This window comes from Salmo salar, chromosome ssa20 (genome assembly GCF_905237065.1).
Source record: "Salmo salar chromosome ssa20, Ssal_v3.1, whole genome shotgun sequence".
NCBI lineage: Eukaryota > Metazoa > Chordata > Actinopteri > Salmoniformes > Salmonidae > Salmo > Salmo salar.
In genome coordinates, this window is record NC_059461.1 from 5,284,433 (window position 1) to 5,356,521 (window position 72,089).

General features: G+C 42.3%; 1 protein-coding gene across 2 annotated transcripts; it reads left to right on the plus strand.

Moving 5' to 3' along the window:
* The first annotated feature begins 22,636 nt into the window (after positions 1 to 22,636).
* si:dkey-7l6.3 (zinc finger and SCAN domain-containing protein 2) lies at positions 22,637 to 36,854 on the plus strand. 2 transcript variants are annotated; one of them, XM_014161033.2, is made up of 4 exons: positions 22,637 to 23,148; positions 28,002 to 28,117; positions 33,133 to 33,256; positions 33,739 to 36,854. In XM_014161033.2, exons 1-4 carry the CDS (start codon positions 22,827 to 22,829, stop codon positions 34,623 to 34,625), a joined length of 1,449 nt encoding a protein of 482 aa, XP_014016508.1. In that variant the 5' UTR covers positions 22,637 to 22,826; the 3' UTR covers positions 34,626 to 36,854. The 2 variants fall into 2 exon arrangements, with proteins under 2 accessions (XP_014016508.1, XP_014016509.1); XM_014161034.2 differs by lacking the exon at positions 28,002 to 28,117.
* Positions 36,855 to 72,089: the final 35,235 nt, after the last annotated feature.

The window sequence follows — 72,089 nt, forward strand, 5'->3', positions numbered from 1 at the left end:
CTGTTTTTATATATAAATATGAACTTTATCGAACAAAAAATGCATGTGTTGTGTAACATGATATCCTAGGAGTGTCATCTGATGAAGGTTGTCAAAGGTTAGTGCTGCATTTAGCTGTGTTTTGGGTATTTGTGATGCATGCTAGTTGCTTTGAAAATGGCTGTGTGATTATTTCTGGCTGGGTACTCTGCTGACATAATCTAATGTTTTGCTTTTGCTGTAAAGCCTTTTTGAAATCGGACAACGTGGTTCGATTCAGGAGAGGTGTATCTATAAAACGGTGTAAAATAGTCATATGTTTGAGAAATTGAAGTTATAGCATTTATGAGGTTTTGCATTTAGCGCGACGCGATTCCACTGGCTGTTGATTAGGGTGGGACGCAAGCGTCCCACTGGCCCAGACAGGTTAAAGCTTGGTCGCAAATGGGTCTTCCAAATGGACAATGACCCCAAGCATACTTCCAAAGTTGTGGCAAAATGGCTCAAGGACAACAAAGTCAAGGTATTGGAGTGGCCATCACAAAGCCCTGACCTCAAACCTATAGAAAATTTGTGGGCAGAACTGAAAAGCCTGTGCGAGCAAGAAGGCCTACAAACCTGACTCAGATACACCAGCTCTGCCAGGAGGAATGGGCCAAAATTCACCAAACCGATTGTGGGATGCTTGTGGAAGGCTACCTGAAATGTTTGACCCAAGTTAAACAATTTAAAGGCAATGCTACCAAATACTAATTGAGTGTATGTATACTTCTGACCCACTGGGAATGTGATGACAGAAATACAAGCTGAAATAAATCATTCTCTCTGCTATTATTCTGACATTTTACATTCTTAAAATAAAGTGGTGATCCTAACTGACCTAAGACAGGGAATTTTTACTGGGATTAAATGTCAGGAATTGTGAAAAACTAAGGTTCAATTTATTTGGCTGAGGTGTATGTAAACTTCCGACTTCAACTGAATATACTACAGTGGCTTGCGAAAGTATTCACCCCTTTGGCATTTTTCCTATTAAGTTTTTGCATTTTTGAGGTTTTTGAATAACGCGCCACGGGATTACACTGGCTGTTACGTAGGTGGGACGATTTGGTGCCACCTACCCTAGAGAGGTTAAACTAAACAGAGTACCGTGCCACTTTACTATTAGATACCCCCTTTCCCTTTGTTTGCTTAGTCCAATGGTCATCACAATTTCCCCTTACGAGAGTGGTCTTCCTACACTTGGCGCAAGACGCAGATGATATCTTACGTAGAGTCTTGCACACATCAGGGTTGACAAAGGAACTGCTGCATACCACACAGCTCTGAGTCAACATCTCACTAAGGTCACACAGATCCTTTTGTGTGAACTCGCCAGGCTTAAGCTTTTCCAACAGCGACATCAAACTGCTTTCCAGCCGGAGTCCCTCCTTGGGATCCATAATGCACACCGTGATCATTCCGAGCAGGCAGCATACAGCGATGCACTTCCAACTCTTGATGCGTAACAACCTAATGTCCAATGCACATTTAGAGAACAGCTTGGCAGCTACCAGTGTGACACTTTCATTCAGCACATGGATAGGTGACAGGGTACGGGACGTGTGTTCTCGGACATGTTCCAGGATTAGATACTCGCACAGTATACTGATCATGTTTTCACTGTGTGCGGGGAAAACGGATCCTTTCAACTTGGTAATTATCCGCTTCTCGGCCTCTTCTATCCCTTGTACATCTGGCAAGATGTACACGTTGAATCTTTGGTTATCTGTGTCTCTGGAAGATTCTGTAACACATGCCTTGTTTACCCAGTCCCTGTGCTTGACAATTCCCTTAAGATTACATATTGTGTTCACACTATGCATCTTAATCGAGAGCGATAGGCATGCAGCTCGGATGTTAGAGATGTTTGTCAGCAGCTGATACAGGTCCTCTCCGAGGTCTACACAGGTGGTTATGTATCGGTCCATGACATTCACAGCCGGCATAAAGACAGAGTGGTGCTTCTGGGTGTAGATCATGTCGACCGGTATCATGTTAGCAAACCAGCTAACGGCCGCTAACCGATGGTTCTGGTAGTCGGTGAAGGTATCATTGGTTAGCTCCTGTGGATTAGGGTGATCCACCCATGTCTCGTTTGCAGTGTTTGTACTGTGCAGAGACAATTGGTCCACCAAGGCTCGCTCCAGTTCAACCTTACCCATCTCTGGCATACCAAAGTCCAATTTTGGAAATTTGAACACGTGGCGATCCAAAAGGGGTGAACGGAGTGCAGTCTTGCTCGTCCCTGAACAGCATACGGGGGACAAGGTGCTGTTTCCTCCTGGACTTGATCTGAGGAACTGTTGTTGTTGCAGTTACAGTACAAGACTGTGCTTGTTGACAATATCCATTAAGGGGTTCCATTTCAATATCATCAGACCAGGTGATGTTGAGTGTAAGATCTAGTTCGCATCCTCACCCTTTATAACCATTTTGGATATTTAATTTTAGCTAGCCCTTCCGACCTCGAGCTACACAGCCGACCAAGCCTAATGGCAATAACCTCTGGTTCAGATAGACTTGTGAAAGTCTGAGGGACGATGTGTGTTGCCTCAGGACTTGGAATTGTCCTTGTACTCTGTTAGTGTGTCAGGGGCTGTGACATAGCAACTACAGCTATTCCCCACTAGCAGTAGGAAATGATATGTACTCAATGGGACTACCAACACAGAAAGGAATAAAGACATGTCACAGGTCTACATTGAGTCACGATTTCTTTATTCATTGTAGAAAGCATTGTATAAACTAACTTAAATGCATATACATGCCACAAATAACATAGGTGAACAGCATATCTGGTTCAATAAAGATTCAAAGGTTACACAGAACAAGTAAACAAATAATCTGTGAGGTTAGTTGTTAGTTACAAAACATGGTGCAAAATCACGCCTGGTTAAAGGGTTATCGGGCTCCCTTTTGTGATTGCAGCATTCCGTCATCGTCACACGGGACCATGGGATAGATTTTCCAATGATAGAGAATATGGAGCCCCTGAAGGTCTGCAGGGTTGTATAATCTGCGGCCGTGATGTACATCCCGAGAGCCTCTATGATGTTCACGGAAAGGACCTTATTCTGACCCTTAAACCTCTCGACATTGTACATGTCCAGCCAGGTTTTCACATTTGTGTGTGCCGTGCTTCTTTCGAATATACAGGCCAAGCCATCGACGATTACTTCCACCAGGTTCATATCGTCCATCTCATCCTGATGAAAGTGCTCAGGGTGATGGGGGTTCTTCTCATAATGGTGCTTGAATCCAATGTTTGCCATGGCTGACATGTCATCCGTGTTGTCAATATACAGCTTCTCCAGTGAGCATGCTTGCACTTCTTCTTCGGTCTGGCTACCTCCGTAACGTTTGTTGAGCAGGAACCGTTTCTTCTTGTTTACAGCCGCGGCTTCCTTGTCCATGTGTACGGCCATGATACCAGAGTACGCAGCTGCTTCAATTGCACTTGTCTTGCTAGAGTCGTGACACGCAATGCTTCTCACATAGTAGCGATCGGCAAGCAGGTCCAGAGTGTCTTCACAAGTCCTGGTTGCTTGTTCTAGAGCTCTGGCAACCACAGCGCCGATCATGGTCACAAACATGTTGTGTCAGAGGAAGGCTTTGTGGTGTTCTCTCAAGGGGAGACTATTCACCAAGGCTTTCTCACACTCGGGACTCCAGACGTTGGCATCTGAAGCGGCGCACAGGACATGCACCAGTTTGACAGTGCCGTACTTGGTCGTAGGGATCTCAATCTTCACCTTCTTGGCACGTGCTCTTGTTACGATGTCATGTACGAAGGAATTCATCGGGGCTGGCTTGTAGACATATTTGTTATGCTCGGGGATCAAGGGTAGCGGGTTCGGTGATACACCAGTAACCTTAGCAGGGGCTCTGGTTCTGGCATTAGGAGGTTTAGCAGAAGCCATTCTACGTCTCCCGAGTGGAGTCCTAACACGATGTAAATGTGCAAGTCAGGGACGCAGGTGGTATCTTATGCAGGATATGGGAGTTGAAGCTAGCAAGGTTAATAAATAGAGATGAACCACACTATAGGTCCTATAGCCAGTGGGAAACTGGCTGCTGTCAGACGTGGTGATGTGTTTACAGGGGCAAACACATTAACATGTGCAAAAACATTAACATGGGATCCAATGTGTACTTTCCTCGCAACGGTGCAATTTGAAACAGAGAAACTGTGCACTTCATTGGTGTAGCCCACTCTAGCCGACCTCTTACACTGGTAGGTTGCAGTGTGGTTGCACGTGTCACCATATATCATTAGAGTGTCTTTACTTGTTACGTTATGGGTAACCTTCATCCCTGACTGTATATTGTACCAGTCCTTGTATTTGGAGACATGGCCCCGTTGCTCGATGCGATATAACCTGTACGTTATGTTGTCCTCTGTCAAGATAAGCCAGCTAGTGGTCATAAAGTGGTGAGGATTCGAGTTTGGACATACAAGTTGCAGAGGTGTAGCAGTGCGGTTAGGAAGAGCCTTAATCCTTGGGACTGAAGTGAAAGTAGTAGAAAGGGGCTCGGTGGTAACATCTTTGATCTTGGCCTCTGTGTGAGGTGTAAGGAAATTAAGGGCCGTGGCCATATCACCACTGGCATCCACAGTCTCAGTTGTAGTGCCAACATTCCAAGGTCAGGTTGTAAAGGCTGCATGTTTGGTTACTGCCATACTAGGCCTAATTGTTAGATACCCATATGTGTTGGGTAATGAAGTAGCAGAGACTGGTAGCTGATCCTCTGCAGACGGGATCGTGGCAGTTGATAGGGTAACAAGTAGATAGCTCAAGGGTATAGCTGACAACGCCATGGTTGTAACAACCAACACTGGAGATGATGTGGATACCTCAGACCCGTAATAGGCTAAATGTGGCAATACCCAATACCCCCCCTAACTACTACTTTAGATATACAACCTAGTTTCTCTGACATATCAGTCTTTGGATGGAGCAATAACAAGATGGTCCGTTAATCATCTTACCGATTACACTTTGGATGGTTCTCGCCTACACCATTTGGCTTTCGTCACAGTGCAGACTAGCGATTTCCCTCGCATCCGCACATCCACCCTACGTTCACAGGATTGGATCACGAATGCTCCTGTTTGTCCTCATCGGGACATCTTGAGTCTTTGTAACAACCATCACTTTTACAACTAAAATGATCAATAAGGGGCAGGTTAGAGCTGAGAGGATGACTGAAGCAGCAGCCATGAACCGACTGCTGCTTATCATGACCTCGCAGTCGAAATATTTGTTTCCCTGTGACTGCGATGCTGTATCGGCTCGCACTTTGTCAATGTATTTCTGAACCGTGGCATCCATGGCGATGATGTCCTTTAACACGGTCTGTCCTTGCTGGAGCAACAGAGTCGACTGAGCGGATCGATTCCGAATGCTAGCGATAGACTTAAGTATGTCTACATCGGAGAGAGAGTAGACCTTCGACAGTATCCTCGGACTCTTGGTCACCCGGACCACACTCACATCGTTCACTGTGTTGGTATCAGGCTTTCCAGCTGATGTGCTCCTCATGGTGAACATGTCTGCTTTTGCCTTGTAGCAGATAGGTCCGAAGCACGGGTCGCCACACATCACGGGACATTCCAAGCCTATCTCGCCCTTGTAGTTCACTTCACAGGCGGATACAATATCATCCTGGTTCAGATCTTCAAATACTCCCCTCGAGTCACACTGGGGCATCCTGTAGTTGTAGTTTGTGTCGTTTACCATGTGTCTGTCGAGCTAACAAGTCCTGTTGCCCTTTGAGGAATCTATGAAGGCCATGTACCATTGCGAGAGCACAACGGGTTTCCAAGTGTCCCTCCTGACTACCATCACTAGCCTAGAGGAGGACTGGGAACGGCTTGCAACTGGTATATCGGTATAAGATTCTGTGATGAAGCCCGGTTCGCACCCAGTCATATCTGACCGCAGTACACCTTGAGCGCACGGGAGTAAGCGCTGATGTGCTCCCTGGAGGGCGAACGCGATGGTATTGAGCTGTATGGCCAAGTTGAAGGCTCCACTCTTCCAGGTGTCAAGCAACCTATTCAACCTACTGGTATCATTGAACCCCCGGTGCGGCTGATTGTACAGGACATGATCTGCACTGAGGGGAGAGTATGATAAAGTGCTGGGGAAATCTTTAACTACATTTTCCAGGGCTCCTTCGATCAACGTCCTGTAGTATCGCATCACATCCACCACATGAGGGTTAGAAGTAAATCTCTCGGCCTGGTATGATAACAGTTTGGAAACGGAGTCGGACACGGCAACGCTGTGGTTGTTGCCGAAACGAGTGTCCATGAGAGCGGCCAGATCGGTTAAGGCTGAGTTTAGCAATGTCATGGCCCATTTGTATTCCCTCGTGGCTGTTGACAGTGTCATAGTTGCATCGTGCCAGCTGCCAGAATAACACAATTGATCACAGCCTTTATGAGACTCAGGTAACCCTCTGCAGGCTACCTGGGAACACTTCGGGTAATTTACTTGGAGTTCGGTCCAGTTGAGGCCTATAAAGAAATGGTAGGCAGTGTAGGAGCTGCGCCTCTCCGGTGTGCGTATCTTGCATCTGCCTGGCCTGAGTATCACCCTGTGGTCGAGGGAGTCGGGAGACACTTTACCGTTTCCGATGAACCAGACAGGTCCTGAAGCTAGACCTTCCCCTCTGGGGGTCCCGGCCACTGCGGTTGACGGTGATTCTTGATTAGAGACGAGGTGAACAATAGGAAGCAGAGCTGACAGTATCATATACATGGATCTGAGCGAGGGTGCATTGTGGTTCATCATGTCCATGGTGTTGGGGTTCACAGCAGTTTCCTATAGCGTTGTTGGCTATAGAGCCTTCCTTGACACATACAGCAAAGCATTGTGAGTATGCTAATGTTGATTAGTACAGCTAGTACAGTGGAGCTCAGAGATAATGCAGAGGTGTGGGTTGACATAGACATTAAGTGCTTCACTGTCTGCCCCGTAATCTTCTCATTCTCTCCGAACAAAGTACCGAGTTGAGAGAAGACATCACTTTGAGTCTTGACAGAGTGGTTCATTGTATTCACGCAATCGTAGGTGTTCTGAAAGAACGCATCGGAGTACGGTAAGTGGTCAGCCCGAATCAGGTCAATTTCAGGGCAATAGAGTTACGCTAGGGGTTGGACAATCTGTGTGGTGAGCGGTCCCACTGTTTTAATATACTTTTTCACCTTGGAGACGAGAGGCTCTTCTGTGTGCGTATAGTAACCCGGGCTGGGCTGAGGCAAGGACATTTTATCCGATCCGAAGAAGAATGGTTCGAGTTCACATGGGATTGTAACGCGTTTCGCACCGTGATTAACATGGATTATCATTTTAATAAAGATTTCCTCTGATGATTCCATATGGCTAGAGATTGCAATCGGATACCCGGTGCCCCCTTGTGGCCAATTGTTATCAACGTAGTCTCCCAGCTCCATGCAAGAACTGGAGCCTCTGATGCACTCGACCGTTTTCGATATCAAGTACATACTGTCAATGATTGCTGACAAGCCCTTGGAGCCTTGGTGAGAGGGCAGGGTGAAGCCTCTTGTCACTACTTGCTTGCTGGACAGCCAATCTTCTTCCTCTCTAGTCAGTGAAGGTGTTCCGAGCAAGCGGCTCCAGTCCACTATACTCTGGACAACAGCCTGTCTCAAATGTCTGGTGATGGGTAATGGTACCAATAGCCTAGCACGATGCTCAGCCCCGCTAATGTAGCTGTCGCAACCTTTTGTGAGGTTCTCCTGTGCTTCACTCTGTATATCAAATGAAGGGAACCGGATGCCATCGCTCCTTACGATGGTAGAATGTGAATGGATGCAAATCATGTCCCTATCCTGATCAACGAAGGCTACAGTATCCTTATAATTCAAGTTGATAGCCTGTGAGCCGTAGGGTATAAACTTAACCCTCTCGATAGCACTCTGGATGATGTGTTCACTAACAGGTAAAGGAGCGCCTACGTTCATGTCTGAGGACAAGCCCAATCTCAGGTCAGGCATATCGGGAACCAGGACAAAGCTTTTACTGAGAGGTATCCCCTGGGTGGCGTGCTGGAAAAACATTGAACCTTCCAGTTTGTACATGCCATCCACCTGAGCGTAAGCGTATGCCCCGTCTCCGAACGTTGAGTTTCTGGTGTACCGGTAATGTAAAGTGCGGAACTTGGTGGCTGTCAGGTTGATTATGTTTGAGAGCTCCGTGAAGGTCGGCAGGCCTTTGGTGTTACCAAAGGTGTAGTCAAGGTATCCCAGGGAGTATCTACACACACCCTACTTGGCCATATCCGCTATGATCCCAGCAAGGTCTCGCATAGAATAATGGACCCTATTGTGATCCAAGACAACATGGTCAGGGTTGGCATGTCTGTTGAGCAACATCGGCCACTTGCAGTCAACGTTTGGGATGTAGTCACCCGATGGCACGGTCACCACTATCCCGGCACGGTTGTTCGATATCTTGCATAGTTCCTCAAATACCAATAGTCCTGTCCTCTCTGGGTATGATTTAATGATGGTCCAGTTCTGACCTCTAGGGATGTTGTATTGAGCCTGTCCGGAGACACGACCCGGCGTGTCTTCCCACACCACCCACTTACCCCAAGGCTTGCCCCTGAACCAATATAGCACTTTAGGTATGTACCTTTTCTCCATGCCCAAGGGGATGGTGAGTCTGGTCTCTACGGCAAGCACGTCCTGTTCCCCTATCCACAAAAGATTGGTTAGAACGTGAATGGCTAACTCGGGGTTCACATCTTTCCCAGTAACAAATGGTTTCACCACGGTGTTATATAGTTGCTTTGAGGTGTCGTAAAAAGACAGCTTGTTCAGCCTGTAGTACAGTGATTCTGCTGGGAACTCCATGCCATGTAACATTTGTTTGAATTTGAACATACACCGGGTCAGTTCTGCATAACCGGTCATGTCTCTGCAAAGTTTCTCTACTATGCCGCTAGGTATGTCCCGCACCCAGCTTGTAGTCAGCTCCTTGAGCGTATCAATTAGGGGTGTCGACTGTATATTGGTGAAGAGGTCCTGCACCTTATAATGTTCAGGATTACCGCAAATCGTGTTATGCCAGAATGTGCCGGGTAGGATCACACTTTCATTTGTTGGGCAAGAGATGCTGTGACGTTTACAATACTCTTCACCTTGATACATCCCCAGGAAATAGCCTCTAGGACACACGGCTGCACATCGTCTTCCTCTTGTGACCTTGTAACGCAGGGTTGGTTGCCCCAGAGGACACCTGTAAAGACATAGTCCAACACCGATGTCCGTGCACCCAACAAGAGCAAATGGCGGGTCGTAGATGTCAGAGCAGTATTCTACATCATTACGGCAGTTGAGTAAATTGGTCTTTACCAATAGACGATTACGTCTCGTGCTACCCAGACAAGTCAAGAAACACAGAGCCGTTAGCAGATATGTTCGGATCAGCAGGGAACTGGCCATTGTTATCACATGTGGACATGTTGTCCGATTAACTAATCTGTAACCTCTTGGCGTTCCCCTAGGATAGGGGGTGCTAAAGTGATTTTTGAAAGAAATTCGTGCCCATTTTAAACGGCCTCCTACTCAAACTCAGAAGCTAGGATATGCATATAATTAATACTTGTGGATAGAAAACACCCTAAAGTTTCTAAAACTGTTTGAATGGTGTCTGTGAGTATAACAGAACTCATATGGCAGTCAAAACCCAGAGACAGATGGAAACAGGAAGTGGAATTCTGAATTTCGAACTCAACTTCATCACGTTGCCTATTAATCACACCGTGAGCTATGGTTCATTGAGCACTTCCTATTGCTTCCACTAGATGTCCCCAGTCTTCACAAATTGGTTTGAGCCTTCTACTGTTAAAACTGAATGAATGAGACGCTGTCTCTGAAATGGCTGTCCCGCGCCTGACGGAGGATTTGGATCAGCCTTCAGACGCGCTAACAAGAACAAGCTAATGGAACATAATGGATGAACTTTTTCGAACGAAAATACATTTGTTGTGGACCTGGGATTCCTGGAAGTGCTTTCTGATGAAGACAACCAAAGGTAAGGGATTATTGACAATAGTATACAAGACTAGATGTGATATGCGATTGTTCCAAGATGGCGTAGACATGTAACGTTAGCCTATTTTTCAGAGTATCGCATCCCCTTTCATCGCAAACTATGATTACCCAGTAAAGTTAATTTTAAATCTGGTATTACAGGTGCTTTCAAGAGATATTCATCTATAAATCTTAGAATGACAATATTACATTTTAAAAATGTTTTCGAATAGTAATTTAGTAAATTGTAGCTCTGTTTCATCGGATGCATTTGAGGGAAAATAGTTAGTCAACGTTACGCACCGATGTAAAATGCATACGGGACGGAGGCCGCACAGGGGTTAAAAGAAAGTCACATACAACCCAGCCTGTGAGGTACCAATGGAAACGACCAAGCCGAAAACCCTCCTGAGTCTCTTTGACGGCACAGGCAGTATTTGCAGGCCATTCGTCGAAGCAGGATGGACCGTGCGAAGACTAGACATTGACGGTGGACACGGGGCTGATATCGTTGTAGACATACTAAAGTGGGACCCCGTCACAGAGTGGCAAGGGCCAGCTCCCGACGTTATAGTCGGACGTTGACAAAGCCGTCCCCCGTGAGAGACAGGGTCTTGGCCGCCTACGACCGGAGCCCACATTGACTCCACTTAGGACTTGATGGCGATGGTTACTGTTTCTTTTATATTGTTACACTCTGCCTTACTGAATGTCAGTGCTATCCATGCCATAGGTACTATAGTATGTTGTGATATACAGTGATGATATTGAAATGTGAAATAAAAGACATAACGAAATTCTGGTTGGTATGGTTGTGTATTATTGGAAGAAAAGGCACATTGTATACATACACAATACATAGATACATGTCAGGTTACAAAACATTTGGGTTTCGTTTGCGTAGCAAACACCAGAGCGCCCAGCTTGGACTTTGAGTGTACTCGTTTGTGTATAGGACCAGGGTAGGTTGTAGACGTTTCAGTCGCCTGGACACAAAAGAGTCCAGATCCGGTCTTCCTGATAGTCACAGGGGCACCCCACAGCAATGTTGGTCTCCCAGCTTCGCTTTCTACCCGGGTTTGATTCGGCACTCCCTCGGTCACGGACACTGGGAAGGGTTGACAATATCCCCGATCTTTTATGACACATCGAAAATGGCTCCCGATCGATGTTACGTCAGATAGTATGGGGTTAGAGGAAAGGACAACCTAAGCTTAGCCCCTATCCTCGTAACTCCATCGAACACCTCAGGATACCACAGACTTCACTTTCACTAAGGCTATGGCAGGCTGGTACGACTGCCTCCTCTTGAAGGACAGGACCCTGACAGATTACGAGAAGGAAAAGCTGGACCGTGTGAACGTGAGAGCCGGCAGCGCCGAAGGCGGCCATGTGACGATAGGCGCAAAGGACAGTCTCTTCACCAGACCCATGTATGTGCCGTTAATGCACTACCACCATCTCGACGCCCTATTAGCCATCATGGCGTGCAACGTCTCCCCGAGAGTGAAAGGTTTGTACAACTATCCCGTGAGGCATGTTCACAGTGAACCAGGGCAGCTGCTCCATCACAATCCCTAGTCAAGTCAACGTGGAGAGGAGAAGAGTAAGCAAAGTATAGATAAGGGTAAAAGAGAATATTACCATCCTATTCACACTACACCCACAAGTGGAAAGACACTGGTCCACCCTGGACTCGGTCCCCCCCCCATAGCCTTATGCGGCCAGGGACCACAGCCAGCCCTCAAGACATGGACTCCACCGCCAGCTGCCAAGACCTGAGGCTCATTTCAAAGCATTACACATTCACTGTACAGCATGTATGCACTATGGTGAGGACACAGAATATGAATAAAAAGCTTAACCTCTTACATCTAGACGTTCAGCTAGCGGAACACCTGCTCCAATATCCAATGATAGGCGTGGCGCGAATTACAAATTCCTCAAAAATACAAAAACTTCCATTTTTCAAACATATGACTATTTTACACCATTTTAAAGACAAGACTCTCGTTAATCTAACCACACTGTCCGATTTCAAAAAGGCTTTACAACGAAAGCAAAACATTAGATTATGTCAGCAGAGTACCCAGCCAGAAATAATCAGACACCCATTTTTCAAGCAAGCATATAATGTCACATAAACCCAAACCACAGCTAAATGCAGCACTAACCTTTGATGATCTTCATCAGATGACAACCCTAGGACATTATGTTATACAATACATGCATGTTTTGTTCAATCAAGTTCATATTTATATCAAAAAACAGCTTTTTACATTAGCATGTGACTAGCATGTGACTAGCATTCCCTCCGAACACTGCCGGTGAATTTACTAAATTACTCACGATAAGCGTTCACAAAAAACATAACAATTATTTTAAGAATTATAGATACAGAACTCCTCTATGCACTCGATATGTCCGATTTTAAAATAGCTTTTCGGTGAAAGCACATTTTGCAATATTCTCAGTAGATAGCCCGGCATCACAGGGCTAGCTATTTAGACACCCAGCAAGTTTAGCCTTCACCAAACTCCGATTTACTATTAGAAAAGTTTGATTACCTTTGGTGTTCTTCGTCAGAATGCACTCCCAGGACTGCTACTTCAATAACAAATGTTGGTTTGGTCCCAAATAATCCATTGTTATATCCAAACAGTGGCGTTTTGTTCGTGCGTTCAAGACATTATCCTCTGCAGCAGAGGTAACTCTGTGTCTTCCTTTCCTGTGGCGGTCCTCATGAGAGCCAGATTCGTCAGAGTGCTTGATGGATTTTGTGACTGCACTTGAAGAAACTTTCAAAGTTCTTGAAATTTTACGGATTGACTGACCTTCATGTCTTCAAGTAATGATGGAGTGGCATTTCTCTTTGCTTACCAAATAGGGCTATCTTCTGTATACCACTGGTTCTCATGAGGACCACCACAGGAAAGGAAGACCCAGAGCTACCTTGTCACAACACATCTGATTGGCTCAAACGCATTAAGAAGGAAAGAAATTCCACAAATTAACTTTTAACAATGCCTGTTAATTGAAAATCTTTCCAGGTGACTACCTCATGTAGCTGGTTGAGAGAATGACAAGAGTGTGCAAAGCTGTCATCATGGCAAAGGGTGGCTACTTTGAAGGATCTAAAATCTAAAATATATTTTGATTTGTTTAACACTTTTTTGGTTACTATATGATTCCAAACGTGTTATTTCATAGTTTTGATGTCTTCACTATATTCTACAATGTAGAAATAAGTAAAAATAAAGTAAGAACATTGAATGAGTAGTTGTGTCCAAACTTTTTATTGGTACTCTATATACAGACAGACAGACAAATAACTAACAAAATAAAACAAAAAGTGGTGAATATAAGGACATTCATTCGAAAGTGTCAATGATCAGACCTGGCAAGCCATTCAAACAGGCAAGAAGTTGGTGTGGCGAGATCCAGCATCCACCCTCTGCTAGACCAACAATGCGAAGGTTATGATGTCTGGACCGGCCCTCTAAGTCGACCACTTTCACGGAAAGCCTCTGCACTCTCCTGAAAAGACGTCCATAGCTTCTCTAACTCGTCAAACCTACCAGCATTGAATTCAGCAACCTTCTCAACATCCACAATACTCTGGCCCTGCGAAGCAACCGTTCGGTTAGCGCTCATGATTTTGGCATCCAGTTCAGCAATAGCAGCCTTGAAATCCTCAGCTATAGCAACACATAATTCTCCCAGAGCCAGGGTAAGTTCTGAAAGTTTCACGTTATTACATGTGCCTTCCTCTATGGCTGTCTCATTGTGCGGTAGGGAGGAGGCCTTTAGTTGCTTATTACCCAACATGTCATAAAAATTATACTATTGTATTAAAAAGAGACATATGGTGCAAAAAGTGCAGTAAAGTAGGTTAAGTTAGGTTGTTTCATAAAAAGTTGCGGGAGCCTCTCTCAAACACAGCTGTTCATGCTAGCCACCCCCCCCCCCATCCCCCACGCCCCACATTATTAAATGTGTTACACTTGTTTTCTCTATTTTTAATTAAATTCTTAAACTCATGTGTAAGACCATGTGCGATTCAAATGTAACTCAATGTTCTTTCTTTTCCATTCGGAAGAATCCTCCAACCAGGGATGCCACGGATGAGGGGGTCCAGATTTAGGTCACCGTTACCTGAAAGGGGCTTCTGATTGTGAATGTGGGAGGCGGTGGCACACGTGGGAGAGGGATCCACTGCAGGGAGGATCAACATCAAGTCTCAGACCATCTGTCTCAAAGCCAGCTTCAACCTGCAAGCCACGAGACTGTTCCAACAGCTGAACCCTGGGCTGACTACTGCACCCTACCACAAACTTACCATTTATTTATATTCTGTACACACTGAAATTACCTTTGTCTACCGGACCAATGAAATAGTTATGTCACCTTACTGCAGTACTAATGTATATACGTTCATATAATTCTATGCTGCTACTGCACTGTACCTTATTCCACTCACTATGCACATGGGAAAACAATGTCCATACTATATCCCTATAGGCACTTTTTTCTATCTTATTTTCATTTAAATCTTTTCTTTTATCTGCATATTACTTTGTTATATATTTGAATGCTTTCCTATGTTACTTATTTCATTACACTTTTGTCACACTGTGTGAGAAGCCTGCAAGTATATGATAACAACATTTATGATTTGACTGGATTTGATTTGTCGTCACCAGTGGATCCAGGTGACCAGGACTGGCCATTGATATCTGATATATTTAGCATACACATAATCATTTACAGTACTATTCCACATACGTTTTTCAAATAGCATCCAATGTATCTTAAATAATAAAAATCAATCAATATATACAAATAAGTGGCGACAGTTAGTAGGAAAGCCGGTGGCTTCAAGCTGGAAAAGTATCTTGTCTCCACCTGGCAGCTGTAGTGTCGTCGGTCTGGAGAATGACGGGTGGGCTGTGTGAGGAAACGGCACGTGAACAGCAGGAGCACGGCTGCCGCTTGAGAAAGTGGCCAATAGTGGGCGCCCCGTGAATGAGGCCAAAGGGCAAAAAAGCTGTCGCACGGCATTCAACCACTCTGGAGGGACACTGGCCTCCTGAGCGCTTATTGATAACTGGGTTTCTGTCATCCTGTGAAACCATTGCTGCTCACAGCTAAATATAATATTGGAATGTGGCCTACTAAAATCTGATTTATTATATGGTATTTTACCCTTTATATCGCTGCCTGTTGGACAAGGGTCCACCTAATAATGCATTTTTGTATTGATATGTTTTGTTGCAATTAAAATAATAACAGCCGTGCCCAGTGGCGACCCGTCATTCAGGGCAGGTGGGGCTTGCCTGTTTTGCATGTTATTTTGGCATTAATATGAGTCACATATCAATTTGCAAACAATGTAAAATAATATACACTGCTCAAAAAAATAAAGGGAACACTTAAACAACACAATGTAACTCCAAGTCAATCACACTTCTGTGAAATCAAACTGTCCACTTAGGAAGCAACACTGATTGACAATAAATGTAACATGCTGTTGTGCAAATGGAATAGACAACAGGTGGAAATTATAGGCAATTAGCAAGACACCCCCAATAAAGGAGTGGTTCGGCAGGTGGTGACCACAGACCACTTCTCAGTTCCTATGCTTCCTGGCTGATGTTTTGGTCACTTTTGAATGCTGGCGGTGCTTTCACGCTAGTGGTAGCATGAGACAAAGTCTACAACCCACACAAGTGGCTCAGGTAGTGCAGCTCATCCAGGATGGCACATCAATGCGAGCTGTGGCAAGAAGGTTTGCTGTGTCTGTCAGCGTAGTGTCCAGAGCATGGAGGCGCTACCAGGAGACAGGCCAGTACATCAGGAGACGTGGAGGAGGCCGTAGGAGGGCAACAAACCAGCAGCAGGACCGCTACCTCCGCCTTTGTGCAAGGAGGAGCAGGAGGAGCACTGCCAGAGCCCTGCAAAATGACCTCCAGCAGGCCACAAATGTGCATGTGCCTGCTCAAATGGTCAGAAACAGACTCCATGAGGGTGGTATGAAGGCCCGACGTCCACAGGTGGGGGTTGTGCTTACAGCCCAACACCGTGCAGGACGTTTGGCATTTGCCAGAGAACACCAAGATTGGCAAATTTGCCACTGGCGCCCTGTGCTCTTCACAGATGAAAGCAGGCTCACACTGAGCACGTGACAGACATGACAGAGTCTGGAGAAGCCATGGAGAACGTTCTGCTGCCTGCAACATCCTCCAGCATGACCGGTTTGGCGGTGGGTCAGTCATGGTGTGGGTCTGGCATTTCTTTGGGTGGCCGCACAGCCCTCCATGTGCTCACCAGAGGTAGCCTGACTACCATTAGGTACCAAGATGAGATCCTCAGACCCCTTGTGAGACCATATGCTGGTGCGGTTGGCCCTGGGTTCCTCCTAACGCAAGACAATGCTAGACCTCATGTGGCTGGAGTGTGTCAGCAGTTCCTGCAAGAGGAAGGCATTGATGCTATGGACTGGCCTGCCCATTCCCCAGACCTGAATCCAATTGAGCACATCTGGGACATCATGTCTCGCTCCATCCACCAACGCCACGTTGCACCACAGACTGTCCAGGAGTTGGCGGATGCTTTAGTCCAGGTCTGGGAGGAGATCCCTCAGGAGACCATCCGCCACCTCATCAGGAGCATGCCCAGGCATTGTAGGGAGGTCATACAGGCACGTGGAGGCCACACACACTACTGAGCCTCATTTTGACTTGTTTTAAGGACATTACATCAAAGTTGGATCAGCCTGTAGTGTGGTTTTCCACTTTAATTTTGAGTGTGACTCCAAATCCAGACCTCCATGGGTTGATAAATTGGATTTCCATTGATTATTTTTGTGTGATTTTGTTGTCAGCACATTCAACTATGTAAAGAAAAAAGTATTTAATAAGATTATTTCTTTCATTCAGATCTAGGATGTTTTATTTAAGTGTTCCCTTTATTTTTTTGAGTTGTATATAGATCACTGAGTTAATAAAGCCGTGTACAAACATGGTCTCTTTTTTTCTTTCTTTTTTCACCTTTATTTAACCAGGTAGGCTAGTTGAGAACAAGTTCTCATTTGCAACTGCGACCTGGCCAAGGTAAAGCATAGCAATTCGACACATACAACAACACAGAGTTACACATGGAATAAACAAAACATAGTCAATAATACAGTAGAACAAAATAAAACAAAAAGTCTATATACAGAGAGTGCAAATGAGGTAAGATAAGGGAGTAATGGCAATAAATAGGCCATGGTGGCGAAGTAATTACAATATAGAAATTAAACACTGGAATGGTAGATGTGCAGAAGATGAATGTGCAAGTAAGGATACTGGGGTGCAAAGGAGCAAGATAAATAAATAAATACAGTATGGGGATGAGGTAGGTAGATAGATGGGCTATGTACAGGTGCAGTGATCTATGAGCTGCTCTGACAGCTGGTGCTTAAAGCTAGTGAGGGAGATATGAGTCTCCAGCTTCAGAGATTTTTGTAGTTCGTTCCAGTCATTGGCAGCAGAGAACTGGAAAGAAAGACGACCAAAGAAGGAATTGGCTTTGACCAGTGAGTTTTACATTTTAGTCATTTAGCAGACGCTCTTATCCAAAGCAACTTACAGTAGTGAATGCATATATTTCATTTTTTTTTTTTCATACTGTCCCCCATGGGAATTGAACCCACAACGCTGGCGTTGCAAACACCATGCTCTACCAACTGAGCCACACGGGACATAACTGCTGGAGCGCATGCTATGAGTGGGTGCTGCTATGGTGGCCAGTGAGCTGAGATAAGGCGGGGCTTTACCTAGCAGAGACTTGTAGATAACCTGTAGCCAGTGGGTTTGGCGACGAGTGTGAAGCGAGGGCCAACCAACGAGAGCGTACAGGTCGTAATGGTGGGTAGTGTATGGGGCTTTCGTGACAAAACGGATGACACTGTGATAGACTGCATCCAATTTGTTGAGTAGAGTGTTTGAGGCTATTTTATAGATGACATCACCCAAGTCGAGGATCGGTAGGATGGTCAGTTTTAATAGGGTATGTTTGGCAGCATGAGTGAAGGATTCTTTGTTGCGATATAGGAAGCAGATTCTAGATTTAATTTTGGATTGGAGATGCTTAATCTGAGTCTGGAAGGAGAGTTTACAGTCTAACCAGACACCTAGGTATTTGTAGTTGTCCACGTATTCTAAGTCAGAGCCGTCCAGAGTAGTGATGCTGGACGGGCGAGCAGGTGCGGGCAGTGATCGATTGAATAGCATGCATTTAGTTTTACTTGCGTTTAAGAGCAGTTGGAGGCCACAGAAGGAGAGTTGTATGGCATTGAAGCTCGTCTGGAGGTTAGTTAACACAGTGTCCAAAGAGGGGCCAGAAGTATACAGAATGGTGTTGTCTGCGTAGAGGTGGATCAGAGAATCACCAGCAGCAAGAGCAACATCATTGATGAATACAAAGAAGAGAGTCGGCCCGAGAATTGAACCCTGTGGCACCCCCATAGAGACTGCCAGAGGTCCGGACAACAGGCCCTCCGATTTGACACACTGAACTCTATCAGAGAAGTAGTTGGTCAACCAGGCGAGGCAATCATTTGAGAAACCAAGGCTGTCGAGTCTGCCAATAAGAATGTGGTGATTGACAGAGTCGAAAGCCTTGGCCAGGTTGATGAATACGGCTGCACAGTAATGTCTCTTATCGATATGGCGGTTATGATGTCGTTTAGGACCTTGAGCTTGGCTGAGGTGCACCCATGACCAGCTCTGAAACCAGATTGCATAGCGGAGAAGGTACGGTGGGATTGGAAATGGTCGGTAATCTGTTTGTTAACTTGGCTTTCGAAGACCTTAGAAAGACAGGGTAGGATAGATATAGGTCTGTAGCAGTTTGGGTCACGGTTGACAACTCCCTTGTGTCCTCCTCCCAGAGTGCTAAGAACCTTGGCGTGATCCTGGACAACACCCTGTCGTTCTCCACTAACATCAAGGCCGTGACCCGATCCTGTAGGTTCATGCTCTACAACATTCGCAGAGTACGACCCTGCCTCACACAGGAAGCGGCGCAGGTCCTAATCCAGGCACTTGTCATCTCCCGTCTGGATTACTGCAACCCGCTGTTGGCTGGGCTCCCTGCCTGTGCCATTAAACCCCTACAACTCATCCAGAACGCCGCAGCCCGTCTGGTGTTCAACCTTCCCAAGTTCTCTCACGTCACCCCGCTCCTCCGCTCTCTCCACTGGCTTCCAGTTGAAGCTCGCATCCGCTATAAGACCATGGTGCTTGCCTACGGAGCTGTGAGGGGAACGGCACCTCCATACCTTCAGGCTCTGATCAGGCCCTACACCCAAACAAGGGCACTGCGTTCATCCACCTCTGGCCTGCTGGCCCCCCTACCTCTGAGGAAGCACAGTTCCCGCTCAGCCCAGTCAAAACTGTTCGCTGCTCTGGCACCCCAATGGTGGAACAAGCTCCCTCACGACGCCAGGACAGCGGAGTCAATCACCACCTTCCGGAGACACCTGAAACCCCACCTCTTTAAGGAATACCTGGGATAGGATAAAGTAATCCTTCTAACCCCCCCCCCTTAAAAGATTTAGATGCATTATTGTAAAGTGGTTGTTCCACTGGATATCATAAGGTGAATGCACCAATTTGTAAGTCGCTCTGGATAAGAGCGTCTGCTAAATGACTTAAATGTAAATGTAAATGTAAATGGGTCTAGAGTGTCACCCCCTTTGAAGAGGGGGATGACCGTGGCAGCTTTCCAATCTTTGGGAATCTCAGACGATACGAAAGAGAAGTTGAAAAGGCTAGTAATAGGGGTTGCAACAATTTCGGCAGATAATTTTAGAAAGAGAGGGTCCAGATTGTCTAGCCCGGCTGATTTGTAGGGGTCCAGATTTTGCAGCTCTTTCAGAACATCTGCTATCTGGATTTGGGTGAAGGAGAAATGGTGGGGGCTTTGGCGGGTTGCTGTGGAGGGTGCCGGGCAGTTGACCGGGGTAGGGGTAGCCAGGTGGATAGCATGGCCAGCCGTAGAGAAATGCTTATTGAAATTCTCAATTATTGTGGATTTATCGGTGGTAACAGTGTTTCCTAGCCTCAGAGCTGTGGGCAGCTGGGAGGAGGTGCTCTTATTCTCCATGGACTTTACAGTGTCCCAGAACGTTTTGGGAGTTAGTACTACAGGATGCAAATTTCTGTTTGAAAAAGCTAGCCTTAGCACAAAAACATCCTGTGGCATTCTGCATTAGTAGGGTTCCAAGTAGCTCTAGGTAGCTAGCAGGTCACGGTTAGCAGAATGGGCCTTCAGCGGATGTCGCGCCTGAGGGGCCTGTTGGAATCCTCAGGCAGATTATGTCGGTATTCCAGTTGTAGTGGATCGGCGGGGTTCCGTGCCCCGTACCGGCAGTAGAAGGGGTCCGGATATTGTTGCCCAGGAGTGGGCTTCGGTGGTAGCACAGGAGCCCTGGCCGGGCTAGCTTCAGGCTAATTGGTGCTTGCTCCGGGATGGAAACGCTAGTCAGGAGTAGTTACCCGGGATTGCGGTTAGCTAGTTGCGAAGATCCAGATGAAAATGTTCAGAGTTTGCGGTGGGAATCCGGGGATATGGAAAAAAAAAATATATGTTCTGCTTTGAGTCACGTTGTTCGAACTGGCGAGAGCTTTCCGAGCTAAAGGTTAGCTGATGATTGCTAGCAATGGTTTGCTGACTGATAGCTGGTAGGTAGCTAGCTGGCTAGCTTCAGTTGAGGGATTCCAGATCCGAAGTAAATAGAAATACTTTAGAATTTTTTTAAAACAGATCCACGCCACATTGGGTGCGGCGGGTTGCAGGACAGTATTTTGAAGTTGAGGTTTAGGAAAGTATTTTAAAAAGATATGCGAAGAAAAATATGTAAAAGGATATATACAAGGGACACGACAGGACAAAGACGTCTGACTGCTACGCCATCTTGGATGTTTTCTTAAGTAAGACAGATCCAAAATGCAGGTGTTTCAGCCTAGCTCAGTGCTTTCTGTGGTGGTGTGGTGAGCCAGTAGAAAATAGGAGCATTGCGCCATGATTGGCTCAGTGTTCTGTCACTCATGGGGACACTGCGTCATCGCCAAGTTTATGTCCTTAGTAAGGGTAGACATCCAAAATGTCAGCCCTTTAGGTCCTGCCATAGAGTTATATTACAAGTGCCCTTCCACGAAGGCTCAAGGTCATTGGCCACAGATAAAATTATTTAAAATCGCGTTACATGTACAGTAGCTTTGATTGGACTGATCATGTCAACATATTACTTTCAAAGTCTTAGCTAGCAGTCATCATCATGAATCAAGTCGATAATCTACTGGCAAATCCTTTCTTATCCTTGTCATATGAAGAGAAATAATGACGATAAATTATAGATAAAACATATCGGTGCTCATCAGCCATTGGACATAAACATTACACAACGAGTGGTTTGGAAGGAATCGGTGACAGTGGCTAACTGCAAGCATTGCAACTGGGAAGTCGGGAATAAACGAGCTCAGACTAGGAAAATACGTTTGAACGGTCATCCAACTCGGAATTGTAAATCTTTCTCTTTCTCTGATGACAAAATTTGCCCACGAAGGACGGCCGCGCCACTTTCCTGTTCAAGTGAGCACATCACAACAAGGTGAGTCCAAAAATGTCTTATATGCTGCTGCATAAATGATGTAATATGCTAGGGAGATATGTATACTGTAGCTTAGAAAGTAAAACTAAATGTATGTTGTGTAATAAGATGTTAGTAGCCCATGTGCCTCACCCAAATAATTTGGTCTATTTTCACCTCTTAATTTCGCCTATCATTACTGTTCTGACTCGGTGGTGCACAATGTAGCTGTTTTTGAGAAATGTCATCATCTAATATTAAGAGCTTTCAATGTCTGCTTATATGGCCCCTTCATTTATCCTACGGTTCTGACTTGGTGTACAGGGAAAATACTGTAAGAGCAGCCCATGTTCTGAATTCTGTCACTGTACATTTCAAAAGTGCTGAACACATTATATTGACTGCTTTCGTCTTAGCTCGCTCATTAATGTCTTCATCTAAATTACGGAATGCCTCTTATCCACTCATCGTTCCCTAATGTCATAGTTTGTAAATTTCAATTATCAGTAGAAACTACATTTGTTTAATCAAGTCAGCTATATCAGCTATGTTTTTAAAAAAAGCAGTAAACAAGGCTGGATTAATTGTTTTGATGCCAGACAAGGCTCCGCTGATAGCCAGGTGTAGCAGTGGTAAGAATTCACTCCATGGTGCTGAAAAGAAAGCTCTGCTGTTGGGACAGCTTTATGTAGGCCCGAACAGTTTGTGGGCACTGCTTGTTAATGTATTGTTTCGTGTTGTGTTGTATTGTGTAGTGGCTTTGCTGGCATGCATCAAAAAAATATGGGAAGTTTTCCCCACCAAGATTTACATGCTAAAATCGCTACTGGCCGTGCCCTTTGATGCTTATCCTCTCTGGCTGGCGAATTTCATAGATGAGGGCTTTTATTCTGAAAGTTCGTGATCGCCAACAAAACCACAGAAGAAGAAAAAAAAAGGAAAATCTGTTTTATTTGTTGCGGTTCAGAAGGACAACTTGTTAGATAGCTAGCTCAATTATCTGCGACCAGCACTTGCTAAATTCACAGATAACCTAATCTGCGTTTTTGATTTAACTCGAAGAGGCTGTTTACACCATATTTACACGGGAGAACACCTATGGTCTCTGGAGAAGTCGCATGGTCGCTGGAGAAGATGCTAGCTGTGCGACAATTTCTACCTAACACAATGACCAACTACAGAGCTTTTCATACACAACTGTCGTCCATCATGGATGCATTGACCAAAGCGGCGGTGGCAGATATCTGCGAGCTCGTAGATGACAGTTATGCTGTTTTACAATTGGAAATCTCTCGAAGCCACAAAGAGAATGAGGCATTGAAAAGGAAACTCGAGTTGATAGAGACCATCATTGCGCGTGGGCAGAGAGGGAATATGGCTGAAACAAACCACCACGCTAACATTGATTCCCTCAATGCCGGTAAGTGTGTGTGTGTGTGTGTGTGTGTGTCGCCAGCTCTAGCTGAAATTTTAACATGCCTGCAAGGCCTGAAAACTAAACCCAAAAATGTTTTTCGCAGCTAAGAGGAGTTGCCACATTATTCCAATAGGTGTCTCCATAATGACAATCTAAATACAACTGGTAAACTTGCTTTACCTTGTTCTCAGCATTTCTCCCTTCGTTATTGGTTCATCACACCAAATTATTTTAATCTGAACCATAGAAGTGATTGATAGTGAATGGTAATATGTATTTTTTTTCTCCCAGAAAACATTATTGTAAAATAACACAATGTTAAACATTGTGAAATAGTAATAATACAAGTCACATTGCTCTAATATAATCACGTTTTCAACAGGAGTATATCAATCAAAAAGCCCCAACCGTTTGCATTTCATAAAAAAATGTAATTCATGTATGGCTGTAGCCTGACGTCCCAGTCATCTATCCCTCTTAAGATGGAAAGAGAAGATATCCATCATGAGTCAAGTACATCGTTTTATTCTACGATCAATTAATCAACTTTTATAATTTGCTAGTCAGTAATGGAGTTAATCAGTTCCTCTCTGTCCTCACCTGCAGGAGACTGTTTCTCCTCTGACTTCAGTTTTTTGGGCAATGTCTGGTAGCTAGCTTGCTACATACAGGGCTCCAAACTAACTTTTTTCATCACTGTCCCAGAATCGTTCTGAAGTGCAATTTAACTGTCTCAATGTATTTATATATAAATGCAGTGCATTCGGAAAGTATTCAGACCCCTTCCCTTTCTCAACATTTTGTTACGTTACAGCCTTATTCTAAAATGTATTAAATAAATGTTTTCCTCATCAATCTACTGTTGACTAACCCCATTACGCACAAATTTGCACAAACGAGGCTGCAATGAAAACTAATGGACTGTAGTGACTGTGTTGGCATCAAAATCCGGGGTGTGAACTACGTTTCTGTTCAAGCGTTGATTGACATGGTAATAACCCGATAGTATTGAAGAGTTGAAAAAAACGGACCCCTCTGATGCTGTACGTTACATTGTGATGTGTCATGACGTAACGTACAGCACGCATAATGCAACTCATTCTATGTCGTACAGTCTCTCTCCACCAGGTGTAGCGCTTCTCTCGCAGATTAAAAATAAGAAAGGGACAGGGTAACGGGGATACCTGGTCAATTGTACAACTGAATGCATACATTTTTTGCGTTATCATTGCAAGCCATCAAGACTCAAAAGCCGCGACAGCCGCTGTTTACTTCTGAAGATAACTTTAGCGACGCCCTAAAAACCCGATTGAAATTCGACACACACCTTCAAGTAGATATGTAATGACACATTATATAAACTCTTTATAGTGTTTTATTTACATTTTAGAGGTGATGAGTTGGACAGATCGGATGAAAAAAGCAGTTTCGCCACACGGCTGATCTCCCCCTTTCACTATCAAGCAGTAGGTATCGCTTCCCCACCTGCCATTTTTAAAAAGACCAGACGGAGCTCATTGCCTCCTTCATGCTGCCCGTCTCTGCATGATTGAAGGTCTCGTCTTGGATTTTGCTGGAAAGGGGAGAAATTGTGCTTTACATTGGTATTCATATTACATTTTTAGGGCACTAAAATATGGTCAATTGTATGTTACGGCGCAATGTACAAAAGTGCGTTAGTTAACTACAATACCCCATAATAACAAAGATAAAACAGGTCAATAGAAATTTTTGCAAATGTATAATAAAAAAAAAATCCGAAATACCTTATTTACATAACTATTCAGACCCTTTGCTATCATTATGGGGTATTGTGTATAGATTGATGAGGGGGGAAAAACAATGTAATCCGTTTTAGAATAAGGCTGTAACCTAACAAAATCTGGAAAAGTCAAGTGGTCTGAATACTTTCCGAAGTCAGTGTGTGTATATATACAGTACCAGTCAAAGGTTTGTACACCTACTCATTCAAGGGTTTTTCTTTATTTTTATTATTTTCTACGTTGTAGAACAATAGTGAAGACATCAAAACTATGAAATAACATATGGAATCATGTAGTAATTGTTAAACAAATCAAAATCTATTTTATATTTGAAATTCCTCAAAGTAGCCACCCTTTGCCTTGACAGCTTTGCACACGCTTGGCATTCTCTCAACCAGCTTCATGAGGTAGTCACCTGTAATGCATTTCAATTAACAGGTGTGCCTTGTTAAAAGTTAATTTGTGTAATTAACTTTTTGGGGGTGCTTTGCTGGTGACACTGTCAGGATTTATTTAGAATTCAAGGCACACTTAACCAGCATGGCTACCACAGCATTCTGCAGCGATACGCCGTCCCATCTGGTTTGCGCTTAGTGGGACTGTCATTTGTTTTTCAATGTGACAATGACCCAACACACCTCCAGGCTGTGTAAGGGCTATTTAACCAATAAGGAGAGGGATGGTGCTGCATCAGGTGACCTGGCCGTCACAATCACACAACCTCAACCCAATTGAGATGGTTTGGGATGAGTTTGACCGCAGAGTGAAGGAAAAGTAACCAGCATATGTGGGAACTCCTTCAAGACTGTTAGAAAAGCTTTCCAGGTGAAGCTGGTTGAGAGAATGCCAAGAGGGCGCAAAGCTGTCATCAAGGCAAAGGGTGGCAACTTTGAGGAATCTCAAATATAACATATATTTTGATTTGTTGAACACTTTTGTGGTTACTACATGATTCCATATGTGTTATTTCATAGTTTTGATGTCTTCACTATTATTCTACAATGTAGAGAATATAAAAAATAAAGAAAAACCTGGTGACTCCGGGATGCTGGCCTTCTAGGCGGAGTTGCAAAGACAAAGCCATCTCAGACTGGCCAATAAAAAAAGATTAAGATGGGGAAAAGAACACAGACACTGGACAGAGGAACTCTGCCTAGAAGGCCAGCATCCAGGAGTCACCTCTTCACTGTTGACGTTGAGACTGGTGTTTTGTGGGTACTATTTAATGAAGCTGCCAGTTGAGGACTTGTGAAGCGTCTTTCTCAAACCAGACACACTAATGTACTTGTCCTCTTGCTCAGTTGTGCACCGGGGCCTCCCACTCTTTCTATTCTGGTTAGAGATAGTTTGCGCTGTTCTGTGAAGGGAGTAGTACACAGCGTTGTACGAGATCTTCAGTTTCTTGGCAATTTCTCTCATGGAATAGCCTTAATTTCTCAGAACCATAATAGACTGACGAGTTCCAGAAGAAAGGTCTTTGTTTCTGGCCATTTTGAGCCTGTAATCGAACCCATAAATGCTGATGCTCCAGATACTCAACTAGTCTAAAGAAGGCTAGTTTTATTGCTTCTTTAATCAGGAGGACAACAGTTTTCAGCTGTGCTAACATAATTGCAAAAGGGTTTTCTAATGATCAATTAGCCTTTTAAATGACAAACTTGGATTAGCTAACACAACGTGCCGTTGGAACACAGGAGTGATGGTTGCTGATAATGGGCCTCTGTATGCCTATGTAGATATTCCGTTAAAAATCTTCTGTTTCCAGCTACAATAGTCATTTCCAACATTAACAATGTTCACTGTATTTCTGATCAATTTGATGTTATCTTAATAGACAAAAAAATGTGCTTTTCTTTGAAAAACAACCAAACTTTTGTGTGCACACCCCTTTAAATTAGTGGATTCGGCTATTTCAGCCACACCCATTGCTGACAGGTGTATAAAGTCGAGCACACAGCCATGCAATCTCCATAGACAAACACCGACAGTAGAATGGCCTTACTGAAGAGCAAAGTGACTTTCAACGTGGCACCATCATAGGATGCTAACTTTCCAACAAGTCAGTTCGTCAAATTTCTGCCCTGCTCGAGCTGCCCCAGTCAACAGTTATTGTTTAGTAGAAACGTCTAGAAGCAACAATGGCTCAGCTGTGAAGTGGTAGGCCACACAAGTTCACAGAACGGAACTGCTGAAGCGCGTAGAGCGTAAAAATCGTGTGTCCTCGGTTGCAACTCTCACTACCAAGTTCCAAACTGCCTCTGGAAGCAACGTCAGCAGAACTGTTTGTTGGGAGCTTCATGAAATCGGTTTTCATGGCAGAGCAGTCACACACAAGCCTAAGATCACCATGTGCAATGCCAAGTGTCTGCTGGAGTGGTGTAAACCTCATCGCCATTGGACTTTGGAGCAGTGGAAATGCGTTCTATGGAGTGATGAAGCATGCTCCACCATCTGGCAGTCCGACAGACAAACCTGGGTTTGGCAGATGCCAGAAGAACGCTACCTTCCCCAATGTATAGTGCCAACTGTAAAGTTTGGTGGAGGAGGAATAATGGTCTAGGGCTATTTTTCATGGTTCGGGCGAGGCCCCTTAGTTCATGTGAAGGGAAATCTTAACGCTACAGCATACAATGACATTCTAGATGTTTCTGTGCTTTCAACTTTGTGCCCCCGCGCTCAGTTGGTGTGGAAGAACTTGAATGGCCTGCACAAACTCTTGACCTCAACTCCATCGAACACCTTTTGGATGAATTGGAACGCCGACTGCGAACCAGGTCCAATCGCCCAACATCAAGTGCCCAACCTCACTAATGCTTGTATGGCTGAATGGAAGCAAGTCCCTGCAGCAATGTTCTAACATCTAGTGAAAGCCTTCCCACAAGAGTGGTGGCTGTTATAAAAGCTAAGGGGGGACCAACTCCATATTAATGCCCATGATTTTGGAATGAGACGAGCAGGTGTCCTCATACTTTTGGTCGTGTGTGTGTGTTTTGATGGTCTTGTCCCTCGTGTGATTCATTGATGGCACATACTGTCTTCATTACAATATTGTAGCTTACTTAGTTATCAGGCCTACTTCTCACTTTGTCCTAGAACATTCATCTTCATCTGGAAGGGCTGCCTGTACCAAGCAGTCACATGAAAATCTAAGAAGAGCTGGAAAGATCACAGCTGTTCGGGAAGCCACAGAACAGTCTGAAAATAAAGAGGTAATAGAAAAAAGTCTACATGAAGCTTTATTAGAGCTGGTTTATGGCTTTCTCGTGTTCTGTTTTGCCATCCATGTTTTATTGATGATAAATCCTGTTGAGAGCCCAACTTAAAAAACATCAGTGACCACTAGAACGCAGTCTAATGGTTTCCACTACAACCTAACTGAAACCATTACTTGGTGGTTCCATTACATTGAGTGTCTTGGGACATGTTCCATTAGGAAGTAATGGTCTCTACTGGTGAAATCACAATGTCTATACCAGGGGTGTCAAACTAATTTTGCCCTGTAGGCCGCATTTGGTCTTCAATTTTATTTTATTTTTCAATTTATTTAACTACCGTAAATTCCGGACTATAAGCCGCAACTTTTTTTCCCAGGCTTTGAACCTCACGGCTTAAACAATGACGCGGCTAATATATGGTAGAAAAAAAATTTCTTAAAAAAAAAACACATTCTGTGACGTGCTCAGTTTTTTGGCGGCATGAAGCTTTCATTAGACCAATGAAATTGCCGAACGGGTTAAGGTCAAACAACTTTTTTGTTTACTGTTTAGATTAAATCGAGCGCTCTCAAACTTTCCATCATTCTGATTACAGTAGTCATTTTGTCACCCTCATCATGGCAAAGACACGGAGAAATGCATATGATGAAGCTTTCAAGTTGAAGGCGATTTGATCTGGCTGTTGGAAAAGGAAATGGAGCTGCTGCACGGGAGCTTGGTCTTAATGAGTCGATGATAAGACGTTGGAAACAGCAGCGTGAGGAATTGACTGCAAAAAGACAACTAAAGCTTACTGCCAATTTTTTTTTTTTTACAAGCCGTGTTTCGTTAAAGCCTGTGTAAAGTTCATTTGTTTCAATGTACCGGTAGGCACCTGCGGCTTATAGACATGTGCGGTTTATTTATGTTCAAAATAATATATAGTTTTTAAATTCAGTGGGTGCGGCTTATATTCAGGTGCGCTTAATAGTACGGAAATTACGGTAGGCAAGTCAGTTGAGAACAAATTCTTATTTTACAATGACGGCCTACACCAACCAAACCCGGACGACGCTGGGCCAATTGTGTTCTACCCTATGGGACTCCCAATCACGGCCGGTTGTGATACAGCCTGGATTAGATGTCGACCGTTTATGATTTTAACGCCGATACCGATTGTTGGGGGGCCCAAAAAAAGCTGATACCGATTAATCGGACAATTTAAATAATAAAACAATTATATATATATATATATAATTTTGTAATAATGACAATTACAACAATACTGAATGAACACTTATTTTAACTTAATATAATACATCAATAAAATCAATTTAGCCTCAAATAAATAATGAAACAACAAAGTGTTGGAGAAGAAAGTAAAAGTGCATTATGTGCCATGTAAGAAAGCTAACGTTTAAGTTCCATGCTCAGAACATGAGAACATATGAAAGCTGGTGGTTCCTTTTAACATGAGTCTTCAATATTCCCAGGTAAGAAGTTTTAGGTTGTAGTTATTATAGGACTATTTCTCTCTATACGATTTGTATTTCATATACCTTTGACTTTTGCATGTTCTTATAGGCACTTTAGTATTGCCAGTGTAACAGTATAGCTTTCGTCCCTCTCCTCGCTCCTACCTGGGCTCGAACCAGGAACACATCGACAACAGCCACCCTCGAAGCAGCGTTACCCATGCAGAGCAAGGGGAACAACTACTCCAAGTCTCAGAGCGAGTGACGTTTCAAACACTATTAGCGCGCACCCGGCTAACTAGCTAGCCATTTCACATCGGTTACACCAGCCTAATCTTGGGAGTTTATAGGCTTGAAGTCATAAACAGCGCAATGCATTGCGAAGAGTTGCTGGCAAAACGCACGAAAGTGCTGTTTTGAATGAATGCTTACGAGCCTGCTGCTGCCTACCACCGCTCAGTCAGACTGCTCTATCAAATCATAGACTTAATTATAACATAACACACAAATACGAGCCTTAGGTCATTAATATGGTCGAATCCGGAAACTATCATCTCGAAAACAACACGTTTTTCCTGTCAGTGAAATACAGAACCGTTTCGTATTTTATCTAACGGGTGGCATCCCTAAGTCTAAACCTTCAATGTTATGTCATAATTACGTAAATTCTGGTAAATTAGTTCGCAACGAGCCAGGCGGCACAAACTGTTGCATATACCCTGACTGCGTGCAATGAACGCAGAATGACACAATTTCACCTGGTTAATATTGCCTGCTAACCTGGATTTCTTTTAGCTAAATATGCAGGTTTAAAAATATATACTTCTGTGTATTGATTTTAAGAAAGGCATTGATGTTTATGGTTAGGTACAGTCGTGCAACGATTGTGCTTTTTTCGTAAATGCCCTTTTGTTAAATCATCCCCCGTTTGGCGAAGTTGGCTGTCTTTGTTAGGAAGAAATAGTCTTCACAGTTCGCAACGAGCCAAGCGGCCCAAACTGCTGCATATACCCTGACTCTGTTTGCAAGAGAAGTGACACATTTTCCCTAGTTAAAAGAAATTCATGTTAGCAGGCAATATTAACTAAATATGCAGGTTAAAAATATATACTTGTGTATTGATTTTAAGAAAGGCATTGATGTTTATGGTTGGAGCAATGTGTACCTAAGCGATTACATGCAACGCAGGACAGGCTAGATAAACTAGTAATATCATCAACCATGTGTAGTTAACTAGTGATTATGATTGATTGTTTTTTATAAGATAAGTTTATTGCTAGCTAGCAACTTACCTTGGCTTCTTACTGCATTCGCGTAACAGGCAGGCTCCTCGTGGAGTGCAATGTAAAGCAGGTGGTTAGAGCGTTGGACTAGTTAACCGTAAGGTTGCAAGATTGAATCCCCGAGCTGACAAGGTAAAAATCTGTCGTTCTGCCCCTGAACAAGGCAGTTAACCGACCGTTCCTAGGCCGTCATTGAAAATAAGAATGTGTTCTTAACCTGTCTGGGAACGTGGGACGCTTGCCAACAGCCAGTGGAATCGCATCGCGCGAAATACAAATACCTCATAAATCCTATAACTTCAATTTCTCAAACATATGACTATTTTACACCATTTTTTTATAGATACACCTCTCCTGAATCGAACCACGTTGTCCGATTTCAAAAAGGCTTTACAGCAAAAGCAAAACAGATTATGTTAGGAGAGTACCCTGCCAAAAAAAAATCACAATGCCATTTTAAAAGCAACTTGCATGCATCACAAATACCCAAAACACAGCTAAATGTAGCACTAACCTTTGACAATCTTCATCAGATGACACTCCTAGGACATCATGTTACACAATACATGCATTTTTTGTTCGATAAAGTTCATATTTATATATAAAAACAGCATTTTACATCGGTGCGTGACGTTCAGAAAATATTTTCCCTCAAATGCTTCCGGTGAATCAGCGCTACAATTTACAAAATTACTATTCGAAAACATTGTTAAAATGTAATATTGTCATTCAAAGAATTATAGATTAACATCTCGTGAATGCAACCGCATTGCCAGATTTAAAAATAACTTTACTGGGAAATCACACTTTGCAATAAACAACGTGGTATGCTCAGAAAAATAGGCTAGGCGATACATGTTAGCGCCATCTTGGAACCATCTAAAATCAAATATACTATTGTAAATATTCCCTTACCTTTGATTATCTTCATCAGAAGGCACTTCCAGGAATCCCAGGTCCACAACAAATGTAGTTTTGTTCGAAAAAGTTAATAATTTATGTCCCAATAGTTCCTTCTTGTTAGCGCATTCCGAAGGCTACTCATAATGTACGAGGCGCGCTGGACTTGTCGTCACGAATGTGCAAAAAATATATATTTACGTTCGTTCAAACATGTCAAACGTTGTATAACATAAATCTTTAGGGCCTTTTTCAACCAGAGCTTCAATAATATTCAAGGCGGACGATTGCATTGTCTTACTAAACGCTTCGGAAACAAAAGGGTTCCCATGGGCGCCCGCGTCATAGTAGTAATGGCCCTCCCCCTGTGACCAACTTCCCAAGCCTCTCTTTGGGTCAGTTTCTACCATAGACTCAAACCACTTTGTAAAGACTGTTGACATCTAGTGGAAGCCTTAGGAAGTGCTAAATGATTAATAAGTCCCTGTGTGTTTCAATGGCAAACGCTTGAAAGTGATTTCACACATCAGATTTTCACTTCCTGTTAGGATTTGTCTCAGGGTTTTGACTGCCATATGAGTTCTGTTATACTCAGACACCATTCAAACAGTTTTAGAAACTTTAGAGTGTTTTCTATCCAAATCTACTAATTATATGCATATTCTAGTTACTGGGCAGGAGTAGTAACCAGATTAAATCGGGTACGTTTTTTTATCTGGCCGTGCAAATACTGCCCCCTATCCCAAACAGGTTAACTGACTTGCCTAGTTTAAATAAAGGTCTACATTTTTTTTATAATAATCGGCCAAATCGCATCCAAAAATACCGATTTACGATTGTTATGAAAACTTGAAATTGTCCCTAATTAATCGGAATGGACAATTAATCGGTTGACCTCTAGCCTGGATTCGAACCAGGTTGTCTGTAGTGACGCCTCTAGCACTGAGATGCAGTGCCTTAGACCACTGCGCCACTCGGGAGCTCCGGAGGAATGCACTGAAAATGTGTTTATTTCCTTCAAAATGTGCTGGTCCTCTATCCAATGTTTTCGGAATTTTAAATCCTCCCTGACCTAACATGTATTTCGGTAATTGTTAGCAAGTTGGACAGAGTGAAGAGATTATTAATATAGTTCCATTTTTATTGGATTTTATTCATTTTAGCTTGTTTCGAAACCATATGCGACCTGTGAGCTGTATGTTTGACACCCCTGGTCTGTACAAAAATGTTATGGTATTAATGTCTTGTTTGTCTTTTACCTTTTAAACATGACTTACAGTACATGCCCCCAATTTTGCTGCCTCTACAACTCATTCTGCAAACCCTGCATCTTCCTGTATTTTCAATTAAATATGCTCTCTCACCATATCAGGTGGTTTTGCAGGTACCTGAAGAGAAGATCGGACCTGACATAGTCTTAATCAAGGAGGAGAAGCTGGGCAGGGACTTGGATAGTAGTAATGACACACAGGATGTTCTGCTATTCAGTGAGAAGGGTAAGTGAAAGGTGTACACATGAATTGTTAGCCAAGTTGAATTGCATGGAAGTTGCAAATTCTGTCTGTTATGTCAACTGCTTTTCTCTCCCCGATGTCAAGTGGTTAAGTGAACTTAGTTGAATCACACTCCTAACATTATCACACACACAATTAAGTGTAGGCCTACACAATTTCCCCCATTACTGGCAATATTGCTCCTCACATCAATGCTGACAATCATTTGTCGTGAGCGTTGTGGCCCAAACTGGTTCGACTGCATCTCCCTGACATTAGTTGTAGATGGATGAGCTACAACCCAATTTTAAATGTTTTTGAGACATAGGAAAAATATTTTTCTACATTATTATTGCTTGTGTAGGGCAATATGTACCCACACCCTGTTGCCAGCCACATCTCCTACTTCTCCCCTTACAAAACAATGGAAACACAGGTTCATCGCTGTGTTTGACATTCCTATTTGCTCCAATCTCTTCCCTAAGGTACTGAGGCGTCGTATCCTGAAGTGGATGACGGTGAAGAAGGGCCATCCAGAATAACCTCTTCCACCATGACTACGAGGGAGTGGGACCGAAGTGGAGAGGATAGTGGCCACCGATCCGAGCAGGGGAACGAGAGTTCTCAGAGGACTCCCCAGTTTTTGCATTCTAAGTTCACGGCCGGAAGATGGAACCCCCTGAGCCTTGACTACACGCTGCATGAGACACCCAGTGAGTCTGGGTCCAGTCCACCGGGGAGGAATGATGAAATGGAGACAGTGGAACCCGTTTATGATTTCCCTTCAGAAACCAACACCGTCCCCTCTACTCACCCGACAGGGAAACGGTTTCCCTTTGAACCAGAGAGTAGTCCAAATTCTCTGGCTGGGAATTTCGAAATGAAAAGAGAAGTTTCCATGGTCAGCTCTCTACCCTATGACGTGGAACTGGATATGTGTTCTTCATGGAGCAACCAGGATATGCTGGGAATGGTTTCCATGCAGGATGGGAAATACCTGAAACCGGACCGCAGGGAATTGCTGCTTGACAAGGTTGCAGACTTGAGCTCTGCCCATTATCAAATGACTGCCGCCGGACTTCACGCTGCAGCCAAGTATGACAGCAGAGACAGCAAGCGTTTTATTTGCACCTTCTGCAGCAAGTGTTTTACATCGTCGCGAAATCTGGAGACACACCTGCGGGTTCACACAGGAGAGAGGCCATACAGCTGCACCCAGTGCGGGAAGAGGTTCACCCAGTCTGGCCATCTGAAAACGCATCAGAGCGTACACACCGGAGAGAGGCCATTTGCCTGCGAGCAGTGTGGTAAAAGGTTTGCAGGGAAACAAAATTTGAGGTTACACCAACAGAAAAACCACCCTAATCTGTGAGGTGTAAGGCTAGTTGAGAGCTCCACGAACACAGTTATGCCTAACATTTTTAGAAGCATTAGACCAGAACCTTGACACTGTTTGACGTTTAAGTTTGAACATTAGTCATGAAGAATAGGCTATTTTGTATTTTCACACTGATATGTTTTGATGGATGAATTCCGCAAGAATGGTGGAGGTGAAAAACATGGTCTAACAGTGCAATGCTCTAATTTCAATTTTTGTTCCATTTAATTGCCTTTGAAATGATACAATTGATCATATTTAACCCAATGAAACAAAGCTATTTGATGAGACATTATTACCACTGGAATGTATTTTGAAAATGGAACAGTCCTTCCATATAAGTTGTTACGATAATGGTCACACTTTAAATTTACCACAATTCATAAAGGCTTAATATAGCATACATAAAGTCTTAATAAGAACTATAGAGTGCATTGCCTAATGCATCATATCCTACTATGGAAATTCCCTTTGCTTTACAAAGGGTTGTAACTATATGTAACAATATAACATTATTAGTGTGCTTGCAAGAAGATAACTCATGTCAGGCCGGAACTGTAAGAGAAAATGTGTTCTCCCAGTAAACTTACCTTTTTATAATACAGACAGTAGGAAAGTTTATTTAAAGTTCAGAAGCTAGCAGATTCATTACTTGCCAACAGCTGCAAATCCCAGTTAAACAACATCACGTTTTGAAGTTCACTTTCATTGTTTTGTCTAATAACGCTATCATGAATCTACAAAGACGTTTTGTGGGTCAGTAGCTAGGTTTCCATCCAATTGGCGATTTTCATGCCAAAATTATAAAATCTGCATGAAGAAAATGCGCGTTTTCTAACCAATGGTCTGTTTTCACCAAACTGACTTGCTGCGTATACAAATCAGTGCCTGATGAGGTAGTGCACACAATTTACTTTTCCGTTTAAGTTTTCAGGTACCGAATAAAATGTGTTCAATGTGTTTCCATTGCATTTTCAACTCTACCGATAGCTTTGTCACAAACTGTTGCATTAAATAGCAAATGTGCCTACTCTGGTCTTGGAACATGCGCTCTAGCCAACAGCTCGCAAATACAGTATGCTAGTCTACGTGATGAGATTATTATGGATAAGACTGAGAATATTTATTTGTCAAACAGCAGTTTGAACAAAATACAATTTCAGCTAAACCCTAAGTACAGTATCTAACAAAATAACTACATTATGGCGTTCACTAACTATTTGCATGTCATAGAAATGTGGGTACATTTGTGGAAAATTACTCAACCTTTGATTTACCTGTTTACTGAGACCATGTGTTTATTAGCTCAGTTTTACCATAAAACATGCTGTAAACACGACATTTACAACTCCAGGGTCAGAACATGCTCCAGGCCAGATTTTGCTGTTGCATGTTACATTTTGCAATGTACCATAACCCATTATGTAATTTCCCCGAAAAAAACATAGGCTTACGTGGGCAAATCAAATTTTATTGGTCACATACAAGTGTTTAGCAGAAGTTATTGCGGGTGCAGAGAAATGCGTGTATTCCTAAGCGCTAGAAGCACGGCAGCCCTCTGTCAGCGTCATTTTCCCAGATTACACATGATGTAATGCTGATGGTGACATTACACGATATTGGTTGTATTGAGCAAAGTCCCCAGATAAGGCAATGTCATATGTAATGCCACCATTTTATACAGTTGGAATATGACCATAGGTGATTTGTGAAACATCTATGGTGTTTATTATGAAGATGTACACTATATAAAGCCTTTATAGATTGTAGTTTAAAGTGGGAGACATGTAATTAGCATGTGATTGTCAATATTTGGGTTTGGCAGTGTGTTGACATTGAAGGTGAATAACTTCCACAATATGTCTGAAATTAGTGAGTCAGAACAGTGTTTTATTAGTTGTTCATATGCAATATAAAAAGTCAGGAATAAGTCAATTCTAGCTCACCATCAGGCAATTATTGAACTTGTGCATTGCAATATATTCATGAATATCCGTTTTGTAAGTTCAGAGTTCCTGTTATAATGCATTTACATAACTGTCACATAATACACTTCACAATTTAAAAACAAGACTGGTATACAGTGGCAAGAAAAAGTATGTGAACCTTTTGGAAATACCTGGATTTCTGCATAAATTGGTCATAACATTTGATCTAATCTTTGTCTAGGTCACAACAATAGACAAACAAAGTCCGCTTAAACTAATAAAACACAAACGATGATACGTTTTCATGTCTTTATTGAAAACACTGTGTAAACATTCACGGTGCAAGGTGGGAAAAGTATGTGAACCCTTGGATTTAATAACTGGTTGACCCTCCTTTGGCAGCAATAACCTCAACCAAACATTTTCTGTGGTTGCGGATCAGACCTGCACAACAGTCAGGAGGAATTTTGGACCATTCCTCTTTACAAAGCCGTTTTAGTTCAACAATATACTTGATGTCTGGTGTGAACTGCTCTCTTGAGGTCATGCCACAGCATCTCAATTGGGTTGAGGTCAGGACTCTGACTGGGCTCTGACAGAAGGTGTATTTTCTTCTGTTGAAGCCATTCTGTTGTTGATTTACTTCTGTGTTTTGGGTCGTTGTCCTGTTGCATCACCCAACTTCTGTTGAGCTTCAATTGGTGGACAGAGAGCCTAACATTCTCCTGCAAAATTTCTTGATGAACTTGGGAATAAATTTTTCCGTCAACGATAGCAAGCTGTCCAGGCCCTGAGGCAGCAAAACAGCCGCAAACCATGATGCTCCCTCCATCATAATTTACAGTTGGGATGAGGTTTTGATGTTTGTGTTCTGTGCCTTTTTTTTTCTCCACACATGTGTTCCTTCCAAACAACTCAACTGTAGTTTCATCTGTCCACAGTATATTTTGCCAGTAGCGCTGTGGAACATCCAGGTGCACTTTTTAAACTTCAGACGTGCAGCAATGTGTTTTTTGGACAGCAGTGGCTTCTTCCGTGGTGTCCTCCCATGAACACCATTCTTGCTTAGTGTTTTAAGTATCGTAGACTCGTCAACAGAGATGTTAGTATGTTCCAGAGATTTCTGTAAGTCTTTAGCTGACACTCTAGGATTCTTCTTAACCTCATTGAGCATCCTGCGCTGTGCTCTTGCAGTCATTTTTGCAGGACGGCCACTCCTAGGGAGAGTAGTAACAGTGCTGAACTTTCTCCATTTATAGACAATTTGTCTTAATGTGGACGGATGAACATCGAGGCTTTTAGAGATACTTTTGTGACCCTTTCCAGCTTTATGCAAGTCAACAATTCTTAATCTTAGGTCTTCTGAGATCTCTTTTGTTCGTGGCATGGTTCACATCAGGCAATGATTCTCATGAATAGCAAACTCACATTTTGTGAGGTTTTTTTATAGGGCAAGGCAGCTCTAACCAACATCTCCAATCTCATCTCATTGATTGGACTCCAGGTTAGCTGACTCCTGATTCCAATGAGCTTTTGGAGAAGTCATTAGCGTAGGGGTTCACATACTTTTTCCAACCTACACTGAATGTTGAAATGATATATACTTTGTGTTATTAGTTTAAGCACACTGTTTGTCTGTTGTTGGGACTTAGATGAAAATTAGATCAAATATAATGACCAATTTATGCAGAAATCCAGGTAATTCTAAATGGTTCACATACTTTTTCTTGCCACTGTATAATAAAGAGAACATAACCACATTTATCTGGTTCTTACCTGTGCAGTTTCAGGGGTTCCACCTGCAGTATGTGTGTGATGAGAACACAGGCTGTCACCAAGGCTGCTTGTTTTAAAACTTGGGTACAGGAAGTATCTCTTCTTCGCCCCTTTCCTATTGTTTGTAGCTAGCTATTCTCCAGATGGACAAATTCTTCGCACATTGGCCTTTCCAAATCCATAGTACCACCCAAATATAATTTGACATTTTAAAGTGTCGAACAATAAACTGTAACAGACTAGCCCTGAAAATGAACAGAATACCCGGACCCATGTGGAATTCCAAGGCTTTGCACAAGCGGTTTGCATCCTGCTTTGACGTGTTGACCAAGGCAGCAGTGGCTGACATCTGTGAAGTTGTTGAAGGTTATGCAATTTTGCAATTAGAAAGGAAAATGAGGACCTATAATTTCCCAATGAAGCGATGGGAAAGCGAGAACTCAAGCTGTTGTTACAGAACCAGTCCCACCAGGTGAAGGTCTCCATCCAAATCAGTCACAGCAGGAGAACACTGGTCATAGAAGTTATGGCATAACAGTAACCGCTGGAGATTGAAGAGGGTCAGTTGAAGATGAAGAGGTCAGTTCCCATGTTTAACTCCTTCAGTTGCTACAGTATAGTGCATTCTGAAAGTATTCAGACTCCTTGACTTTTTCCACATTTTGTTAAATTATCTTATTCTAAAATGGATTAAATTGTTTTTTTCTCATCAATCTACACACAATACCCCATAATGACAAAGCAAAAACTGGTTTACAGAAATGTTTCTATTAGTGATGCACCGATATGACATTTTTGGCCAATACCGATATCCGAAATTTTCCTTGCCAAAAAAACCCCAATACAGATATTCATAACTTTTGCGGCCTTTTAAGCATTCTAGTACAGTTAAATAGTTAACACACACACATGGACGCAGCGGTCTAAGGCACTGCATCTCAGTGCAAAAGGTGTCACTGCAGTCCCTGGTTCAATTCCAGGCTGTATCACATCCGGCCGTGAGTCCCATAGGGTGGCGCACAATTGGGCCGTCATTGTAAATAAGAATGTGTTCTTAACTGACTTGCCTAGTTAAAAAAAATGTTACACCCACCACACTGAACAAAAATGTTATTTTGTTGGCATTTATGTATGTCCCCATTACCAGTGAAACATAATCAAAACATATTTCTTTCACTTACTTGCTGTGCTGTTTCGTTGTTCATTTGTTTCATTCTCAACCAGGATTTCTATGGAACGCTGTTTGGGTCTTTGCGTGTCAAAAAAGATACATGTAAAATAACACTATTTGACATGTCAAGTAACATGACATCTGTTTCAGTAGCTAACTATATAGCTAGGTGTCATCTAAAATAACCCTAATTTATAAGACAGTTCTTATTTGATTTATGTTTGTCGTACCCATCTATGTGAAGCTAGCCACAATAAGGATTAGCCACAATAGTGGACTTTGCGGTTAGCCTTAAATAAAAGTATATGCATAATTCTACTATTTCAATTAATTTGCATCAGTCAATGACACTTATTTTGAGGGCAAACTGCAAATTCCACATTTGTGCCTAATCCTTATTGTGGCTAGCTTCACAACACATAACCCGGTCTGGTCGAGCCTCACTAGCCAGATGAAGCTAGCTGGCTGCTTATATCGTTAGCTTTGGGCAACAGGGTTAAGTAGCTGGCTTGCTATTTATTTTCATGAACTGAAGTTCAATTTCAATAGGCGAACAACAAGTGGCAACCTAGCCAATACTTACAAGGATTCCTAAATCATTGCTAAGAATAATGAAAATGACTGCAGTTTCTACTGGTCATTGTTTTCAGGCTGGTTGTATTGGAGCTAGCTAGGTACCAAGCTAAAGCTAGCTACCCCGGAAGTTGTGCTCGAACAAATTATGCTTTATTACCAACGCAGTATTGTAAACACATCGTTCGTGGCTGGTGTTTGCTTGTTGGCAGACTTTTTTTGCCTGTTCCTCTGTGGAGATGTCTCACATCTCCACAGAGGAACTCTGGAGCTCTGTCAGAGTAACCATCGGGTTCTTGGTCACCTCCCTGACCAAGGCCCTTCTACCCATATTGCTCAGTTTGGCCGGGCTGCCAGCTCTAGGAAGAGTTTTTGTGGTTCCAAACTTCTTCCATTTAAGAATGAAGGAGGCCACAGTGTTCTTGGACCTTTAATGCTGCAGAAATGTTTTGGTATTCTTCAAAGTAGCCACCCTTTGCATTTGACAGCTTTGCACACTCTTGGCATTCTCTCAACCAGTTTCACCTGGAATGCTTTTCCAACAGTCTTCCCACAAGCTGAGCACTTGTTGGCTGCTTTTCTTTCACTCTGCGCTCCAACTCATCCCAAACCATCTCAATTGGGTTGAGGTCGGGTGATTGTGGAGGCCAGGTCATCTGATGCAGTACTCCATCACTCTCCTTGGTCAAATGGCCCTTACACAGCCTGGAGGTGTGTGGGGTCATTGTCCTGTTGAAAAACAAATGATAGTCCCACTAAGCGCAAACCAGATGGGATGGCATATCGCTGCAGAGTGCTGTGGTAGCCATGTTGGTAAAGGTAATGATGGAGTCATTTTTCTCTGCTTATTTGAGCTGTTCTTGCCATAATATGGACTTGGTCTTTCATCAAATATCCCTATCTTCTGAATACCAACCCTACCTTGTCACAACACAGCTGATTGGCGCAAAGGCATCAAGGAGGAAAGAAATTCCACAAATGAAATTTTAACAAGGCACACCTGTTAATTGAAATGCATTCCATGTGACTACCTCATGAAGCTGGTTGAGAGAATGCCAAGAGTGTGCCTAGCTGTCATCAAGGCAAAGGGTGGCTACTTTGAAGAATCTCAAATATAGAATATGTTTTTGGTTACTACATGATTCCATGTGTTATTTCATAGTTGTGATGTATTCACTATTATTCTACAATGTAGAAAATAGTAAAAATAAAGAAACCCTGGAATGAGTAGGTGTGTCCAAACTTTTGACTCATACTGTACACATGTTCATGAAATACAATAGATGGCCGTAATCACCCCCAGACACACCTTGTTAACTTGATGGGCCTTGTAATCATCTGGCGAAGTGGAGTCTTTTCTTTAGACATGTAGCTAAACAATGAACCATAATCCCAAACCATACTATTAGCAATACAAACAAATTCTCAGCTAGCCACCAAGCATGAAATGCTGTAGAATGAATCTGCAGCTAGCTAACATTAGTCTACAACTAGCCATGCAAATGGTTTTCTGAAATACAAATAATATTACTACACAGATCCTACACGTGACATTAGCTAGCAAGCCAGCAAGCTAACATCCGCTAGCTAGCAGTATGTTTTAACTTGCAATGAAAATTACTTCCTGACAAAATTAGAAACGTTTGATATCTGAAAATATAGCTACACACTTACCCGTATACATGGATGAACGCTTCACGCCAGATTGAACTGCTTTATTTAAGTAAGACTTCCTGTGTCGTTTCCGTTTTGTGTGTACAGCTTGTTTGGACCGCGTTGTGTCAAGTCACTCCGGTTCACACTGCCCATGTGCGGAAAGTAGTCCATCACAACTCTTTCCCACAGATTTTTGTTGATAGCGCCTGCTAAATTCGGGCAGCAATGTTGTTGAGAGCAGTAGCAAGGATTATCTACACATACTGAGCAGCTCATGTTATAGACAGAAACATGCTACATGGCAGACCAATCTGAACTCATCTCTCAGCATGTCCAGCCCATCCCTTATCTCAGCCAATCATGGCTAGCGGGAAGGTTCCTGACTTTTTCTGTGGATAAACCAACTACGCTCCTAATTGATGTATTTTATTTGTATGTACAGATGGCATACATCTGTAAATACGAGTTCACATGTTCCAGAAAGCATTTCTGGCCAAAAAACGCATTTTGATAAAATACAAAAATATTATGTTAAAATTTCTCTCCTGTGAAGTAGTGACTGCGACATACACCTAGCTTCCTGAAACGGGTCACAAATGAGCTAATCATAACCAGTGTTGTTGTCGAGTCACTAAATCTCAAGTTCGAGTCGACTCCCAAGTCCCCTTTGCTCGAGTCCAAGTCGAGTCACGAGTCCCTACGGCTCGTTCAAGTCACGAGTCCCTATGGCTGAAGTTCAAGTCCTAGTGCTTGAGTCCTGGTCCATGTGCTCAAGCCTGAGTTACTGGGTCTGAGTTTCATGTTGTTCCGGTCTTCGCTTCTGTTTCGGTCTTCGCTTCTGTTATGTTCTGTTATATATTTGACAGTGCACCACACTCTTTGCACCATCTATTGATTTGGCTCGGATTTGTTCAAAAAAATCATTTTGCCCCATGGTCATAATTGCCTGCAATATGCAATAGCCCATGAAACAAATAAGTAATTCAAACACGAGTTGGTTTCGGGTTGTGGTTTGATGTGGGTGTCTCGTATGTATGTTTGCAGGTGGGAAGAGTTTGTCAATTAGCTTCAGCCGGCTGGTGTGCGACCGTGGCAAAATTGGTTTGACTATGGATAGCCTATCTCCGGGGCTAGTTAGAGCTCGTCAATTATTACACAATGTAAATGAGACAATATTTTCCTGTTGCACACCTTTGTTTTCTAATTAACTGCTTTCAATATTTGTATATGAAGTTATACAATTTATAGTTGGTTTGAGGTTAAGTCATTCAAATTTGAAGCAATTGGAATTTTAACAATGTCCCATGTACATTATGTAATTTACTGATAGTCCATAACTAGCCCCATAGGGATACCCAAATTTACCACAGGCATTACAATCGGGTCGTGTGCAGCTGCACTCCAAATTGATGATTACTTGTGTGCTGCCAGCTGTGGGCATATGGGTAGGATTGAAATATTGATTGTCATTGCCTAGCATGCAGAAAGACTCATACCCAAAATGTTCATGTGGCAATAAAACTATAGATGTGTTCGAATACCCATACTAATATACTGTATACTACATGCTTAATGACTATACACTATTAGTTAATTTTAGTATACTGTAAATGAATGGTAGCCTTTCAGTTGAGCGTACTAGCGCAACGCCTGTCTACCGGAAGTTGTTGCTACTGTCGTGACATGACTGTCATTATCATGTGATGACTGCTATTTATCAAATAATTACCTACTACATGTAATTATTACTCTATTTTAAATGAATCATGTACCAATTAACTCATTAGGAATTTGGGGCACCACGGGAAACGTTGTTTAATGAGTTACCGTCTCCCGAATTAACTCAAGAATATATAGATATAATACCAATCACTAATTAATCATTTCCTCATATCACTTTCATTCTGAATGTCGTAGACCTCGTAAATCTGCACAAACCCGAGTCTCACTGATCATTCCGTACAACACAAATGTATTTGATTGATTATTTACTAACAAGCTAAATGATAACAAGAGACACACACACAGGTTATTGATTTAGAAAGTTAATACGATGACAACAGGTCCCTAGTGGACCAACACAATAAGGCATTTGTTACACAGGATGGAGATTTAAAGAGAGCGAAAGTGAAGCAACACTTGGATACATTTGTACGCTATGCTTAGAAATAATGTAATGATGTATTTACAGTTGAAGTCGGAAGTTTACATACACTTAGGTTGGAGTCATTAACCCTTTCACGCGTGAGTTCCAAATATCTCTAACGGTCGCCTCAGCGTGAGTTTTTTTATGCACGTGATGTTCGAACGTTCTCTCCATTCCAGGATGTGATTGTTACATAACCTCTTACATCTAGACGTTCCGCTAGCGGAACACCTGCTCCAATAGCCAATGATGGGCGTGGCGCGAATTACAAATTCCTCAAAAATACAAAAACTTCCAATTTTCAAACATATGACTATTTTACACCATTTTAACCTGTTATGGCTAGGGGGCAGTATTTTCACGGCTGGATAAAAAACGTACCCGATTTAATCTGGTTACTACTCCTGCCCAGTAACTAGAATATGCATATCATTATTGGCTTTGGATAGAAAACACTCCAAAGTTTCTAAAACTGTTTGAATGGTGTCTGTGAGTATAACAGAACTCAAATGGCAGGTCAAAACCTGAGAGATTCCTTTACAGGAAGTGGCCTGTCTGACCATTTCTTGAACTTCTTTGCCATCTCTATCTTTTACAAAGGATCTCTGCTCTAACGTGACACTTCCTACGTCTTCCATGGGCGCTCAGAGCCCGGGAAAAACCTGAATTTCGTCATCCCAGCCCCAGGCTGAAACACATTATCGCCTTTCTCAAGTGGCCGATCAAGGGACTGTGGGCTTAGGCGCGTACCCTGGCCGCCCCCGTCTTTGTGATTTTTCCTCTGTTTGCCGAAAAGGAGATTCCCGGTTGGAATATTATCGCTTTTTTTACGAGATATTTGCATAAAAATTGATTTTAAACAGCGGTTGACATGCTTCGAAGTACGGTAATGGAATATTTAGAATTTTTTTGTCACGAATTGCGCCATGCGCGCGACCCTGATTTACCATTTCGGATAGTGTCTGGGACGCACGAAAACGCCGCTATTCGGATATAACGATGGATTATTTTGCACCAAACCAACATTTGTTATTGAAGTAGCAGTCCTGGGAGTGCATTCTGACGAAGACAACAAAAGGTAATCGAACTTTTATAATAGTAAATCTGATATTGGTGAAGGCTAAACTTGCCGGGTGTCTAAATAGCTAGCCCGTGATGGCTGGGCTATGTACTTAGAATATTGCAAAATGTGCTTTCACCAAAAAGCTATTTTAAAATCGGACATATCGAGTGCATAGAGGAGTTCTGTATCTATAATTCTTAAAAGAATTGTTATGCTTTTGGCAGGTCAAAACCTGAGGAGATTCTGTACAGGAAGTACCCTGTCTGACCATTTCTTGAACTTCTTTGCCATCTCTATCCATTACAAAGGATCTCTGCTATAACGTGACACTTCCTATGGCTGCCACAGGCTCTCAGAAGGCGGCAAAAAGCTGAATCGTGGCTTTGCAGGCTCTGGCTGAAACAAAGTAGCGCGTTTGGGTAGTGGCTGGTTACAGTACTGTGAGACTCAGGCTCGTGCCCGCGTCGACCGAAAGCTTTGTTTTCTTGCCTCTGTTTACCTAAAAGGAGATTCCCGGTCGGAATATTATCGCTTTTTTACAAGAAAAATGGCATAAAAATGGATTTTAAACAGCGGTTGACATGCTTCGAAGTACGGTAATGGAATATTTAGATTTTTTTTGTCACGAATTGCGCCATGCTCGCGACCCTAATTTACAATTTCGGATAGTGTCTGGAACGCACGAACAAAACGCCGCTATTTGGATATAACGATGGATTATTTGGGACCAAACCAACATTTGTTATTGAAGTAGCAGTCCTGGGAGTGCTTTCTGACGAAGACAACAAAGGTAATCAAACTTTTGTAATAGTAAATCTGACTTTGGTCAGGGCTAAACTTGGTCGGTGTCTAAATGGCTAGCCGTGATGGCTGGGCTATCTACTGAGAATATTGCAAAATGTGCTTTCACCGAAAAGCTATTTTAAAATCGGACATATCGAGTGTATAGAGGAGTTCTGTATAAATAATTCTTAAAATAATTGTTACGTTTTTTGTGAACGTTTATCGTGAGTAATTTAGTAAATTCACCGGAGGTTTGCGGGGGGTATGCTAGTTCTGAACGTCACATGCTAATGTAAAAAGCTGGTTTTTTATATAAATATGAACTTGATTGAACAAAACATGCATGTATTGTATAACATAATGTCCTAGGGTTGTCATCTGATGAAGATCATCAAAGGTTAGTGCTGCATTTAGCTGTCTTCTGGGTTTTTGTGACATTATATGCTAGCTTGAAAAATGGGTGTCTGATTATTTCTGGCTTGGTACTCTGCTGACATAATCTAATGTTTTGCTTTCGTTGTAAAGCCTTTTTGAAATCGAACAGTGTGGTTAGATAAAGGAGAGTCTTGTCTTTAAATAGCTGTAAAATAGTCATATGTTTGAGAAATTGAAGTAATAGCATTTCTAAGGTATTTGAAAATCGCGCCACTGGATTAGACTGGCTGTTGCGTAGGTGGGATGAATTCGTCCCGCCTAGCCCAGAGAGGTTTTCAACCACTCCACAACTCCACAAACCTATAGTTCTGGCAAGTCGTTTCGGACACCTACTTTGCATGACACAAGTAATTTTTCCAACAATTGTTTACAGACAGATTATTTAACTTATAATTCACTGTATCACAATTCCAATTGGGTCAGAAGTTTACATATACTGAGTTGACTGTGCCTTTAAACAGCTTGGAAAATTCCAGAAAATGATGTCATGGCTTTAGAAACTTATGATAGGCTAATTGACATAATTTCTAGTAAATTGGCGGTGTACCTGTGGATGTATTTCAAGGCCTACCTTCAAACTCAGTGCCTCTTTGCTTGATATCATGGGAAAATCAAAAGAAATCAGCCAAGACCTCAGAAAAATAATTGTAGACCTCCACAAATCTGGTTCATCCTTGGGAGCAATTTCCAAACAGCTCAAGGTGCCATGTTCATCTGTACAAACAATAGTACGCAAATATAAACACCATGGGACCACGCAGCCGTCATACCGCTCAGGAAGGAGACGCGTTCTGTCTCCTAGAGATGCACGTACTTTTGGTGTTTTGAGAAGTGCAAATCAATCCCAGAACAACAGCAAAGGACCTTGTGAAGATGCTGGAGGAAACGGGTACAAAAGTATCTATATCCACAGTAAAACGAGTCCTATATCGACATAACCTGAAAAGCAAGGAAGAAGCCACTGCTCCAAAACCGCCATAAAAAAGCCAGACTACGGTTTGCAACTGCACATGGGGACAAAGATTGTACTTTTTGGAGAAATGTCCTCTGGTCTGATGACACAAAAATAGAACTGTTTGGCCATAATGACCATTGTTATGTTTGGAGGAAAAAGGGGGACGCTTGCAAGCCGAAGAACACCATCCCAACCATGAATCACGGGGGTGGCAGCATCATGCTGTGGGGGTGCTTTGCTACAGGAGGGACTGGTGCACTTCACAAAATAGATGGCATCACGAGGCAGGAAAATGATGTGGATATATTGAAGCAACATCTTAAGACATCAGTCAGGAAGTTAAAGCTTGGTCGCAAATGTTTCTTCCAAATGGACAATGACCCCAAGCATACTTCCAAAGTTGTGGGAAAATGGCTGAGGGACAACAAATTCAAGGTATTGGAGTGGCCATCACAAAGCCCTGACCTCAATTCTATAGACAATTTGTGGGCAGAACTGAAAATGTGTGTGCGAGCAAGGAGGCGTACAAACCTGACTCAGTTACACCAGCTCTGTCAGGAGGAATGGGCCAAAATTCACCCAACTTATTGTGGGAAGCTTGTGGAAGGCTATCTGAATCATTTGACCCAAGTTAAACAATTTAAAGGCAATGCTACCAAATACTAATTGAGTGTATGTAAACTTCTGACCCACTGGGAATGTGATGAAAGAAATAAAAGCTGAAGTAAATCATTCTCTCTACTATTATTCACATTCTTAAAATAAAGTGGTGATCCTAACTAACCTAAGACAGGGAATTTTTACAAGGATTAAATGTCAGGAATTGTGAAAAACTTGAGTTTAAATGTATTTGGCTAAGGTGTATGTAAACTTTCAACTTCAACTGTCGGGTTGAAGGTTTTCCTCGTATCTCTGTTGGGCCCTCTTCGGATGGTCTTGTTTTTCGTTCTCAGGTGTAAGTCTCTGATTGTCCACAAGAGGTGACTATGTCCTTAGTTATCTGTTTACTTGCACTTGTTCTGGAAGAGGCTAATCAGCCGTGTCGATGATCCCAAAGTGGTGATGAAAGCAGTGTAGGACACTATAATTTGAAGAGAATAACTGGATGGTGCTACTTAAATTCACCTTCTTAGATACAGTAAGGTATCACAATTTACTATGATCTCGGTAGAGAACTAAAATCACAATCTTATCGTCACATACATTCTCTTTATCCTGGATATTTTCTACACAACGTAAAGTATGTAAATCTGATATACACCGTGTAAAAGCTCTTTAAGTTACAATGTTTCTGTAATAACGTCTTTAACAATTTTAATGATGTCACAAAATAGACATTCATTTTCCATATTCCATCTCTCATCATTCCCAACATTCGGATGTTAAATATATTGTACTAGTGTCCATTGTTTGATGTTGTAGTTTTGGGCGGAAAACTCTTCATAAGACACAGACATTCCAATCACCCAACCTAGAAACCAAAAGGAGTCGGTCTGGTGCATTACAATTGGTGTCATAAAACCCTCACATCAATCCCACCCCCACCCTCTGCGGGAGACGGAGCTCTGTAGAGGTGATCCACTGTAACCTGATCCTACAGGAGAGGCGTGACACTATGCAACCCCTTGCTAGCTTGTTAGCATAACAAATTACTAGCATAACAAATTACTAGCTAGACATCTTACGACTTCGTGTGTGTTTTGTAAATTCAATCTGATGTGCCAGAGTGTGCTCTGCGCATTCCAGAGCGAATTTACAAACGCACCCGAATTAACAATGTCCATTGAACGCACTACGACTATACACATAGCTAAGCTAAGAAGGACATCAATAATCAATTCAATAAACATTGGGTAGTTCGTTGGATAGCATATAGTTAATATACTGGCAAGTTGGATGTATTAGAAGCCAACTAACGTTAGGTAGCTAGCTAACATACCGGTACATACTGATGTAATGATATGCGGTTCGTAAGGATAGCGTAGCTAACAAATTGTCAGCCAACATAACGTGTTACGTAACTTATTTGAAAAGTTATTACTTTATTATATTGCTCAACATTTTCTTAATATTGTCATAATTAGTTAAAGCAATGAATTTGTATCCGCTCTCGTCGGACTTCGGCTGCATATTTTCCGCCATTTTCTTCAAATCTGAAAACTTTATGAAGCAACGGCCATTTTCTGAAAGACTTGCATTATGGACCCTAAAAGCACGGAAATAGTGTCCACTGCTTGTAAACTTTTGGCATACTAACTATATCCATAGTATGACCAATAAGCATACTACATACTCAATTTACATCACAAATAGTACAGTTAGTATGAGTATTCAAACACAGCTTATGTCAAATTAAGTTTATTTACCTGAGTGCTGTCCTACTTCTGGTTTTAGGATTGAAACAAACGCAACCTTCATTTCAATTGTGAGTCAGTCACAGACCACAATCTCACAACTCAGTTATCCTATTTACAATTTGTAGTCAATTTTGACAGTAGAATAAATGTTTCTAACTCATATCAATGCCACAGGCTCTTCAACACCCTATTAAAATCACAATAACAAGTAAAACAGTGTTTGTAGGCGAGTTAAGTTGGAGCTGTTAATGAGGTGTCAATGCATAGGAATATTTCCTGGGGAGTGTAATGCTTGTTGTTAATAATAATAATACATTTCATTTGTATAGTGCTTTCCTTAGTTATTTCAATGCTCTACAACAGTGGTTGCGTACACCCTCTCACCAGGCTCAGCGCACTCTCAAATGTTGTTTTTTTGCCATCATTGTACGCCTGCCACACAGACTATACGATACATTTATTAAGCATAAGAATGAGTGTTTTTGTCACAACCCGGCTTGTGGGAAGTGACATCATAGGACCAGGGCACAAGTAATAATATAATAATAATACATTTTGCTCTTTATTTAACCATCTTACAGTACATATAAAACCTTATTTGTTAATCGAAAATTGTGAATAACTCACCACAGGTTAATGAGAAGGGTGTGCTTGAAAGGATGCACATAACTCTGCAATGTTGGGTTGTATTGGAGAGAGTCTGTCTTAAATCATTTTCCACACAGTCTGTGCCTGTATTTAGTTTTCATTCTAGTGAGGGCCGAGAATCCACTCTCACATAGGTACGTGGTAGCAAAGGGCATCAATGTCTTAACAGCACGATTTGCCAAGGCAGGAATCACATTTTTATTTGCCGTACCCCTGGCGGCATTACGTGTACCACTGGTGATTCTTTATTTTTACTATTTTATACATTGTAGAATAATAGTGAAGACATAAAAATTATGAAATGACACATATGGAATCACGTAGTAACCAAAAAAGCGTCCCACCCCGGTACACCCTATCAACAGCAGGTGAAATATCAAGGGCGCCAAATTTGTAAAACAAATGTCATAATTCAAATTTCTGAAACATACAACTATCTTACACCCTTTGAAAGATAAACATCTCCTTAATCTAACCATGTTGTCCGATTTCAAAAAGGCTTTACGGCGAAAGCATAAAGTTAGATTATGTTAGGACAGTACATTGAAAATAGCTGTGTGTAATGTTTTGTCAATGCAAAGACGGGCGTCACCAAAAGCAGAAAACCAGCTAAAATTATGCACTAACCTTTGACAATCTTCATCAGATGACACTCCTAGGACATTATGTTAGACAATACATGCATTTTTTGTCTTATCAAGTTCATATTTATATCCAAAAACAGCATTTTACAAAGGCGTTGATGTTGAGAAAATATTTTCCCTTCAATACCGCCAGTCAATCAGCACAACAAATTAAATAATTACTATTCGAAACCATTGGTAAAATATTATATTGTCATTCAAAGAATTATAGATTAACATCTCGTGAACGCAACCGCATTGCCAGATTTAAAAATAACTTTACTGGGAAATCACACTTTGCAATAAACGAGATGCTGTGCTCAGAAAAATAGGCTTGGCGATACAGACTAGGCGCCATGTTGGAGAGATCTAAAATCAAAAATACTATGTAAATATTCCCTTACCTTTGATTATCTTCATCAGAAGGCACTTCCAGGAATCCCAGGTCCATAACAAATGTAGTTTTGTTCGAAAAAGCTCGTAATTTATGTCCAAAAAGCTCCGTGTTGTTAGCGCGTCCTGTAGGCTACTCAAAAACATGAACGTCACCCGCCGGACTTGTCTTCACCAAAGAGGGGAAAAAAAATAGTTACGTTCGTTCAAACATGTCAAACGTTGTATAGCATAAATCACTAGGGCCTTTTTCAATCAGAACTTCAATAATATTCAAGGCGGACGATTGCATTCTCTTTTAAAACGAATTGTAACGAGAGTACCCAAACATGCACTCGCGCGCGAGAGTAGTATAGGCCATCCGCTTATGACCAACTTTCCAAGCCTCTCGTTCGGTAAGTTTTCACAGTAGAAGACTCAAACCACTTTGTAAAGATTGTTGACATCTAGTGGATGGCATAGGAAGTGCTCAATGATTAATACGTCCCTGTGTGTTTCAATGGCATAGGCTTAAAAGTAATTCAACACATCAGATATCCACTTCCTGTTAGAATTTGTCTCAGGGTTTTGACTGCCATATGAATTATGTTATACTTACAGACACCATTCAAACAGTTTTAGAAAATTCGAGTGTTTTCTATCCAAATCTGTTAATAATATGCATATCCTAGCTTCTGAGTTGGTGTAGGAGGCAGTTAAAAATGGGCACATATTTTTTTCAAAATTCTCAATACTGCCCCCTAGCCCCAAGAGGTTTTAAACAAATCAAATTAAACTCAGCAAAAAAAGAAACGTCCTCTCACTGTCAACTGCGTTTATTTTCAGAAAACTTAACATTTGTAAATGTTGTATGAACATAACAAGATTCAACAACTGAGACATAAAATGAACAAGTTCCACAGACATGTGACTAACAGAAATGGAATGATGTGTCCCTGAACAAAGGAAGGGGGGGTCAAAATCAAAAGTAACAGTCAGTATCTGGTGTGGCCACCAGCTGCATTAATTACTGCAGTGCATCTCCTCCTCATGGACTGCACCAGATTTGCCAGTTCTTGCTGTGAGATGTTACCCCACTCTTCCATCAAGGCACCTGCAAGTTCCCGGTCATTTCTGGGGGGGAATGGCCCTACGCTCACCCTCCGATCCAACAGGTCCCAGACGTACTCAATGGGATTGAGATCCGGGCTCTTCGTTGACCATGGCAGAAAACGGACATTCCTGTCTTGCAGGAAATCACACACAGAATGAGCAGTATGGCTGGTGGCATTGTCATGCTACAGGGTCATGTCAGGATGAGCCTGCAGGTAGGGTACAACATGAGGGAGGTGGATGTCTTCCCTGTAACGCACAGCGTTGAGATTTCCTGCAGTGACAACAAGCTCAGTCCGATGATTCTGTGACACACCACATCTGCCACTTCGAGGACGATCAGCTGTCCGTCCTGTCTCCCTGTAGCGCTGTCTTAGGCATCTCACAGTACGGACATTGCAATTTATTGCCCTGGCCACGTCTGCACTCCTCATGCCTCCTTGCAGCATGCCTAAGGCACGTTCAAGCAGATGAGCAGGGACCCTGTGAATCTTTCATTTGATGTTTTTCAGTCAGTAGAAAGGCCTCTTTAGTGTCCTAAGCTTTCATAACTGTGACCTTAATTGCCTACTGTCTGTAAGCTGTTAGTGTCTTAATTAACAACCATCCCACAGGTGCATGTTCATTAAATGTTTATGGTTCATTGAACAGGCATGGGAAACAGTGTTCAAACCCTTTACAATGAAGATCTGTGAAGTTGTATTGATTTTTATGAATTATCTTTGAACAACAGGGTACTGAAAGGGACGTTTCTTTTTTTTGCTGAGTTTATTTTAGATGTTAGATTCTTCAAAGTAGGCACCCCTTGCATTGACAGCTTTGCACACTCTTGGCATTCTCTCAACCAGCTTTCACCTGGAATGCTTGTCCAACAGTCTTGAAGGAGTTCCCACATATGCTGAGCAGTTGTTAGTTGCTTTTCCTTCACTCTGCAGTCCAACTCATCCCAAACCATCTCAATTGGGTTTAGATCAGGTGATTGTGGAGGCCAGGTCATCTGATGCAGCACTCCATCACTCTCCTTCTTGGTTAAATAGTCCTTACACAGCCTGGAGGTGTGTTGGGTCATTGTCCTGTTGAAAAACAAATGATAGTCCCACTAAGAGCAAACCAGATGGGACAGCGTATCGCTGTAGAATGCTGTGGTAGCCATGCTGGTTAAGTGTGCCTTGAATTCTAAATACATCACTGATAGTGTCACCAGCAAAGCAGCCCCACACCATCACACATCCTCCTCCATGCTTCACAGTGGGAACCACACATGCAGAGATCATCCGTTCACCTACTCTGCGTCTCACAAAAACACGGCGGTTGGAACCAAAAATCTCACCGGTCCAATGTCCATTGCTCGTGTTTCTTGGCAAAAGCAAGTTTCTTCTTCTTATGGTTTCCTTTAGTGGTGGTTACTTTGCAGCAATTCACATAGTCTCCTCTGAACAGTTGATGTTGAGATGTGTCTGTTACTTGAACTCTGTGACGCATTTATTTGGGCTGCAATTTCTGAGGCTGGCAACTCTAATGAACTTATCCTCTGCAGCAGAGGTAACTCTGGGTCTTCCTTTCCTGTGAAGGTCCTCATGAGAGCTAGTTTCATCATAGAGCTTGATGGTTTTTGTGACTGCACCTGATGAAACGTTCAAAGTTTTTGAAATTTTCCGGATTGACTGACCTTCATGTCTTAAAGTAATGATGGAGTGTCGTTTGTCTTTGCTTATTTGAGCTGTTCTTGCCATAATATGGACTTGGTCTTTTACCAGATAGCGCTGTCTTCTGTATACCCCCCTACCTTGTCACAACATAACTGAAACGCTCAAACGCATTAAGAAGGAAAGAACTTACACATTAACTTTTAACAATGCACTCCTGTTAATTGAAATGTATTCCAGTATTTATGCTGCAGTAGTTTATGTGTCGGGGGGCTAGGGTCAGTCTGTTACATCTGGAGTATTTCTCTTGTCTTATCCGGTGTCCTGTGTGAATTTAAATATGCTCTCTCTAATTCTCTCTTTCTGTCTTTCTCTCGGAGGACCTGAGCCCTAGGACCATGCCTCAGGACTACCTGGTATGATGACTCCTTGCTGTCCCCAGTCCACCTGGCCGTGCTGCTGCTCCAGTTTCAACTGTTCTGCCTGCGGCTATGGAACCCTGACCTGTTCACCGGACGTGCTTGTTGCACCCTCGACAACTACTATGATTATTATTATTTGACCATGCTGGTCATTTATTAACATTTTAACATTTTAACATCTTGACCATGTTCTGTTATAATATCCACCCTGCACAGCCAGAAGAGGACTGGCCACCCCTCATAGCCTGGTTCCTCTCTAGGTTTCTTCCTAGGTTTTTGGCCTTTCTAGGGAGTTTTTCCTAGGGAGTTTTTCCTAGCCACCGTGCTTCTTTCACATGCTTTGCTTGCTGTTTGGGGTTTTAGGCTGGGTTTCTGTACAGCACTTTGAGATATCAGCTGATGTACGAAGGGCTATATAAAAATAAATTTGAAATTTGACTACCTCGTGAAGCTGGTTGAGAGAATGCCAAGAGTGTGCAAAGTTGTCATCAAGGTTGACTACTTTGAAGAATCTCAAATATAGAGAATATATATCGATTTGTTTAACACTTTTTTGGTTACTACATGATTCCATATTTGTTTTTTAAAACTGTTGATGTCTTCACTATTCTAAAATGTATAAAATAGTAAAAATAAAGAAAAACCCTTGAATGAGTAGGCGTGTCCAAACTTTTGACTGGTACTGTGTATGTGTATATATACAGTGGGGGGAAAAAAGTATTTGATCCCCTGCTGATTTTGTACGTTTGCCCACTTACAAAGAAATGATCAGTCTATAATTTTAATGGTAGGTTTATATGAACAGTGACAGACAGAATTACAACTAAAAAAATCCAGAAAAACGCATGTTAAAAATGTTATGAAATTATTTCAATTTTAATGAGTGAAATAAGTATTTGACCCCTCTGCAAAACATGACTTAGTACTTGGTGGCAAAACCCTTGTTGGCAATCACAGAGGTCAGACGTTTCTTGTAGTTGGCTACCAGGTTTGCACACATCTCAGGAGGGATTTTGTCCGACTCCTCTTTGCAGATCTTCTCCAAGTCATTACGGTTTCGAGGCTGACGTTTGGCAACTCGAACCTTCAGCTCCCTCCACAGATTTTCTATGGGATTAAGGTCTGGAGACTGGCTAGGCCACTCCAAGACCTTAATGTGCTTCTTCTTGAGCTACTCCTTTGTTGCCTTGGGTCGTGGATGGGTATTCCAGCATGACAATGACCCAAAAACACATGGCCATGTTCAATGCCCTGGCTGAGGGAAGGAGGTTCTCACCCAAGATTTGACAGTACGTGGCCTCGTCAAATGATGCAGTGAAGTTGTCCTGTTCCCTTAGCAGAAAAACACCCCTAAAGCATAATGTTTCCACTTCCATGTTTGACGGTGGAGATGGTGTTCTTGGGGTCATAGGCAGCATTCCTCCTCCTCCAAACACGGCGAGTTGAGTTGATGCCAAAGAGCTCCATTTTGGTCTCATCTGACCACAACACTTTCACCAGTTGTCCTCTGCCAATGAACATCTGAATGATTCAAACTTCAGACGGACATGTATATGTATTCTTGAGCAGGGGGACCTTGCGGGCGCTGCAGGATTTCAGTCCTTCACGGCGTAGTGTGTTACCAATTGTTTTCTTGGTGACAATGGTCCCAGCTGCCTTGAGATCATTGACAAGATCCTCCCCTGTAGTTCTGGGCTGATTCCTCACCGTTCTCATGATCATTGCAACCCCACGAGGTGAGATCTTGCATGGAGCCCCAGGCCGAGGGATATTGACAGTTCTTTTGTGTTTCTTCGATTTGCGAATAATCGCACCAAATGTTGTCACCTTCTCACCAAGCTGCTTGGCGATGGTCTTGTAGCCCATTCCAGCCTTGTGTAGGTCTACAATCTTGTCCCGGACATCCTTGGAGAGCTCTTTGGTCTTGGCCATGGTGGAGAGTTTGGAATCTGATTGATTGATTGCTTCTGTGGACATGTCTTATTTACAGGTAACAAGCTGCGGTTAGGAGCACTGCCTTTAACCTGTTTAGGATAGGGGGCAGTATTTTCACGGCCGGATAAAAAACATACCCGATTTAATATGGTTATTACTCCTGCCCAGAAAGTAGAATATGCATATAATTGTTTGATTTGGATAGAAAACACCCTAAAGTTTCTAAAACTGTTTGAATGGTGTCTGTGAGTATAACACAACTCATATGGCAGGCCAAAACCTGAGAAGATTGCATACAGGAAGTGCCCTCTCTGACCATTTCTTGGCCTTCTATAGCCTCTTTATGGAAAATAGAGGATCTCTGCTGTAACATGACATTTTCTAAGGCTCCCAAAGGCTCTCAGAAGGCGCCAGAACGGGGAACGATGACTCTGCAGTCCCTGGGCGAAAAACAGTAGCGCATTTGGAAAGTGGTGTAACTGAGAACAATGACACGGGCGCGCGCATGCACGTGAAGACACCATTTTCTTCTTTCAGTGTTTGAACTGATACAACGTCTCCCGGTCGGAATATTATCGCTATTTTACGAGAAAAGTCACATAAAAAATTATTTTAAACAGCGTTTGACATGCTTCGAGGTACGGTAATGGAATATTTTGAATTTTTTTGTCACGATATGAGCTGGCGCGTCACCCTTCGGATAGTGTCTTGAACGCAAGAACAAACGCAGCTATTTGGATATAACTATGGATTATTTGGAACCAAAACAACATTGGGTGTTGAAGTAGAAGTCCTGGGAGTGCATTCTGACGAAGAACAGCAAAGGTAATCCAATTTTTCTTATAGTAAATCTGAGTTTGGTGAGTGTCAAAATAGCTAGCCTGTGATGGCCGAGCTGTCTACTCAGAATATTGCAAAATGTGCTTTCACCGAAAAGCTATTTTAAAATCTGATCCCGCGATTGCATATAGGAGTTCTGTATCTATAATTCTTAAAATAATTGTTATGTTTTTTGTGAACGTTTATCATGAGTAATTTAGTAAATTCACCGGAAGTTTTCGGTGGGTATGCTAGTTCTGAACGTCACATGCTAATGTAAAAAGCTGGCTTTTGATATAAATATGAACTTGATTGAACATAACATGCATGTATTGTATAACCGTTTAAAGAAAAAGGCCACCACAATTCCTGACTTACTCAACTCTCATCCAGTAGGATCAATGGGCATGGGTTCCGGTCTGTTTAGACAATTATTTTTCACATATCATGAATAAATACAGGTTATTGACACTTCCACAATTAAGTGGGACACTTAAATGTTTTAAAAAATTGCTTGTGTTGCTGACAAGAAACCATTGCTGAAAGATGCATTAGCACATAGTTTCTAAACCCAGAGGGGCAACATTGCGAGACTTCCAGCAAAGCAGACCAGGCCCGGGTTTGAAAAGTCAATGAGAAGTGAAATATTCTTCCTTTTAGTTGTTAATTTCTCTAAATCTAAAGGCACAACCTAGATTCGAGTCAGTCTTAAGAAGTTGAACATGTTTTTACTTCAACCTCGTGAAAGTGACAAACTGACACGTTTTTATTTTTGTCAATAATGACAATATCAAAGGAGTGCCTTTGATTTGATGGCCTGCACATGCGCAGCTCGGAGTGAGACCACCGTTAGACCCGATGACGTGTTCTACTCATGAGCTGTGCTATCCAACCTTGCCATGACATCGCCTACAAGTGTGATCAGAGATTTCTATTGTAGAGGCGGTTTTACCCTATCTTCTAATGTCGCGTTCATGTGCTGGTCAGAACTCGTATTTGTCAGATTTGCTAACTGGTTGAAGTACGTGTCTAACTACAAGCAGTTAGCAAGTCGAACATTTCTGATTTTCCTAGTTCCGACTAGCATATCAACGTGGCGATACCAAATATTTTTATAATTAAACCAAGGTATACCACAGTCCGTTGTTTCAAATGGAAACAAATGAGTCATAGTGGGCAGAACTGGCAGGGTAGGCAGAGCCAATCACGAGATAGCAAGATTGTATCGGCGTGTTCTAGCATTAATTTGCACATTTCCGTTAAGGAACGCCTACTTTGACGTGCGCGTGTGCAATAATTCAATTCGCCTTTGCACTCCAAAACAACGCAATTTCTAGAAAACTTAGCAGTTTTGTTAACAGATTATTTTGGGAACAGAATACTTTATTTTGAGATCAAATGTTTCATCTATGAGAACATTTGTAGAATGTCGGCAAAAATCCATCTGTTCCATCTTCTCCCACTGCCGGCCTCTGGGCTTCCTCTCACTACCATATGAGTGGAAACACCAAGCGGATGTTTCACATTTATACATCCGGTGAAATATCTGTCTTATTGTTCCATCTTTGACAATACTGTATGGTCTTTGGCGTTAGCTTCCCTGAAGCAACACTAGCTGGATCCTAACCACATTAATACTTCCGGTTTTCGGGTTTTGCCTTCAAAATAAAGGTCCGCTGTAAAACGCTATGTGTATGATACGAAATCAATATTTTTTTGCAGCTTTGCATCGTGCATAATGTTACATTTATGTAAAAACAAATTATAACTACAGCAGGGAAAATCTAAACTAAAGAGAATTGCTACTTTATACAAGATAAAGAATATAAGTTAGAGCAGATTGAGAAATGGTTGGAGCATAAGTAAATTAATGTCAAGAGCATAATAGCCTTCTGGTAAAAAAAAATATATATATACAATTGCAATCATTATACTGATTGTATGATTCTTGTTTATTTACTGGTACTTTTGTTCAAGGATGCAATTTTTAAATGTAATGTTTAAGAAGGTCTTATCGTATTTTTGTTGTATTGCACAAACAAATTGCATTGTCCAGGAGAAACGATTGGTTGTGTCCGTTAAACCAGGATCCTGTCTACTCTCTAGAGTCCCTACAGGGGTTTAGGTTGCATGGGCACTTGAACACTATACCACAGGAGGCTGCTGTGAGGGGAGAACGGCTCATAATAATGGCTGGAACGGCGCAAATGGAAGGGTATAAAACACATGGAAACCATGTCTTTGATGTATTTGATACCATTCCACAAATTCCACTCCAGCCATTACCACAAGCCGGTTCTCCCCAATTAAGGTGCCACCAACCTCCTTTGCACTATACGATACAAATATAGCACTGTAGAGAGAGAACCTTACTACCTGTCTCAGCTTAAGTGGGGTGGGAAATACTCAATAGGGTCTCTACTAACCAAATGTTTTTTTTTTTGGAAGGGGACTCTGTCCTACATACCAAGCAACACTTTGTTCTCCACTCCATCCATAGCCCCCAGTGCAATACAGTGTAATACACTGTGCATAGGATACATATTCACTTGTAGAGAGGGTTTACCCTACTATGTTGCACTTTACTTGAATCTGCTTACTTATGAGTACCTATATTAACAATATTCATGATATTATTTTGAACAATATTTCACTTACATTACACCTTCGAAGCCATTGAATTAAACCAGAATGTTTTATTTTTTATTTACCTTGATTTAACCAGGCAAGTCGGTTAAGAATATCTTCTTATTTATATTGACGGCCTAGGAACAGTGGGTTAACTGCCTTGCTCAGAGGCAGAACGACAGATTTATACCTTGTCAGTTCGGGGATTCGATCCCCCAACCTTTCGGTTACTGGCTCAACGCTCTAACCACTAGGCTACCTGCCGCCCAAATCCCCTTTCAAAGGTAGGAACATAGTATTTACCAAGGTTATACCATCATGTGTTTCACTTTACATTAAGTTGATTGCTCCTGGGTAGGTATGAATTAAATGTAAGAGCAATGTATTTACAATGGATATGCATGTCAGAGCAATGTATATCCATTGTAAATACATTGCTCTTACATTTAATTCACATTTAATTCATCTTGGATAAGCCTTTAATGCTTATCCAAGATGGCGTAGCAGTAAAGACGTGTTTGTTTTTGTCCCGTGTAAATATTTTTTAAAAATCTACGTTTTTTTGTATACATTTCGATCTCTTTTTTTCCATTCTCGGATGAAATATACCTTCCTGCAACCCACCTCACCCAATGTGGTACGGATCTGCTATTTCTTTTAGACCTTATAACTGGAACCTCCATCAGAAGCTAGCCATCAGAAGCTAGCCAGCTAATTAGCTACTAGCTATTTAGTGATTGTTAGCCACTGCTAGCGGTCTTTACCTTTAGCTCAGACACCAGTTGCTTTAGCCCGGATAGCCCGGATAATACCTGCCAGTCTGCACAGCGCGATATCAGCCCTGAGCATATCGGACTGCTTTTTTTCCACTACATCACCGGATTCCTGCCGCAAGCTCTGGACCATTACATCAAATCAGCGATCACTGCCTCATTGCCTGCGTCCGTTATGGGTCCGTGGTCAAACGACCGCCCCTCATCACTGTCAAACGCTCCCTAAAACACTTCTGCGAGCAGGCCTTTCTAATCGACCTGGAAGGATATTGACCTCCTCACCATCTTAAATAAGCATGCTCCTTTCAAAAAATGTAGAACTAAGAACAGATATAGCCCTTGGTTCACTCCAGACTTGACTGCCCTTGACCAGAATAAAAACATCGTGTGGCGTACTGCACTAGCATCGAATAGTCCTCGCGATATGCAACTTTTCTGGGAAGTCAGGAACCAATATACACAGTAAGTTAGGAAAGCAAAGCTAATGCAACGATGCTAATGCAGAACGCCACAGGATGTTTTTGTGCTAAGGCTAGCTTTTTCAAACAGAAATTTGCATCCTGTAGTACTAATTCCAAAAAGTTTTGGGACACTGTGAAGTCACTGGAGAACAAGAGCACCTCCTCCCAGCTGCCCACTGCACTGAGGCTAAGAAACACTGTCACCACCGATAAATCCACGATAATCGAGAATTTCAATAAGCATTTCTCTACGGCTGGCCATGCTTTCCACCTGGCTACCCTAACACCGGGCCAACAGCTGTGCAACCCCCCCCCCCCAGCAGCAACTGGCCCAAGCCCCCCCCCCCCCCCACTTCTCCTTCATCCAAATTACAAAGTTCGTCAATATGCATTTTAGAAGACAGTTTATCATCTAACCACATCCCTAAGTATTTATAGGCAAAGACCTGCTTAATTCGAGAACCATCTAAGCTCGTAAGTGCAAGTGTATTTTCAACCAACTTTTTTAACCTATTAAAAATCATTAAATGTGTTTTCTTCGCTTTTAAAACAAGTTTCAGCTGTATAAAAGACCCTTGTAATGTCTTAAAATATGTCTCCAATAGTGTTAATGCTTGGTCAGCCATTGAAGCGATAGAGTACATGACAGTGTCATCAGCATATAAATTAATTTGACACTTATCTCATCACCAATATTGTTTATGTAGAGTGAACAGTAATGGACCAAGTATAGAACCTTGTGGGACCCCTTTAACCAACTGCAATGGCTCCGACTGGATGCCATCGACTCTAACAGCATGATTTCTATCATTTAGATAGTCATGAAACCAACGACAGGCATCCGATCCCAGTACTATTAACAACAGCTTACCCAAAAGTATCGCATGGTCTACCGTGTCAAAAGTTTTAGACAAATCTATGAACAAGGCCGCACAGTACTTTGTATTATCTAGGGCATTAGTAATATCATTTACATCATGTACAGTGGCCGTAATAGTACTGTGTTTAGGTCTGAAGCCAGATTGAATACTAGAAAGAGTATTGTTAACAGTTAAAAAAGATTGTAGTTGCTGATTCACCAATGACTCTAGAATTTTTGCCAAACAGGAGAGCTTAGAGATGGGCCGATAATTATCCAATTCACTACCATCACCTCCCTTGAGGAGTGGTAAAACAAAAGCTGTTTTCCAAGATTTAGGAATCTTTCCAACGACAAATGTTTGATTAAAGATATGCGTCACTGCACTACCAATAATAGGTGCTGCACACTTGAGTAAATATGGATCCAGATTGTCAGCGCCTAATGATTTCTTAGAATCTATAGCAGATAGTGCAGATAAGACCTCATCTTCTGTGACTTTTTGAAAATTTTAAAACCGGCTTACTGTTTTCCACATCAGCTGAAGGCCGAGGGACTGAAACAATAGACCGGTCAGGATCATTTTGGCCATTTTTTCTTTCAAAAAGAAAACGAGCAGAAATCAAATTCTTATTAATAAACATCACAAATTTCAGTTCGGTCACTGATGATCCAGATTCCGATGTAATTTTCTTCAGCAGGGAAGTCAAGGAGTTTCCTCGTTTAAGTGAGTTAACAGTTTTCCAGAATTAAGCAGGATAACCAGCAGACTCTGTCATAGCATCAAGAAAATACCTAGATTTTGCCTTTCTTATTCCTCCGGTCCATTTTTATTTCTCAATTGCCTAAAAAGCAGCCAATCAGCTGTTTCACCAGTTTTCCCTCGCCAAGGCCCATGCTTGATTCTTTTGCAGGAAAATGATTATCAAATCAAAGGACAACTAAGGATTAGTTAGATTTTTTTACCCTAAGTCGCTTTTAACGGGGCGTGTTTATCAGCCATAAACTAAAAATTGGTGAAAAGAAAGAGAACGCTAAAACTGGGTCCATTATGCAGTTTACAGATAAAAGCTCTGAATAATAAAGGTCATGGATAAAGGCTTGCTCTGAGAAGTGTTTATAGTTTCTCTTTATAATTATACGGGGGTCAGGGTTTTTTAGCCTAGTATCTCTGATACATGCAATAGGGCAGTGGTCACTGATGTCATTAGCAAATAACCCACTAGCTATATATTTGTGAGGTGTATTTGTTAAGATAAGGTCAATTAATGTAGTTTTTTGGGGGTCTTTTGGATTAGGACGGGTAGGTATAGTTATTAGTTGAGTAAGATTTAGTTAATTACAAATGTCTTTTAATTTAAACGATGCTGGCCAGTCCAGATTGAGATCTCCGATAATCAATAATTCAGAGTTTGCATAATTAGACATTAACTCAAACAATTTGCATAGAGCAGATACCGGAGCTGAGGGTGGGCAATAAACTCCTGCTAGCTTTAATAGTGCATTATGACCAAGGACCACATTTAGAACTAAGCATGCATACTGTTTCAGAACAGAAGTTGAAATGGACACAGTGACATCTAGGTTGCATATATGGCAATACCTCCACCTCTACCCACTCTGTCTGCTCTGTAGACATTATACCCAGCTAACAGAACATCTGAGTCTTGAACAGAGACACAGAGCCAGGATTCAGATATAATCAATATGTCAGCATGTGATTGTGAGACCAGTATTTCAATCAAATCTAGCTTTTGGATCAAGCTACAAGCATTCAAATGAATAATTCCTAGGCCACTATTTTGAGAGTTCATATCAGATGGAGCATTCAAGGTAATATTAGATGAGTGACGCTTCCTCGTGTAGCTACTGACAGGCCTGAGTTGGATGGAGACTAGATCCATCCATCCTGCCCTGCCTTTCTAAAGTCTTCGAAAGCCAAGTGAACAAACAGATCACAAACCATTTCGATTCCCACCGTATCTTCTCCGCTATGCAATCCGGTTTCCGAGCTGGTCACGGGTGCACCTCAGCCACGCTCAAGGTCCTAAACGATATCATAACCGCCATAGATAAAAGACAGTACTGTGCAGCCGTCTTCATCGAACTGGCCAAGGCTTTCGACTCTGTCAATCACCACATTCTTATCGGCAGACTCAACAGCCTTGGTTTCTCTAATGACTGCCTCGCCTGGTTCACTAACTACTTCTCAGATAGAGTTCAGTGTGTCAAATTGGAGGGCCTGTTGTCCGGACCTCTGGCAGTCTATGGGGGTGCCACAGGGTTCAATTCTCGGGCCGAATCTTTTCTTTGTTTATATCAATGATGTCCCTCTTGCTGCGGGTGATCCTTTGATCCACCTCTATGCAGATGACTCCATTCTGTATACATCTGGACCTTCTTTGGACACTGTGTTAACAAACCTCCAGCCAAGTTTCAATGCCATACAACACTTCTTTGGCCTCCAACTGCTCTTAAATGCAAGTAAAATGAAATGAATGCTCTTCAACCGATCGCTGCCCGCACCCGCCCACCCGTTTAGCGTCACTACTCTGGATGGTTCTGACTTAGAATATGTGGACAACTACAAATACCTAGGTGTCTGGTTAGACTGTAAACTCTCCTTCCAGACTCACATTAAGCATCTCCAATCCAAAATTAAATCTAGAATCGACTTCCTATTTCGCAACAAAGCATCCTTCACTCATGCTGCCAAGGATCCTACCGATCCTTGATTTCGGCGATGTCATTTACAAAATAGCCTCCAACACTCTACTCAGCAAATTGGATGTAGTCTATCACAGTGCCATCCATTTTGTCACCAAAGCCCCATATACTACCCACCACTGCGACCTGTATGCTCTTGTTGGCTGGCCCTCGCTTCATATTTGTCACCAAACCCGCCAAATCCAGGTCATCTATAAGTCTTTGCTAGGTAAAGCCCCGCCTTATCTCAGCTCATGGTCACCATAGCAGCACCCACCGTAGCTCGCGCACCAGCAGGTATATTTCACTGGTCCTCCCCAAAGCCAACTCCTCCTTTTGCCGCAATTCCTTCCAGTTCTCTGCTGCCAATGACTGGAACGTATTGCAAAAATGACTGAAGCTGGAGTTTTATATCTTCCTCACTAATTTTAAGCATCAGCTGTCAGAGCAGCTTACCGATCATTGCACCTGTACACAGCCCATCTGTAAATAGCCCACCCAACTACCTCATCCCCATATTGTTATTTATTTTTTGCTCCTTTGTACCCCAGTATCTCTACTTGCACGTTCATCTTCTGCATTCATCTATCACTCCAGTGTTTAATTGCTAAATTGTAATTATTTCACCACTATGGCCTATTTATTGCCTTACCTCCCTAATCTCATTACATTTGTTTATCCCATGTGTAACTCTGTGTTGTTTGTGTCGCAGTGCTTTGCTTTATCTTGGCCAGGTCACAGTTGTAAATAAGAACTTGTTCTCAACTGGCCTACCTGGTTAAATATGACAGAAGTGAGTGCTATGGGGCAATAGTCATTTAGTCCAGTTACCTTTGTTTTCTTGGGTACAGGAACAATGTTGGACATCTTGAAGCAAGTTGGGACAGCAGACTGGGATAGGGAGAGATTGAAAATGTCCATAAACACTCCAGTCAGCTGGTCTGTGCATGCTCTGAGGACGCGGCTAGGGATGCTGTCTGAGCCGGCAGCCTTGCGAGGGTTAACACACTGAAATGTCTTACTCATGTCGGCCACAGAGAATGAGAGCCCACATTCTTCAGGAGCGGGCCTTTTTGGTGGCACTGTGCTATCCTCAAATCAGGCGAAGAAGGTGTTTTGCTTGCCCAGGAGCAAGACGTCGGTGTCCGCGACATAGCTGGTTTTCCCTTTGTATTCCGTGATTGTCTGGAGTACCTGCCACATACATCTTGTGTCTGACTTCACTTTGTCTCTGTACTGACGTTTTGCCTGTTTGATTGCCTAACAGAGGGCATAACTGCACTGTTTGTATTCAACCATATTCCCAGTCACCTTGCTGTGGTTAAATGTTGTTGTCGCGCTTTCAGTTTTACGCTAATGCTGCCATCTATCCACGTTTTTTGGTTTGGGTAGGTTTTAATAGTCACAGTGGGAACAACATCCCCTATACACTTCCTGATGAACTCAGTCACCGTGTCAGTGTAGACGTAAATGTAATTCTAGGAGGCAACCCGGAACATGTCCGTGTGATCAAAACAATCTTGAAGCATGGATTCCGATTGGTCAGACCAGCGTTGAATAGACTTCAGCACAGGTACTTCCTGTTTGAGTTTCTGCCTATAGGAAGGGAGGAGCAGAATGGAGTTGTGATTTGATTTGCAGAAGGGAGGGTGTGGAGGGCCTTGTAGCCATCCCGGAAGGGAGAGTAACAGTGGTCGTGAGTTTTTGAAGCGCGAGTACTACAAGCAATGTGTTGATAGAACTTCGGTAGTGTTTTCCTCAAATTTCCTTTGTTAATTTACCAGTTCGCACAAAATCATGTGTAGTTCCTTGAGGGCTGCCATGGTTTCGGCTTAAGGGGGAATATACATGGCTGTGACTATAACCGAAGATAATTCTCTTGGAAGGTGTTGCGGAATTTCTAACCAAAAGAAGAGATTGTAGAGTCTGTAGATTTCTTCAAACAGCAACTTTATTATAAGATTTGCAAAAATGAAGCAATCAACAATCACTCAAATAGTCTACCATTCTCTGTTCCCCCTGCAATTCCCACATAGCTAAATTGCTGCCGATTGTAAACACAGGATGTGACATACTGCGGCCACACACAAGTGGCTCATAAATCTGTACACTCAGATTGATGACTAAGTCACACAAGACAAGTTTGTATCAGTAAAAAATAGTGGCATATAACAATGGACAATTATTTAAGTAAAAAACAGCATAGTATGTCTAATTAAACAGCATAGTATGTAATGAATTAATTTCCTCCACAAAGGTAATAGGGTCGGCATTTGATTGTGAGGTATTCTAGGTCGAGTGAACAAAATGACTTGAGTTCCTGTACGTTATCACAATCACACCATGAGTAGTTAATCATAAAACATACACCACTGCCTTTTCTTCTTCCCGGAGAGTTCTTTATTCCTGTCTGCGCGATGTAATGAGAACCCATCTGGCTGTATAGAGAGCCATGATTCCGTGAAACAGAGTATGTTACAGTCCCTGATGTCTCTCTGGAAAGTCCTCACCCTTAGCTCGTCTACTTTATTGTCCAGGGACTGAACATTACTCAGAAGCGGTGGATGGTGTGCACGCCTCCTAAGTTGGAATAGAAGTCCCCTCCGAATACCTCTTCTCTGGCGGCGGGGTCTTAGGGCAGCCTCTGGGATACGTTCAATTGCCTTGGGGGTATGAACAATCCAATTCAGGGAAGTTGTATTTCTGGTCGGAATGCTGGTGAGTTACCACCACTCTGATATCCAAAAGTTATTTCCGGCTGTATGTAATAATAATAATAATATAAGAAATAACACACAAAAAATTATAATACTGCAAAGTTGCTTAGCAGGTTGAAGCAGAGCTGCCATGTCTGACAAGTCCTTTGTGAGCTAGCCAGATATTTAACGTCAGCTCAGGGTTGGTGTAGTCATACTTTTTCACATGGTAATTATCTAAGCTCACTTTAGCCCACCAGGGCAAGGGTATAGCTACACTGGCTTGCGAAAGTATTCACCACCCTTCAGATTTTTCATATTTTGTTGTCTTATAACCTCGAATTAAAATAGATTTTGGGGGGGTTTGTATCAATTGATTTACACAACATGCAAAATATCAATTGTATCAATTGATTTACACTTTGAAGATGCAAAATAGTTTTTTGTGAAACAAACAAGAAATAAGACAACAAAACAGAAAACTTGAGCGTGCATAACTATTCACCCCCCAAAGCCAATACTTTGTAGAGCCACCTTTTGCAGCAATTACAGCTGCAAGTCTCTTGGGATATGTCTCTATAAGCTTGGCACATCTAGCCACTGGGATTTTTGCCCATTCTTCAAGTCAAAACTGCGCCCAGCTCCTTCAATTTGGATGGGTTCCTCTGGTGTTTTTTCTGGCCTCTCTTCCGTAAAGCCCAGCTCTGTGGAGTGTACAGCTTAGTGGTCCTATGGACAGATACACCAAACTCTACTGTGGGAGCTTTGCAGCTCCTTCAGCGCCATCTTTGGTCTCTTTGTTGCCTCTCTGATTAATGCCCTACTTGCCTGGTCCGTGAGTTTTGGTGGGCGGCCATCTCTTGGCAGGTTTGTTGTGGTGCCATATTCTTAATTTTTTTTTATAATGGATGTAATGGTGCTCCGTGGGATGTTTAAAGTTTCGGATATGTTTTATAACCCAACCCAGATTTGTACTTCTTCACAACTTTGTCCCTGACCTGTTTGGAGAGCTCCTTGGTCTTCATGGTGACGCTTGCTTGGTGGTGGCTCTTGCTTAGTGGTGTTCCAGACTCTGGGGCCTTTCGGAACAGGTGTATATATTCTGAGATCATGTGACACTTAGATTGCACACAGGTGGACTTTATTTAACTAATTAAGTGACTTCTGACGGTAATCGGTTGCACCAAATCTTATTTAGGGGCTTCATAGCAAAGGGGTGAATACGTATGCATGCACCGCTTTTCCGTTTTTTATTTTTAAGATGTTTTATTTTTAAGTAATTTTTTGCATTTCACTTCACCAATTTGGACTATTTTGTGTATGTCCAATACATGAAATCCAAATAAAAATCCATTTAAATTACAGGTTGCAATGAAACAAAATAGGAAAAACTCTCTGTCTCAAAACTGGGCCATGAGGCAGGACATTCTCCTTTGGAATTTTACGACCCCTCTCACCACAGCAGTGTCAGAAGTATAGAGGTCGGGGGATGGTGCATAGAAAAGGCCTGGTGCAGAGGGAGGGGGTTCAACTGTGTTCTCTGTACCCAGAGGGAGGGCAACGTCATGACATAACATATACTGTCTACAGGAAACTCACTCTACATCCTTAGATGAAGTTGTGTGGAAAAAGGAATGGGGTGGTGAAATAATTTTCTGTCATGGACAAAGGAACTCAAAGGGTGTGAATTTCGATCTGAAGGTGTAAATAATCAGGAATGATTCGCAAGGAAAGTGGATCCTTTTGAATATGAAAGTGGACGAAAAAGAGATTTGTCTCATTAATCTATATGGTCAAATCAGGATGATCCACACTTCCTCAAACATTTATACCAATTTATTGAACTTACAGGCAACAAGTGATCTAATCATTATGGTAGGAGACTATAACACAGTGTTAAGTACCTCAATAGACCGTAAAGGTAATCACTCTACAAACTATCATCACCGTGCCCTTAAGGAAATCACAAATATTATGGACACATTAGAAATAGTGGTATTTGGAGACTAAAAATCCCTGACCTAGTGACATATACATGGAGGAGACTTAATCAAGCTAGTTATCTTGACTACTTTCTTGTCTCTTTCGCTCTTGCATCAAAGGTCAAAAAAGTTTGAATAGGTGACAGAATGCGATCGGATCATCATCTAATTGGCATTCACATAACTCTTATAGATTTTCCACGTGGACGGGGATATTGGAAATTGAATCAAAGTTTACTGGAGGACAACTTATTTTTAACTGACAAAATAATTTATACCTGAATTTTTCCAGTATAATATAGGTTCAGCAAATCCCCTTAAATGTACCTTCAGGGGTCATTCAATTCAATATTCATCAATAATTAAAAAGCAGTTTCTGGCTAAATAAACAAGACTAACAAGGGAAATCCATGAACTAATAGTACAGGTAGAGAGCAATAAAAAAGATACTACAGAGATACAAAATAAGTTAGAGGAAAAACAAAAAGAACTTCAGGAACTTATTCAAGAATGATCTAATCCAGCAAACTGGATGGAATATGGAGAAAAATGCACAAAATTATTCCTGAATCTCCAATACAGGAACGCTAACAAAAAGAATTTGCAGAAACTCGTTACTGAAGACGGAGTCATCTATGATTCTCCGAATGATATTTTTAAAGAGGAAGCTAATTATTTTAGGCAGATGTTCTCTTTTCCGTCTCATCCTCTCCCACTGAATGAAGATTACGGTAAGGAATTCTTTCCAAATAATATAAAAAATGGGAAATTAACAAGTGTACAGAAGATCAGTTCCAAGGCCAAATTACAGAGGAATAACTTTTTGAGGCTATTAAATCCTTTCAGTCTGGAAAAACCCCAGGGCTTGATGGCATACCGGTAGAGGTATATGAAGTATTTTTTATATACTAAAAGCTCCATTCTTAGATTGTTTTAACTACTCCTATATAAATGGTAGTCTGTCAGGTACTCAGCAGGAAGGTCTGATTTCTCTATTATTAAAACAAGACCCAGATGGTAAATATAAAGACCCGGTCTATCTAAAAAACTGGAGGCCCCTTACACTTCAATGTTGTGATGCAAAAATACTAGCAAAATGCATAGCACTCAGAATTAAAAGGGTTTTACCAGGTATTGTTCATCCTGATCAGACTGGTTTTTTACATGGACGATACATTGGGGATAATATACGACAACTACTAGAACTAATAGAACATCATGAAACGTATAAGAAGCCAGGAATGGTATTTATAGCGGATTTTGAAAAAGCATTTGATAAAGTAAGATTGGATTTTTATTTATAAATGCCTGGATTCTTTCAATTTCGGTAATTCTCTTATAAAATGGGTAAAAATAATGTATAGCAACCCCAGGTGTAAAATAGTAAATAACGGCTACTTCTCAGAGAGTTTTTAATGGTCAAGAGGAGTTAAACAAGGGTGTCCGCTGTCACCATATCTATTCGTTATGGCCATCGAAAGGCTAGCTATGAAAATCAGATCCAATAACAACATTAGAGGATTAGAAATCCAAGGCTTAAAAACAAAGGTGTCCATGTATGCCGATGACTCAAGTTTTATGTTAAGTCCACAAGCTTTATCCCTGCAATGTCTCATTAAATATCTAGATAACTTTTCTGTACTCTCTGGAATAAAACCTAATTATGATAAGTGTACAATATTACGTATTGGATCCTTAAAAAATTCAACTTTTACATTACCTTGCAGCTTACCTATAAAATGGGCTGATGGTGAAGTAGACATAGTCGGTATTCATATCACAAAAGATATAAATAAGCTCTCCATGTCACGATCCTCTTCGTCAGAAGATATGTTGAAATCGCTGTCGGAAAAAGTGGACCAATATGCAGCGGATTGCGTGCTCATCATAATTTATTATAATGTGAACACCACGAACAAAAACAAGAAAGCAATGACCGACAGGAACAGTATAGCAGGCTACACACGTATAGCAGTGCTAAAACAACTACCCACAAACAACAAGACCAAACACACCCTAATATATAGGACTCCCAATGAAAGGCAACTAGAAAACACCTGCCTTCAATTGAGAGTCCATACCCCAATTAACTAACATAGAAACAGAACAGATAGAAAACCCATAGAAACACAAACATAGAAAAGAAACCCAAAACCCTGGAATACATAAACTATCTACCCTCTGCCACGTCCTGACCAAACTACAATAACAAATAATCCTCTATACTGGTCAGGACGTGACAATACCCCCCCAAAGGTGCAGACCTCGGATGCACCTTACACAAAACCCAGTAATCCCCCAAAACAAACAGAAAATCCCCCTAAACTAAAGGGAGGGGAGGGAAGGGAGGGTGGCTGCCGTCAACGACGGCACCTGTGCTACACCCCCCCCCTCCCCAACCCATCTATATTGGAGGCGGCTCAGGTGCGGGACGTGGACTCCGCTCCACCCTCGGCGTCGCCCACTTAGGTGGCGCCCCTGGCCGCGTCGGAGGACTGGTGGGCGACCCTGACTGCGCCCGTCTGGCGGGCGATTCCTGCTGCGCCCGGCTGGCGGGCGACCCTGGCTGCGCCCGGCTGGCAGGTGGCTCTGGCGGCTCCAGACTGGCGGGCGGCTCTGGCGGCTCCAGACTGGCGGGCGGCTCTGGCGGCTCCAGACTGGCGGGCGGCTCTGGCGGCTCCAGACTGGCGGGCGGCTCTGGCGGCTCTAGACTGGCGAGGCTGGGCTTACGCACTAGAAGCCTGATGCGTGGGGCTGGTACTGGACGTGCCAGCCTGGAGACACGCACCTCAAGGCTAGTGCGTGTAGCGGGAAACACTGGACCGTAGAGGCGCACTGGCGGTCTCGAGTGCAGGACTGGCATCACCCATACTGGCTGGATGCCCACTTTCCCCTGGCACATGCGGGGCGCTGGTACTGCATGTACCGGCCT

What these genes read in the sequence shown, in the direction of transcription:
- si:dkey-7l6.3 (XM_014161033.2), top strand. Translation starts at nt 22,827, where the DNA reads ATGGTCTCTGGAGAAGTCGCATGGTCGCTGGAGAAGATGCTAGCTGTG. An exon ending in AACAGTCTGAAAATAAAGAG is followed by an intron (nt 28,118 to 33,132) that starts GTAATAGAAAAA and finishes TCACCATATCAG; the next exon opens with GTGGTTTTGCAGGTACCTGA. An exon ending in TCTGCTATTCAGTGAGAAGG is followed by an intron (nt 33,257 to 33,738) that starts GTAAGTGAAAGG and finishes CTCTTCCCTAAG; the next exon opens with GTACTGAGGCGTCGTATCCT.